The sequence below is a fragment of the Euphorbia lathyris genome, chromosome 9 (assembly GCF_963576675.1).
Source record: "Euphorbia lathyris chromosome 9, ddEupLath1.1, whole genome shotgun sequence".
NCBI lineage: Eukaryota > Viridiplantae > Streptophyta > Magnoliopsida > Malpighiales > Euphorbiaceae > Euphorbia > Euphorbia lathyris.
Genome location: NC_088918.1, coordinates 79,385,801 through 79,457,889, shown reverse-complemented (window position 1 = coordinate 79,457,889; position 72,089 = coordinate 79,385,801). Strand labels below are relative to the sequence as shown.

At 36.2% G+C, this 72,089-nt stretch overlaps 3 protein-coding genes across 6 annotated transcripts in view; 2 read left to right on the top strand and 1 right to left on the bottom strand.

Annotated features, from left to right (window-relative positions):
• The window catches only part of LOC136207365 (ribosome assembly protein 1), a 17,302-nt gene extending 2,528 nt beyond the window's left edge, over positions 1-14,774 (bottom strand). The window contains exons 1-7 of one of the 4 annotated variants that reach the window (XR_010676614.1): positions 11,289-14,774; positions 10,339-10,513; positions 9,334-9,395; positions 6,975-7,056; positions 2,903-2,960; positions 2,632-2,756; positions 2,436-2,523 (exon numbers count right to left, since the gene is read on the bottom strand). Coding sequence is in view for 2 of the 4 variants with exons in the window: in XM_065998631.1 (XP_065854703.1) it covers positions 2,632-2,756; positions 2,903-2,960; positions 6,975-7,056; positions 9,334-9,395; positions 10,339-10,513; positions 11,289-14,362 (3,576 nt within the window). In the remaining 2 variants the exon portion in view is untranslated. Of the gene's footprint in view, positions 1-2,435; positions 2,757-2,902; positions 2,961-6,974; positions 7,057-9,333; positions 9,414-10,338; positions 10,514-11,288 lie in introns of those variants that run through there. The other 3 variants (XR_010676613.1, XM_065998631.1, XM_065998632.1) reach the window with 3 other exon arrangements.
• A 15,671-nt stretch (positions 14,775-30,445) lies between these two features.
• Positions 30,446-50,438, top strand: LOC136205524 (uncharacterized). The gene is made up of 12 exons (XM_065996160.1): positions 30,446-31,255; positions 37,661-37,777; positions 37,881-38,073; positions 38,375-38,541; positions 38,655-38,829; positions 41,276-41,337; positions 44,254-44,335; positions 45,901-45,958; positions 46,091-46,215; positions 47,535-47,618; positions 47,713-47,783; positions 50,083-50,438. The coding sequence occupies exons 1-12, from the start codon at positions 30,786-30,788 to the stop codon at positions 50,213-50,215; spliced, it is 1,737 nt and encodes a 578-aa protein (XP_065852232.1). The 5' UTR covers positions 30,446-30,785; the 3' UTR covers positions 50,216-50,438.
• A 1,791-nt stretch (positions 50,439-52,229) lies between these two features.
• LOC136206972 (uncharacterized) lies at positions 52,230-57,643 on the top strand. The gene is made up of 5 exons (XM_065998201.1): positions 52,230-52,451; positions 52,534-52,650; positions 54,043-54,077; positions 55,329-55,429; positions 57,305-57,643. Exons 1-5 carry the CDS (start codon positions 52,276-52,278, stop codon positions 57,386-57,388), a joined length of 513 nt encoding a protein of 170 aa, XP_065854273.1. The 5' UTR covers positions 52,230-52,275; the 3' UTR covers positions 57,389-57,643.
• Positions 57,644-72,089: the final 14,446 nt, after the last annotated feature.

The following is a 72,089-nucleotide window of genomic DNA, read 5'->3' as shown; positions in this document are numbered from 1 at the left end:
AATGTACCAAAATGGCCTCAAGATTTTTTGAGAAGTGTCAATTTAACATAGCAACACTTTAACCTCAACGTTTGTGAAACGGTACCAATTTAGCCTGGGTAATGGAACTTGGCGCCTCAACGTTCGTGAAGTGGTACCAATTTAGCCCCAAGTTCCGTTACCCAAAGCGGGGCTAAATTGGTAGTTTCACAAATGTTGAGGTTAAATTGACACTTCCCTAAAAACTTTAAGGTCATTTTGGTACCTTATCACTTTTTTGAATTACAGTTTGCAGATATAATAGGAATGTTGTCCAATTTCCTCAGTCCCGACTCTAATAATCTATCATAATTAAATGGAAAAACACATAACTTGGCCCCTGCAATTCTCGAGCTTCTTCTATGATAACGACAATAACAACCACCAAACCTTCATCTTAACTTACTTAGGATAAACTGTTAAAAATACAATATTTAGAGAGGTGTGGCACTTGAAGATCATTTCAGAAGTTTTGAACACTCAAATTTCAGTTGTGCTTAGACCTGTTCATGGGTTGGACCGGGCTGGGCTCGGGCTTAACCGGGCTTACCAATAATATCATTTCTCCAGGTCCAAATTAGCCCATAACTTTCAAAGTACGGGCTCGGGCCGGGCTGGGCTCGAGCCAAAAATACAAATCCCCAGCCCAGCCCGTCCACAATGTTTCAAATTCTATAAGAAAATAAATATGGATAAAGTTTGAATTTTTTTTCCTATTCTACTAATAAACCAACATCAGACTACTTTAAATAACAAACTTCCTGGAAATAGCTAATCCTAAATGTATTTTTTATAAATTTATAAATACAAACTAATCAACAAATAATCCATAAAGTATAACTGATTATGAAATACAATTAATAAATGGTACTGTTTTTTTTATAAACTACAAATAGTATATCATCAATTGAAATAGTACAGCTAAAGTTTTATAATTTTATTTTATATTTGAAAATGTTACATATTTTATATTTAAGAAACTGAAAAAATCTATTTTTGGAATATAAAGTTTTTTTTAATTTGAATATAAAGTTTATTAAACTATAAAATTAATTAAACTAAGATTATTATTAAAAATTCGGACCGGACCGGGCTGGACCTGGGTTTTGAGATAGATCCCAGGCCCAACCTACTTTATATTCGGGCCTAAGCGGGCTTGGACTGGACTGGGCCTATTATGAAATATATATGTCCAAGCCCAGTCTCTGAAGAGCGGGCCTGGACGGGTTGGGCAGGCCAGTGGGCTTTTGAACAGGTCTAACTTGTGCTCTCATATATACCTTCAAATTTGTACTCTTATAAAGATTTTTTTGGGAGCCGTAAAGAACACAAGGTACGCAATGAAAAGTATGGTCCTTCACAAAGGCAGGCTGGGTAAGAAAAGTTCCATTATTTTCTACTCTACTTAAAAAGGAGAGCGAGAGAAATGAAAAAATTAAGAACTTTGAGGGCTCAAACAATTGAAATGCGAGTAAACACTCCCCTCCCCCCCTTTTCTGCAAAAGAAGGGAATAAAAACAGTGTGTTTTGCCTATATAAATTAGAATGCAGAATGACAAATGCTCTTACTTATCAACCCATGTTTGACAATAAACAAGAAGCAATACCAGATCTCATCCAGGCACAATGAGCAATGATAACACCTAGGAAGCCGGTGTGTGGCAAACGGCATTTTTAAGAAATATGAGACACGGGTACGGCAGGGATACGTCAAATTCATATATATATATATATATATATATATAACATTTGTAAGTCATTATAAACTATAAATAACATCCATAGTAAGTCATTAATTCATCAAAAAAAATATTTAATACTTCAAACTATTGATTATTTAACACCAAAAAAGGGGCGGCTGCTAGATATTCTTTTCTTTAGATTTTGCATTCTTTCTTTTTTGTTAGGGTTTTATTTTTAATATCAACTCCTCTTTTTTGTAAAATTATTTTAAAAAAATCTATATATTCTACTTAATTAACTCAGAAGCTGTGTCCCCAAAGTGTCTCACAAGTGTCCCATATTAGAGCATCTCCAATAGGGTGACATGACTCTCTAAATTGTCAAATTTAGCTAGCCATTTAGAGAGTGACCACTCCAACAAGGTGACATGGCTCTCTAAAATAAATAGCTAGCCATTTTCACTAGTTAAATTTGGCTAGTCTCTTTGGCTAGCTATTTCTATTTTTTATTCATTCTTTCTCTTTCCTCTTTGTATCTTTTTTCTACTTTTTCTTTTTTTCTTTAAATTTAATCACTTTTAATGATAAAATAATCAAATAGAGAGTCAAATAGCTAGCATGGTTGGAGCAAGACATAAATTTGGCTAGCTAGATTTAACTAAACTAATATTTTATATTATTTTAGAGAATCAAATAGCTAGTTAGTGTTGGAGATGCTCATAAAAAAACACTTACTTTGGAGTGTCGGATGCGTGTCTCCCAATGCCCCGGAGTGTCTCGTACATTGACCTCCTAGAAGTGTCGGTGCTTCCTAGGATAACACCTACATCCTAGAAGTGTAAGTGCTTCCTAGGATAACACCTATCTACAAGCAGTTGTGGAGCATGCACAAATTACTGAACATTAATCATAAAGTATATTTGGTCCATACCCTACTTGATCTTTTGATGTGATCTGTTTGGTCACCCATTTCTTTGCGACGTTTCCGGAGAGCAGCATTATGAAATAATCGCCGATCATCCTCTTGTTTCACTGCTGCAGCTGCAGCTCTTAAAGCTACATACAAGTCAAAATTTAAGAACAAATATGAATTAGAAGGCATTGAAAGGAAATTAATATGCAACACAACTACATGAGACTGATGCAGTTGATAGAGCGAGTTAAAAATTTCAAGTTACATATAAAACCAATGAAGACCTTACCAAAATTAGGAATGGAAGACCCAGGCTCGATTTGTGCATTGCAGAGAGTACATCTCGACTGTGGTGCAAAAAGAAAGTTCCTTTTATAAGTAAGACTAAGTAAAAACAAACAAGAAATATCTTCATAAAACAAATTAAAGGGTCAACGAAATTATATGATAATTAAAACAGAATCATTGACCATCTAAAACCAAAAAGGACATACTAGAAACAATTAATACATGATTCTTTTCTTCCTCTGATATAGAACTAGTAAGATGTCATGGACCCAATTGAACTAAAAGCTCAAGCTGATAGTTAAGGCTCAATCATAGATCTTATATTAATCACTGACACACCCCCACACTCAAATGCCCTTTGGGCTTGCAGCCCTCGAACCCTCGACCGTTTAGTCCAAGAGGCTCTGATACCATGTCATGGAACCAATTGAACTAAAAGCTGAAGCTGATAGTTAAAGCTCAATCATAGATCTTATATTGATCTCTGACATAAGACAACATAATAGAAGAAAATAGAAGGATGAAATCACATAAAAGGTCGCCTCATTGCCCCAACCATCCTTTTAAATAATGTACAAGAACTTATATCAAAGAAAAATCCAAGCCAGAAAGGGTCCGAAGCCACCATATTCAATTTCCTCTATCGGGGTACTTCTGAACCATCTTTTGGAAATTTCGTTTATTCCTCTTGAGTGGCTACTTTTCCAACATTTTTTGACATCACCTACTAACATTCAATAAGATACTTTGGAAAGGACACTCCTTACTTTCCAAAAGATGGCGCAAAATCAGACATTACAATGCTAGTATCTTCCTCCTAAACTGCTCCATTCATACCTCCTCTTCTATCCCCCATTATCTTAAAGATATGAACTTCTAAGTCCTAACCCATAATAGATTTGGGTCCTCAAGAACTTCTCTGGTAGTCTTGTTTTGACTATAAGATTAATAAATGCATAGGAGAGTACAAAGACTAGAAATTGAAATTATACCGATTAAAAGTATATCATTTGTTAAAGCTAACCAGTAGTGAACTTAAGAACATAGCTATTAAAGGCGCATGGCGAACTAAGGCGCTAGGGGTCCTGGAGCCTTGGCGCATGACGCGCACCATAGCGAGACAAGGCGCACTTATAAAAACAAAAATTATAAAACTATAAAACTAACATAAAATGCAATGAATACTAAATCATGACAATATTAAGCATAAATAAGTTTTAAAATGCAAAATAAACCCCATGTTAGAAAGCTAAAGTTGAATACTAAATCCTAAATTCCACTCCTCATCAAAACTCTCCAAATTAATCACCCATGTTGAATTTGAATTCCCTTTACTGCTTTGTTTCTATTTGAATTCGTTTTCTGTGTTTTGTTCTACTAAACTTCTTCCTCTTATAATAAGATTTTGTGGTTGTCTCTTCTAATTAATTCAAATGTATAATCCCTCTCTTCCTTTTTAATATTTGTTTTTTTTTTCTCATTTTGGACCCTTCAGAACACTTGTTCCATATATGTAACTGTCAAAAACCCCATAAAACTGCCCCTAACTCACCAAGGCGTGCCTTTGGCAACTGCCCCTTGGCGCAAAATGGCGCACCAGGCGCGTGCCATGGCGGTTGCGCCACGCCATGGGGGTGTCACGGCGCTAAGGCCTGCGCCTGGTGCGCCATGCACCATAGGCGCACCTTTAATAACTATGCTTAAGAAAAACTGAGTATAGAAACTATATGAATGTAGAATATACTCTTATGTCTAATGTACGTTATTCACGCCTTTTAGCCTAAGGTCTTATCATTTTAATAAATCAAAGATGCATTTGTAGTTTTCAGCTCAACTGGTATAATTTCAGATATATTTATGGGTTCTTGTTAATATAGGAAGACATCATTAAAGTCTGACTATAACCTGTATTAGGAGCATTTTACAAATCCAAATCCTTTGAGAGATTAGGATTGATATGAGTCTATTGTCTTAGGGCATGCTTGGTTCAACGGTTAACTAATAGTTGTTGTTGCTGCTGTTAGCTGATTAATTAATTAATTAATTATTAGTGTTTGGTAAAATTATGATTTACTGTTAGTATGTAAAATGTTTAATATGGACATGTTTTAAATTAATCAATATAAATAAATTATAAAAATAAAAATTGTCACACAAATTAATAAAAACAATCTAAATAACTAAATAAAAACTGAAAGTGATAATTTATTGAATGGAGCAAAACCTTGTTCTTTCATTCAGTAATAATATTATAGAGCTAAGAAGGATAATTTTGCCAACATCATATAAATACGAACAGTTCATGAAAAGCTTCAAAAATCTCCAAAAAGCTGTTGTTTCTATTAAAAAAAAAAAGCTAAAAGTTGTTGTATAAGCCTAACCAAACACCAATCCGAAAAGCTGAAACAAACACCCCCTTAATGTCTTATACATATACAACAACAACAACAAAGCCTTAGTCCCGAAATGATTCGGGATCGGCTAACATGAACCATCATATAAAATCGTGAAATCAAGTCGTGTCGGCGATATAAATTCTCTCCCTCCACTCCCTCCTATCCACTACCATATTTTCCTCAATCCCCAATAAACTCATATCACTCTCGATCACCCTCTTCCAAGTTTGCTTAGGTCTTCCCCTACCACTTACCGTTACATCCTTTTGCCACTCTTCAATCCTCCTAACCGGCGCATCAAGTGTTCTTCGGCTTACATGGCCAAACCATCTAAGTCGGTTTTCCCTCATTTTATTCTCAATAGATGTAACCCCTACTTTTGTCCTAATTATTTCATTACTCACCCGATCCTTTCTCGTATGATCACACATCCATCTCAACATACGCATCTCCGCCACCGACATCTTATGAATGTGACAGTGTTTCACTGCCCAACACTCCGTACCATATAACAATGCTGGTTTAATTGACGTGCGATAGAATTTTCCTTTCAATCTATTAGGCATGTCGGGGTCACAAAGGAAACCTGTAGCACTCTTCCACTTCGTCCAACCAGATTTAATCCTATGAGCAACATCTTCATCTACTTCTCCATCCGTTTGGATAATAGACCCTAAATACCGAAAGCAATCTGAGGTATGGACAACACTCCAAATATTTTGTCATACTTCGGCTCAACTTAAAGCCTCTAGATTCCAAAGTTTGTCTCCATAGTTCCAACTTCCTCTCCACGCCTTCTTTCGTCTCATCAACCAACACAATATCATCTGCAAACAACATGCACCATGGTATACCATCTTGAAGTGAACTCGTTAGTTCATCCATAACGATGGCAAAAAGAAATGGGATAAATGCGGAACCTTGATGCACTCCAATCGTAATAGGGAACTCTTCAGTCTTCCCAACACTAGTACGTACACTCGTGCACGCTCCCTCATACATGTCCTTTATAATGTCTTACACATATAGGACTAATTAAACTCTATAAATATAGCAACAATGCTAGTAACCTGTTTAGGTCAGTTTCAGTCAATGCAATAATTTGTACAATTATTGTTTTGAATTGTGTCATCCTCCTAAAAATGATTTCAATACCCCACCATCCCGATGCTATTGACAACACAGTATACTTAGCCAAGAATATAAGCCTCTAATACATTCCTAGATCAAAAGTTCTCATGAAAGCTATAAAAAATCTAAATTTCACAAACGCAAAATAAATGAACTCGTACCTTTGACAATACAAAGTCTTCAAAATGCCAAATAATAAATAATTTGAGCAATGTTCAAAGCTACAACTTATTCTCCACTTTGCATACCTCATCTATGACAATATTTTTCGAATTCCAATCTACCTCATAATTTTTTAAAACTCAACGTTTAAGACTGTTATCAATAAGTTATCCAAACCATTGGAAGATTCAAGGCATTAACAAATTCAACAACCATATAGCTAAATGAAGTACATGTTTGGATGAACCAAATGCATTCTATTATTTGTAGTAAAGAGAAGAAGAAACCAACATCTATTCACACATCAAACTTATACAGATTTCTTTAAGATTTAAGACACTAGTACATCTTAGTTATTCAGAAAATAACGCATATCCTACTCACCATTTCAAAAACTCTCTTTAGCATGAGACCTCCGAAGGAATGTCCACATGAGAAAAACACAGCATCATCAAGAAATGCACCTCTACAACACCAAGAACCAAAAAGGTAAAAAATGAGGAGATGCAATTGAGAAATTGAATGGAACTTAATTAAAAAAAAATCCAATTAGTACATATCCAAGAAATATGAAACATAATAGAAAGAACAATATATCAATTTATTATACAAAACAACTACTCATTCTTCTAGCATTTTCTACCATCAGAACAATGATATGATTCTCAACCTATTAGAGCAATAGAATCTGACATAATTGAGTTCAGAACAGAGAATGCCACAATATCTAAGACATGTGAAGGAGACGTTTCAAGAATTACTACTAGGAATAGTCAAATACTGTTTAATTACACATAGGTAAATATCATTGAAACAGACAACTCGCAAAGCAAATATAGTAAAAGAATGTCATAAACAATTTTCAATGGTTATTACCAAAAGCATGTTGCATACTAGTTAGACACAATCATAATGGTGATATATTTAGATGAATGCAAAAGTGCTTGGGAAAATGAAGTTCAAAACATGAATAGGTCAACAAAGGGCAATGAAATGTATGTTTCTTAAAGAAATGGAAGAGCTAAACCAAAGTACATTGGCATGCAAAAAATAATGCGAATGAACTTAGGCAAAAGATACAGGGCTTAAACATTGCAATGAAATGAATTAAATAGTATAAAACAATATGACTGTTTACAGCCTTAAAAGTTGAAATTACTCCAAAAAGGCAGACTGTGAACCCAATTACTTTGAAACTATTCTTTGGCCATTCTAGAATTTCTATGATCAGATCATCCAAAATATCAAATCTATCTTAAAAGCAACTTATACTTGCCTTTAACCATCTTAACAGTTAAAATATCAAATTGTTCATTAAATAGACAGGGCCAAATTGGTTCAAAATTAACTTTTTCAACTCAAATTCGTCCTGACCTTGTCATCTTTTTCTCAAATCAATTCAAAATTATAGTCGTCCAAATCACAAACTGAAACTTTGTTACAAAATCATGAATCACATGCACATGCCATTTTGGGTTGATATTGACCTAGATATCAAGTTTATCAATTGGTATGAAATATTCATTTTGGGCCTACTTTATCCTGCTTGCCAAAATTATAATCCAACGTGAGAATTTTTTTTCCACATCAAGATCCAAATGATCTCTTCATAACAACACCTAGAACAGTAATCTAGTTACAATCAGGATATGCCACTTTAAATATTGAGTAAAGAACACACCAGTAGTCACTAAACTTATCACTTAATAACAGAAGGGATCTATAACTTTCATCAAATTTTAATGTTGTTGCAATAGAAAGTCACCCATCATAAGCTGGCCACTCATTCGCCAGCGTGGCAAATATTAGAAGTATCCAACATTGAACCTAATGCTTCCAAAAAAAAAAAAAAAAAAAATCAACTAGCAATGCATTAGGAACCCAACCTCTTTACTCCCCAATAAGATAAGAAAAGAAAAACAAACGTTAATTTGTTGGAGTGTAAGGTTTCTCACTGAATTATGATTAATAATTTGCTTATATGACAATCCTAGCAATTTTATTTCATATAGTATGCTTATCTTTTTTTCTCTTTTCTGGTTCACTTTTGCCATAAAACGTTCTGGATATGAAATCGAAGAGTGTACTAGATATATGATATGGTTTAGTCATGTCATATTTTGCTTACAACTAGTTCGATTCTGTTATTAATTCTATCAGTCCCAAAGAATAGAAAGTTGATGGTGAAGTGACAGAGGAAAGAGGAGCAACATACTGGATTTCTTAAAAAAAAAAAAAGAAAAAAAAAAAGTGAAAAAGTCAAGTATTACCAATGTTTTCAAATTACCACATCAGAAATAATTTCATTTGTGATAGCAAATATAGATTCATTTATAATCGTAGTGTCAGCAAATCACTACTGAATTCAGGTGGTTGACTTCCAGTTGCAACAAAATTAACTTTCATATAGAATCACAACAAAATAATTTAGACCCTTTTTTAATTAAATGACAAAATAATAATCAACTGTGAATTGGTACATTAGCAAATCAACCACCAAATTTGAATCAGTGACTTCCCCTGCCACAAAATTGAAAAATTTGATGACTAAAAAATCACAAATTGAATTTCAGTACCTTTTTGCAATTAAGATATAAAATCAGTGACCAACAATGCAATTACCCTGCCATTATCACATAGAGATGGCAATATCTCGTTTGAATCCAAATCTTAAGTGAGAGAAACTTGGACATTGTCATGCTTATGCCTAAGCAAAAATAGAAAAGCACAAAGAACAACTTACGATAATGGATCAGAAAGAACACTTCTCAATGATGGTTCTTTAGTCAAATTAGATCGAGCAACCTGCAAATTCAAGATTCACTATCATATTTCATATGATAGATAGTTGAAATGAAAATTCAGTTCATGTATTTGTAAAAGAAAAATAGTTAATTAATAACAAACAAATTTCTGGCAAAGGAGTAAATGGTGAAAAATAGAAATTATTCTTTCAAAAGGCTTGCCAAGCAGCATGCTACATTTTTAACTTTAACCATGTTCTATTCCCAAGAGCTTATAGATGAAAAACTCAGTCAAATATAAAACAAGCAATGCTACTAAAGAAAAACAATTTCATCTACTATTGATGTTATTTATAAATTTCTATTTTCCTGTTGAAAAGAGGTGTATATTTATTTAGGAGTTTTATGTCATGCATTATGGTAAATTTTTAGAGAGTTTTCTTAAAAGTATATTTTTACTACTTTAGAGTTCCATATGGATTCTCTCAATTAGAAGACAGTAAAATATGTAACTGAGTAAGTCACAAGTATTCAAGCATACTGATGTCATCAAGTCAACCCCTTGTCTTTCTCGCTGATAAAAGAAATTTGGATTTTATGCTTGCTACTTTTTCCTTCATCTAGTTTACTTTACTAAAATCACGTTTGTTATTCTTCATTGTGGTGCTCCAGAAAAGCTCCATGTCATTGCAGCAGCAGCATTATAGACACCAACCTTCATTAGGCATTCAAGTTTTGCCAAAACAAAAGCATTACTAGGTATTAAGCAGATCCAAACTATTTCCTACATCAAAGAAGTTTGCAACTGTTTATCTAAGAACGTTTTTGGGAGCTAAATATCTGTAGGGTATTTGTTCTCGATGAAAAGAAAGTTAATAAAACCACTTAAAACTACTAGGAACCGACAATTTGACCACTACCTAGTTCAGCACTACCCAAATCAAGCAACTGAGAGAGGAAAAGAAATTGATTGACAAAAAGATACGAGGCTTATATCTACTTACATAATTGTTATCAGGTTGACTGCACATGACATCCTCCTCAGCAGAGAGATCATCCATAAACTGACTAACAGATATTGGCACATAACTTTGGGGTATGACATGACCAGCTGCTGCAATTGGAGAACAATCTAATATAGCATTGCCCTGTGGTATAAGCCTAAATGCCAATGAAATCCTGCAATGACAAAATGAAGTTAAAGGTCAAAATCAATCTCAATCCCTGATATATATTCATAAAATAAAACAAAATGAACGATTAAAAACCAACTCTAACCAAAAGAGTTGTACCTCCCACCATTATTAGTGCCTGATGAGTGATCAGGAGCAGCTCTATATGAAGCAGCAGGATGACTCTTAAATCAGTCAATCAAATGGTGGCCAAAGGATGGAAAGGTGTCACTTCAGTTACTTGACAATAAGTGCAAGAACAGAATTGACCAATTACTTGATCCGTAAATTAATAGATCATGAGTCCAAAACATCAGTTCACCTATGTTGCACGGAAACAAAAATGGAAATGGAAACTGAAATGGACAACTGGAAACGTTATTTCTGAAAAAATATAGCTAGGAAACAGTAATGGAGACGGAAAAGAAAGGGAAACCGACACGGACACGAAACATGGAAACGCTACGAAAAACATCCAACATTAAATTCATTCATCGTAATGGAGATGAAAATCCAAACATTCCAAGGTATAATGCAACCAAAAAGCAGTATGTATCATTAGCAAAACTGATAGCTTAGCTCTAATATACAGAACATTCTAACTCTCTGCTTACGAGATACAACACACGCTTAATTTAAATCTAGGAATAAACTAAAAACTCACCAATTACAAAAAAGATTTTAAACTATAATCTGTAGTACCGAAAAGGGTCAATTTGTGAGATCATACACTTCCTATAATACCTCATGAAAGTAAAGACTTATAGTTAAGTAATAGTTACACTTTACGAGCCCGTGTCCTCTGTTTAGTGGCATGTTGGACTACTTTTTCCTCCACTGGGAGACCCTTCTGCCTACGAACAGCGTCAATGAGTTTTCTTGCCGTATTTGGCAGAACACTGGCACCATCTCCAAACTCTTCAATTTCCTCTTCTGTTTTGGGTACAAAAAAGGGATCCTCGGAAAGTTCTTCCCAATGGCTAAGAACAAGAAGAGCGCTTGCTGCTCCTGAAGTCCATCTTCTAAGTTCATCAGCAAAACCAAAGCTCTCGGAAACAGGTACATATGCGTGGACTGTGAAAAGTGGAGACCCTTCCTGCATTTCCTCCTTCAAAACCCTTGCCCGTTTCCGATTAAGCACTGCATACATAGCACCCAGATATTCGGTTGGGGTGTTCAACTCACAAAAGTACATTGCTTCAACAAGCCTGGGTTTGTTCTGAAGTAAAGCTGCTCTACAAGCATCCTTCACTGCTGCCATAACCTGTCCCGTGAAGATAACATCACGCTCAAACTGCTGAATAGATTCGGACTCACCAGACTGTTCAGCTGGTGGAGATATGGAAACCTCAACAACAAAAGCTACTCCCCACATTGGTTCTTCACATAAAGGTCCAGCATCTGTTGCAAGTTGGAACCCAGTCACTACACTATTCTGAAGAGTCTCTGCTTTCATGTATAATCCCCGCGTGCCTTCAACGGTAGTATCACCAACCATATCATTGTCACTAGAGTCATCCAGCAAGCCCAATTTTTCAGAAACATGAGGTGAACCCCCAATAAGAACTGAGAAATCGTCACTCTTTTTTTTCAAATCCGGAGTGAAGAGGATGTTAGGACCTACATGTCTAGGACCAAGTGCCCATATATTCTTAACAAATTTTTGCCATTTCTTTTTGTATTTCTCAGCTCGATCCTTGTCATTGTCATTCCATGAAGAAATTTCACTTTCTACAGCATCCATTATCCGTTTTTTTAGCACTTCTACAGGATTGTCCTCTTGTATAATGCTTGTTTTCTGTGCCTTGACATCTCTATTAGATTGCGACAGCTTGCCACCGATAATATCTCCAAGTATATCAGCACTTTCATCAAGCACCTTGGTTAGTGCAGGTGGAAGTTTCATGACTTGAACCCGAACAACACATCTTCCGTTTGGTGTCACCTTCTCAACATAATCTGAGGTTCTACTCAATGAATTCAGATTTTCTAAAGCATTGGATGCATGACCTTCAATGGTCTCCTTATATGACACAAGAGGCGGAGAGACTTCCAGGCTCACCTTTGCAAATCTGTCCTTCAAATCCTTTATGCACCTCTCCAAGTGAACTTCTCCAGCAGCAGAAAGAACATTCTCACCTCTAGAAGAAACCGTGACCTCTACAAACGGATCTGCCCTGTTCAAAAGCCTCAGGCCTCTCAGCAAAGCAGTCATGTCTGCAGGATCAGAAGGTTCAACTGCAACTCTTAGAGTTGGGGAAACCTGAAATGCCATACTGGAGAAAGGCCAAGAGTTTCTTGTTGATGAAAGAGTAGCACTTTTTAAAATATGTTGGCCAAGGCCTCTGATTGCCACGACATTCCCTGCTTTGACAGAGGCTACTGGTTTCAAACCTTGACCCATCATGAGATACAATGACTGCAACTCGGCCTCCTGCACATGCTTCTGCATTGACTCTCCCTTTAATGGATCATATAATGCTGAAAGCACAAACACTCGTTGTCCTGCACATAAAACCCCACTAAAAACTCTTGCAAATGCAAGGAAACATTCTTCAGATTCACTCCCATTTTCATCAATATGACTGTTCAAAATATCCCCACTCGGACCCCTTGAAGGTAGCATCTTTGTCGGTACAGCAAACATCTTGGATACAAAGGCAACCAAAGGTGCTTCAGGGTTGGAATCACAAATCTCAACTGATTTTCTCACAAGGTGGGCATCATCAATAATGCTCGAGTCAACATCATGTAAAGCCTCTCTCTCGGGAAGCAGTCGTGAAACTCGGAAAGACTGGGCAGAAATTGGGTCTGGCATGCACTTTACAACCATCGACAAAATTGCATCTGACAAAGGAAGCCAGCGGCTCAAGACAGCTTGAAGCACAAACTTAGGATCCTTATTCTGAAGTTCACGAGGTGGCACATTCAAATTAAATGACTTAATGACTTTCTCGAGTAACCCTTTATTCCCATCAGGCTCTATGGCTGACTGATAAACCTGCCACAGTGGCTCAAGCACAAACTGAACGAACATCGGTCGAGCCTTACTTACTCCTTCAACTCCTTTCTTCCCTACAATCATTTTAGTCTTGGGAATGAAATACCTAGGACCCCATAGAGCTTTCCGCAATGCAGCTGAGCTTGCTCCAAGTTTTGAAGCATAAAATTCAGCAAACTCGCAAATAGAAAACCCCCACCCATCTAATGCACAAACAAATGCTACATTCCCCTTCTGCGGTTGAAAAGTATCCTCTTCATCATCCTCTATAAACTCGAGATTTTCATCACCCAATTCATCAGATGGCCCAGCAAGTAATGAATCAACATCAGATAAATACTTTTCTGACTTATATGTACTCATTATACTATTTACCTCATGAACAATCCTCAACAACCGGGTATAAGCTTCCATGGGACTTAACTTCAACTCACAAATCAACCTATCAATCTTATTAAGAACCAAACATGGAGTGAGCTTCTCAATCCAAGATTGCCTCAATACAGCATGAGTCTGTATATGAACCCCCTCAACAGCATCAACCAAAACCAATGCCCCATCACTCAATCTTGCAGCAGTAGAAACCTCACTACAAAAATCCATATGGCCAGGAGAATCTATGAGGTTTATCGAATATTCTTTATAATGAAGACCTATTGATGAACTCTTCATTGTTATTGCACGCCTCTGTTCCTCATCAAGATAATCCATAAACCTAAGTTTTCCAGCTAATTTTGGGTGAATCAAACCACCACCAGTGGCAGCAATCAAGTGGTCAGCAAGAGTAGTTTTTCCATGATCAACATGTGCTAATATGCATATGTTTCGAATATTTTCCGTTTCGAAATCACTCATTTTGCTGAAATTATATAGAACAGATAGCTATCAGAAGATCAACAGCAAAAGCAGTGAAACAAAACTTGTTCCAGTAAGCAAATACCCAATTCGGTAACCTAGAGAAAAACGAAAATGTCCTTCTACTGCTCTCCCGGCTGCGAACTCGAACCCAGATAGTTAAGAAAGCAGGGGCTAAGACGAGCTTCGGGCTCCTCGCGTAACCGGCTCACCTCCCGCCCCTCTACCCTGAATCTGAGGGATCGAATTAAACTGCTTACAAACGGAAGGAACACGTTTTGTAAGAGCAAGCACGGAAAAATTAAGGAATCAATTCGATTACCGGTAGTGGTGGCTGGAGGGGAAGGTGTTCGGCGGCGGCGGCACCAGTTGAATCGAAGGGAAGAGGGCTGTGGAAGTCGGTGATAATCAAAATGTGCGAGAAAACAACACTGGCTTTTAAATTGGCAAAATCATATTTAAGCCCCTAAATTTTGTATGCTTTAAGGATTAAATCCTTAATCAATTATTTTTTACATTGAGCCTTGATCATTGATTTTGTTATGGATTTAGCCCTTATTTAATTTTTTTTGTCAAGTTTGGGTGGCATGCATCGTTAGAACGGTTCAGCTTATTGACGTGAACAAACAAAAATATAAGTTTATTGACTAAGATGGGCAGAGAGTAAAAAGTAACAAGAAATTACAAAAATTAATTTCTAGTAGGTTCTTCCAAACTCGATCTTCTCATCTCCCATTTTGTGATTTCCAGCAGTAGAATCGTTAAATCAATCTTCTCCTCTTCTAAAATCGATGAAAAAGTTAAATAAAGATCAAATCCATAACAAAATCAATAATCAATGGCTAAAAATAATTGTTCAAGGACTTAATCATTAGAACATATAAAGTTCATAACTTAAATATACTTTTTGCCTTTTAAATTTGGTAACCTTTTATCTAATGAAGTATCATTTTATTTGCAATAATATGTTATAATGTTTTTTTAACAAAACTTATTTCATAACCAAAATTTAATCACTTAGATTAAAATCTTAAGCATTTATTTAATTTAAATGTGTTTGATAACATTATTTTTTGACCACTTAAATTAGTTAATTAAGTTAAAACTAAAGTTGATGGATTAAAAATAAGTATCTCAAAGACTGCAAGATATCTAACATCAGATTATATTTAACGATGACGTAATCGAAAAACTTCTTATGTGTATAAAAGTTGTGTCGAAGGACGAACTCAACCCTACGGCCCATCAAATCATAGTTCAAGTTCACCGACGAAATTTTATAGCTGATCAAATAAAGAAAAACCAATTAAATAATATATTATATAATTAACCCGCATAATGGGCGAGTCTTCAACTAGTTATCTAAATATATATTTGTGATGATTTGAAAAGTCAAAACCATGAAAATGATTTTAGACAAGCTTACCCCTTACCATATAAGCATTAACAGAGTTGGCTGAAATTCCTCATTCACGTAACCACGATTAATCTGTACCCCTTTCTAAGAACAACATAAACACCATTTTTAGAAAAAAATTAAACCATAAATTTTTTTTGGTAACAAGAGGAGGGTTAATCACCTGGAGCACAAAGAAATGAAGACAAGAATAATTAATAGTAACAACTGACAAAGAAAAGCAAAGGAACTAAACTGAGATAACTCTATTGTGCATTGAATCACTGCGATCCTCAAAAAGAATCTAGAGAATGCGTGCAGAAGGCGTATCACACTCGTGATAATCCAAAGGTAATTTTCCTACGAAGCTTGCCATCCAGTCAGCGGCTCTGTTTCCCTCACGATATATATGCACAAAACAAGTCTCCCAGTTCCTATTCTTCATCGCTAGGCACTGTCGAATGATCCAAATATATGAGTGTCATATCTCCACCGAGATAATCATAAGTTTTTTTTATTTACCTAATTTGTTAGAATAACAATTACTATTTTTAGCTTAAAGCCTAATTGGTTTCCAATCTATACCGTAAAAATTAATTGAAGTTTCTAATTTTCTAAAATAGTCAATTAGATATCTAATTCATATCTTAAAAAGTAATCATTTTCTTAACTTTCTAAAATTACCAATTACATCTTCAATGTATATTGAAGCCGTCATCAAATAAAATTTTGGTTTAGTTATTTTATATTTCTATTTATCATGATTTCGTGTTATTTTTGGTTTAGATTTCAGTTCAGTTTAAATAAAAAAATTCTGGTTAAATCTACTATTTTTTTTTATTTATCCATATATAAACATTGTTGTTTCAGCTTTTGTCATCTCAGCTCAAAGTCTCTAATAATAACTTTTGACTTTAATGTAATATAAAAATTCCACATAAAACTTTTAAAATATTTGCTGTAGTTTTTTAAATTATTTAAAAATCAAAGTTTTTGGTAATAATTTAAAAATCAAAGTTAAATACTATATTCACTCAAAAATTATATAAATATATCCAAAAAATTAAAAAAATATTGCAAAAACAAGAACTGCCTAAAAATTGGACCAAAATAATGTTAGATAACCCCGTGCGTCAACATAAAGACACAGCTAACACGCGCAATATGGTGTATACAAAATGAAGGTTAGTGTCCACATGTCTTCTTACTATTGGTGCGTGTAGCACATGCACAACACATGGCATCAAGTGATTCATCCACTAATGGACCGCATGTCATGCATAGACGAATCTCTACATGACATTTGGCTTGATGCTATCACCGCACATGACATCTGTATGTGCCTCGTGCACGCCACTCAACGCCTTCCCAATCTCCTTTCACTTTAATATTTTTATAGGATTTTGGGGTCTTTAGTCACGTTGGTGAAGTTCTGGTATCCATACGATGAACACAAACTAGGGTTTGAGAATCACACACATTTTATCGTGATTGGGATTTGTTTAATTACGAATTATAATATAAAATCGAAAAACACACTCTATTTAGGCGATCCTAGTGCCATTTTCACCAAAAAAAGCCCGAAAACATGTAATCATGCCCAACAACCACAAATTTAATACATATATTAATTATAGCATGCAAAAACTACATATTTCTTCTTATTCGTATATCAATACGACGGAACACACAACCAAATAACTTTGATACCAATGTTGGTTGATTCATACAAATATAAAAGTGGGTTCTCGTATTACCTCTTATAGCGCATAATCCGTTGAGATTGATTGCAATAGAAGAATAAACCAAGATTACGTATCACCAGTCACGAATCAACTACACCGAGACACACCAGGAGAAGAGTTGATGATCCACACACACTAGGAATAATGGAATAAGGGGAAAGAGGAGCGGTGGACAACGTTGACTTCAGGAGAGATAAAAGAGCCACTTTTCTCTTTTATGCATCTTACAAGATTAGCTTTAAGGTTGAAGCAATAACTATCTATTTATCGTTGGTAATTGAGTCTTAACCCTAATTACACATAACTATGATTCGGCCCCTTTCTTTTATAGACGGATAATATTCGACCCATATCTAATATTCCTAGCATGTGTTTATTAAGCAGATGGAAATACAAATTAAAAAATACATAATAGATAATAGGTAGCGAGTACCTTGAGGGTATACTCATTTCCGTCTGATATCTGTAATGAGTATTTTTAAAATCTAATTTCGGTTCCACACACTTTACACATGGTTTATATATATATTCCATTAGGATCAGATAATACCGATCATCCAAAAAATCCATATCCGTTGTCATCGTTACTTAGTCACACTTAAGACTATTCTTTCATCTTTACTAATATATTTGAACTGTTTGTTTAAACTATCAATTTAATTATTCCGTTTACCAATTGTTTTAAATCAAAAATTCATCTTACTTAATTACACATCTCCTCCGAGATTAACCATTCCCTTATGTTACCCATCTCTCAACCTCCTAAATTTTTATTTTAACCCTTACTTTATTTTTAATTTTTTGTTTTAATCTTGTATTTGTTTATTTCTACTTTTATACCCTAGATTAATTTCATTTCTAGTCCCTCTATTTATTTTATTTATATTTTGACTCTAAAAATTATTTTGGCATAATACCCATTTTGCTCTCCATTCTAAGGCTTTAAAGTCAATTAGAACGGTAGAATATCAAAATCATTAATCAGTTTCCTAACTAAGCAAAAACAATCAATTGATTTTCATCATAAGCAAAAATCATCAATTGAGCCATCATCGAAATTCATTCGATTGAACAGTTTCAAACCCCCTTTTCTAAACTCATTTTGAACCAACAGAAAGATCATTACAATGGATTTTTGTATATAATGATTTTGATAGTTTAAGATCCTAATTTACTTTAAAACTTTAGTTTGGGGAGCCAAAATGGCTGTTATGTCAATTTCTTTTTACCAATTTTCTTTTACCTTATTTCATTGGAAAATGCAATCCCTTGAAAAATTAGCTTGGATTTTGACCTTAATTCAATAGAAAATGCAAAAAAGTTAAAGAAGGTTCATACACATCTATGCCTTTGTATTTTGGTCTAATTTTTTTATTTTGTTTATTTCGGATTAATATATATACATGTCTTTGTATTTGTCCATGTTGTCACATATGCTCCTATATTAAATAAAGGGAAAATTACGAAAAAATGCTCATAGTTTACATTACTTGCAAATAGAGGTCCGTGATTTAAAAGTTTGCAAATAGAAAGATGGGGTATGCTTTTTTTACAAAACAAAGTATTTAAAATTAAACTTTTAAGTAATTGATGACAATAAGAGCATTTTTTTATTTTTTTAATTATATTTATATATTGACAAAACACAGATCTCATAATAAAATGGAAACGGTGTAAAATGAATTTAAATATCAATTTAGTTCATAAACTGTCAGATTAGTAAAAAACGTAAACTTCCACCATATTTTTTATTGTTTCGATTTAGGAAGTTGTTTTTTTTTCAGGGTTATATTTTTGCTGATATGTAAGAATATTTTTTTTAAGATAGAAATGTATTTAGTTGCAATCAGAACTTAACTGTGTAATTGTAATACTTTGTTTTGTAGATAAAATATATCACGGACCTTTATTTGTAAACTTTTAAACCACATACATCTGTTTGCAAAATTGATGATAACAAGTAGAGAAATTCTGATCAACGTCCGTCCCTGTGGGGGCGTCGTTGGGTTCGACGGGGGGAAGCTCCGATGCCAAAGTCAGTAAGGTGAATCAAGGAAACAAACTGAATTGACAAAGATTGTGAGAATGTGTACCTTGATAGCCTAGGGATGCAAGCTATATATAGCTAGGAAGTCGTAACCTTCAGGCAATTAGAAAGCCTCCATTAATGGCGGTTACAAGTTATCTTTAACCTGACGGTTAGCTAATTGATAACTCATTAATGGTCTTTATGGCCGAGTTGGCGGTCAGCCGTTACAGTGGCGAATTAGGTGAATGAGGAGATTCGCCTCATAGGTCCGCCAGCGGATCTCTCTGAGTAGGACCGTGGAGATCCGCCTGTCGGCTCTCCTTTGGGGATTAATACGCGGCGTTCTCAAGGTGAATATCCCTTTTGGTCCTCGGGATAATATCTCTATATTATCAGAAGCCCCCCCCCCCCCCAAAATTCCCTTAAAGTCCTTTAGGGCTTTTGAGCTTCCGCGCCGTCATAAACATCTGCATTAATGAGCACACTGTTCGATGCCAATTGATGAATGACACGTGTAGTGGACGCACTGTCCCAGGAAGGAGAAAACACCCTTCTTCCTCTTCCGCTTTCTTTTTCTTCTCCATTTCTTCTTCATTGTCTCCTTTATTGTTCGAAGCTTTTCCTGGGAATTTTCAGAGTTTCGTTCCAAGCTTCCGATTTCACATGTAAGTTCATCTTCTTCTGTTTAACTTTTCTCTGAATGTTTAGAAGTTCGTCTTCATCTTCTAGATCAACTTCAGAGCTTTTTAATTCGACCCATTCCCCTGAAATAGTAGTTGATTTTAGTTGGACCACTTCGTCATCGGAGAACTCCTTTTCCTCCGAGGACACGATTAGCTCTGATTTAGCTGGGTTTAGTAACTCGGCGTGTAATCGCTACCAAACTCGTTCCACCAGATATCCAGTTCTTTTTACCTCTGTCTCTGGTATCGCTCCGGCCGTTAAGGCTAGGTGTTTTCCGGGGACAATGGCCTCTTCTTCTATCCCACCTAGGAAAAAGAACCCTCGAGCGGAGTCCACTCCGTCTTGTATGAGTGTCGCGGATCTAGTGGATCTGGCGAATCGCTTCCCTTGGATCAATAATTATGAGACTCAGTTAGCCGCAGCCCATCAACGACCCTCCTGTCCGCCTAGCGGTTTTCTAACAGTATATTACAGTCATGTGGAGAGAGGGTTCCGTCTTCCTCTCCCAAAGATGATGGCGGACATCCTCTCATACTTTGATATTACGGCCAGCCAACTGCACCCCAACGGTTGGTTGGATATTGCTTTAGACTGCTATCTCGCCTCAAATTTAGGAGTGGTATATACGGGTCGTGTCTTTAGAGCTTTCCATAAACCCTCGCAATGGAAGTCCGAATCCTATCTCACTTTCGCCAAATTCGGGGCATATTCGCCATTTAGTGACAAAATGTCCAATGTCCATTGCTGGGATGAGAAATTCTTCTACGTGAAGATAAAAGAGGGCGAATCTCTAGGTTTTCCCTCATTTTGGAATCCCAAGCCTTTACACATGGCGGGTGATATGCGAATATTGACCGATAGTGATGAAGTGGTGGCGGAGCTCATGAAGAAGATCAAGGCGGATGCATGGATATACGCAGACACTTTAGCCTTCATGATGAGCGATATTCCGTTGATTCGCCGAGAGGGGGAGCAATTCATTTACTCCAAGATTGCGCAATTTGACCAAGGTAACTTTTATTTCTTCTTGAACTTTGATTACTTCAATGTTTTCCTTGGCAGGGGTTTATCTAAGGCCAATCACGTTATTGCAGAGAAGCGTAGGAAGTTTTTAGAGGCTGAAGCGCGTAGGAAAGATCAAGCGGTGAATCCTTAAACAGATACTGGAAAACGCCCTGTGGGAACAGTGGTCGAGCCGCCACTAAAAAGGAGGAAGCCTATAGCCACTAGAGGCCTTAAGCTTATGGCGGATGCCATGAGGTCCGCCAGGCCTGTTGGGGAGATAGAACAGGTAAGTTGCCTTTTATTTTTATCTGTTCATCAAGTTTTAAGTTTTGACCCTTGAATGTTTGTGCAGATGGCGAAGCCTGATATGGACGGATACTGATCCGCCAAGTATGGCGCTCAAGGATCTTTTGAGAATGAATCCATCATAAACGACTTGGATGAAGCCCTGGGTCAGGTGGGCGAAGTGCAAAGGAATCAGAACCAAATTCCTGGTTCCATCCATGCGCAAAAGGGGAAAATGGAGCTCCTTATGGTGAGTCCCCTATAAAGGATTTCTTTTTATAGAGAAAGTTGTTCCTTTGCTCTTTTCTTTTAACGAAACTGTTTGTTTTTGACAGATGTATACTCGCATACGTGCTATGAAGGCCGAGCTCCTTCAAGGTGTGGCGGATAAGGCAACCATTGAAAAACTGGAAAAAGAGGTAGCGGATGCCAATGCGCACATTGCTTCTGCTAATGCGAACCTTGCCTCTGCCACAGCCGCCTTAGTCCTTAGAGACGCGGAGATTGAGAAGCTGAAGGAAAAGATTGTGAAAGACGCCAAGAACCATGAGGACGCCCTAGGAGAAGCTGAATATATGGCGGGTGAGCAAGCCTTCTATTATGGCGAACTGCTCATGGCGTACTTTTCCTTGGCGCATCCCGAGATTAATTTTATAGATCCGCAGTTCGCTGTCCCTGAGCCGGAAGACGTAGCCAAATATGACAAAATGTCAGACGCTAAGGAATACCTCTGCGAATATATTCGAAGATGGATGAAAAGACCCTTGGAGGAGAGCAAACCTTCCACCAATGTCACGCTAGTGGAGCTTGAGGAAGTGCCCCCCAAGGCGGGTGAAGAACCGATCACTGATAACACCCCTCCTCTTGGTCCCACATCTTCCGTGGAAAAGGAGGTACCTTCGGCTGGCGTATCTGAGGCTGTGGAGAAGGAGGCTTCCCAGGCTGGCGCCGCAAGCAAGGATAGTGTAAAGGAGGATGCTCCTATTATTACTTAGTTGTTTACTTGTGATTTGTAAAAAATCGTTAAGTACAATTTGTTTTAATCCTTTATGGCAGCTATTTATTTTACTGTTACGTTTGCGTAAGTAAATATATAGGCATCTAGGATTTATTTTGGAGCAGGTGGCCAGCCGTACTCCATTGCATGGACCTTTGTGAAGGTTAGAAGCTATTTTATTCCATTGAAGGAAGTAAAGCTGCCTAGGGGATCAATTTGCTACCTGTCTTTGAGGTGAATTGATCCGCCCGTAGGACTTGTGAATCCTTTTTGGGAAGGATATATAAGAGAGTGTAAAGACCTTGCGTCCAAGGATCGTTTTAACTCTACCGGAGATTGAGATCCTCTCAGAGATGGATCCGCCCAGAAGATTGATTCTCTTATGTCTAAGGAGAAAAAGTAGCTATGAGATAGCGATACTTTGTTAATATGGAGAGCGTTGGATGCCCCCCTTCTTTTTAAGACTGGAATATTAATATTGCTGCAATAAACTTTAAAAAGAACACAGATAATAGAACAAATGATGTTTATTAATGGGCGAAATGCTTTATTACAGCAAGCAGGTCTTATAGGTGAGCCTCGTTAAAACCTTTAGTAAGAAAAACCACATGGGAAAAAAACTTACTAAAGGAAAAAGAGTACTCAAGACCGTGTGTACACCTCATTTTCTGACAAAATATTTGCGGAGATTCTGGAGGTTCCATGTGCGCGGCAATGTGTTGCCCTCCATGTCCTGAATTTTAAATGTGGCGGATCCAATCTTGTCCACTATCTGATACGGACCCGTCCAGTTGAGCCCTAACTTGCCATTGTCTTCTCGAGACTGGATTTTGTCGGCCTTTCGGAGCACAAGATCACCCACATTCAGATCCACAAGCTTGGCATTTTTATCATGGTAAGCGGCGATCCGATGTTTATACGCCGCCATGCGTACATAGGCTTGGTCTCTTCGATCGCCTACCTGATCCAGACTTTCCCTTAGCCTTTTGCCGTTGTCCTCTTCGCAATAAAAGGCCACTCTATCACTTGGGACCTGAATTTCAACCGGGATCACCGCCTCTATACCATGAGAGAGGGCGAATGGTGTTTCTCTTATGGCCGTCCTAGGAGTGGTGCGATAAGCCCATAAAACGCTTGTCAGCTGATCCGCCCACTTCTTATCATGCTCTCCCAATCTCTTCTTTATCCCTTTTACGATTGTCCGATTCGTGACTTCGGTCATTCCGTTGGATTGGGGATAATAAACGGAGGCAAATCTGTTCAGAATGCCCAACTCTTCACAAAAAGTTTTGAATTCGCTACAGTTGAACTGTGTTCCATTATCGGTGATGATGGTATGCGGAACACTGTATCTTCCCACGATATTGTCCCTGATGAATTCCACCATTCGTTCTGCAGTGATGGAGGAGACAGCTTCGGCTTCTACCCACTTGGTGAAATGATCCACTGCCACTACCACGTACCTCCTCTGTCGGCGAGTTGGAGGAAATGGGCCGACAATGTCTATTCCCCAGAGGGCGAATGGTCGTCCTTCTATGATGGGCCTCTGGAGATGTTTGGCAGTATGTGACTCATTCGCATGAATCTGGCAACTATGACAAGATTCTACCAATTTTTGTGCATCCAATTCGGCCGTGGGCCAGTAGAAACCCGCTAACCTAGATTTCTTTAAGATGGTGGCGGATGCTTCATGAGCCCCACATGATCCCTCGTGTAGCTCCTTGAGGATTTGTTGTCCCTCTTCTGGCAGAATGCACTTCAACCAATGGTGGCTAAAAGATTTTCTGTAAAGGCCGTCGTTGATTATGGAGAAATAAGCCGCTCTCCTAACTATCCGTCGTGCCTCTTCCTTATCCTCAGGCAAAGTTCCACATAGCAGATATTGGCGAATGACCGATCTCCAATCATCTTCTACCGTTGTGAGTAGGGATACTTCCTCTGAAGCGAAGGCTGGAGCTATTTTAACTTCGAAAGGACATTCAGGATCTGTCCAGTTCCCCTCACTAGAGGCCATTTTGGCCAAATGATCCGCCTCAGTGTTGGACCCCCGGGGTACATGAATCAGTTCCCATTTGGTTTCTTTTGCCTCAAGGTGATCCAGCAATTTTTTGACTTCTGCTACGTATTTGGTCAAAACATCATCTTTCACCTCGTAATTCTTGATTACTTGGTTGACCATTAGCTTAGAGTCACTATAGATCACAATCCGCTCAGGAGTGATTTCTTTGAGTAGGCGTAATCCCAATACCAGAGCTTCATATTCAGCAGCATTATTAGTTGCATGGAAATTCAATTTTGCTGCGTACCGTAACTTTATGTAATGGGGACCTTTGATCACAACGCCTACGCCAGCTCCATCCGCTGAGGAGGCGCCATCGGTGTACATTGTCCACTCTTCTACTGGAGGCTTGGGATGATCTATCCCCTCATCAGTGAATTCATTCACAAAGTCTGCCAGGACCTGACTCTTTAAAGCTGACCTGCTTTCATATCTCACATCGAATTCACCAAGGCAGATTGCCCATTCCATCAACCTTCCAGAAGTGTCCAGCTTTTGCAACACCTTTCTCATCGGTATATTCGTTCGAACCACCACAGTATGCGCCTGAAAATATGGTCTAAGGCGGATTGTTGTGGTGACAACAGCCAGCGCCATTTTATCAAGCTTAGAATATCTGGTTTTGGCGTCTTTCAGAACCTTGCTCACATAATAAATCGGAAACTACTGACCATCCTCCTCTCGTATCATGACCGTGCATACAGCCTTATCCGTAACCGATACATACATATAGAGGTCCTCACCTTTGATTGGCCGACTCATCATGGGCGGCTCCGTGAGGAACCGCTTGATTCCTTCGAAGGCCTTTTCACAATCCTCATTCCACTCGAACGCCTTTTGCTTCTTGATGACCTCGTAAAAGGGCTGACATCTGCGAGCTGAACAGGAGATAAACCTGCCCAAGGCTACGATCCGCCCATTAAGGCGTTGTACTTCTCTGATGTTCCGTGGTGCTTGCATTTCTAGGACAACTTTAACCTTGTCAGGATTTGGGCTAACTCCTTTTTCGCTGATCATGAACCCTAAGAATTTTCCATACGTCGCCCCAAAAGTACACTTCTCTGGGTTCAGCTTAATGTTGTGGCGTCGGAGTACGTCCAGTACCTCCTTTATATCATCGGCATGCCTTTCTATAGTTGTGCTTTTGATGATCATGTCATCCACATAGACAGAATAGTTATCCCCTTTACTATCTGCGAATATCTTGTTCATCATCCTCTGATAAGTTGCACCCGCGTTCTTAAGCCCAAAGGGCATAACTTTGAAGCAGTAAGTGGCTTGATGTGTTACGAACGAGGTATTGATTCTATCTGAGGGCTCCATGGGGATCTGATGATAACTTGACTTCACATCCGTAAAGGAGTACATGGCGTGACCGGCGGTTCCGTCCACGAGCATGTCAATACATGGCAGAGGATAGTTGTCTTTGGGACATGCTTTGTTGAGATCCGTAAAGTCAATACACATGCGATAAGATCCACCCGCCTTCTTTACCAGAACGACGTTCGCCAGCCATTGAGTATAAAGCACTTCCTCAATGGCGTCCTCCCGTTGGAGCTTGGTGATCTCTTCTTCTATCACCTTTTGCCTCTCGGGGCCATGGTTTCTCCGCTTCTGAGCCACAGGAACTGCATCTTTATCAATGTTGAGCTTGTGAGTGATCACGTCTGGACTGATTCCGGGGAGAATTTCACCCTTCCATGCGAAGACATCCTCCGCCTCACGGAGTACCTTGGTGATTGCATTTTTAATTTCGCCCTTGAGCCCTTTAGCCATTCGCACCTGCTTTTCATCCGCCATAAGGTACATTTCTGTCTCGCCCAAGGCCATTGTGACGAGCTCCTCCTCATCCTCTTCTTTAGATTGGGGGCGGATCATTAGTGATGCCGAATATGTTTCCTGGGCCACCTTTTGGCTACCTCTGATCATTACACCTCCCCTGGCCGTGGGGATGTAAAGCGTTAAGTGGCGTATGGAGATAAGGGCTGCAACTTCGGAGATAAAGGGCCGTCCGAGGATGATATTATAAGCTAACTGACCATCCAAGACAGAGAATTCCAGATCACCTTTCCAGACTTGATCATCGTCCGTAAGTTCGCAATCCAGAGTGACTTGGCCTTTTGTTTGGATAGTGTGTCCCGTCACTCCTAGGATATCAACCACAGTTGGCTCTACCTGGACTGGATCGATCATGAGTTTGGCGAAAGCTCCTCTGGTGATAACATTGCACGAACTTCCAGTATCAATCATCACTCTTTTCATCTCCCAGCCTTCCACCATCATAGTGACGACCAATGCATCCGCATGGGGAGAGATTTCAGGACCTGCATCGGCAAAGGGACGATTTAACGATGTTCTGTCAAGAGCGGTGGTCTTTGCCTTTTTCAGCATTGGTTAGTATCCAGGTCCGCCTGCTATGACATTAATGGTACCCTTTCCCTTCTTCTTTGGGTCCTCTTTGGATCTATCGCCATCTCCTTTCTTGCCATCACTTTGGATGAACCGATCCAATTTGCCTCTCTCAATGAGACGCTCGATTTCCCGAGCTAACTCCCAACATGCATCCGTGTCATGGCCATTTTTCCTGTGATATTTACAATAATTTTTAGGATTTTTACCAGTATTGGTGTACTCCCCCCCTTTGGTTCGGGGTATGAAATGCTCCGTTTGTGTTGACTGTTCTCGATCCACATAAGGACTTCACTTTTAGAAGCGTTGAGAGGTGTGAAAGAGGTGACAATCGTTGATTTGTTCTTAGAACCCCTTTGCCTGCTTCTAGAGGAAGAATCCTGATGTTTGTCTTTGTCTCTATCTCGATGGCGAGATTCGCCCTTGTCCATTTTAGGCGATGACAGTGATCCTCGGCGAATGTCATCCACCTCGATAAAGTCCTTACAACGCTCCATCAATTCTGCCATGCTTGTGGGTTTCTTTCGTATTAGATCTTCCTGCAAACTCTTACAAGTGGTGTTTCTCACAAAACATTCCACTGCTACGGAGATATCCACATCAACGATTTGTATGCACAATTGGTTAAAAGTGTCTACGTACTCCCGAAGGGATTCATTCGCCTTATGCTTTAACTAAAAAAGCTTCCCTGATTTAACCACTGGAGGAATACAACCGGCAAATTTAGCACAAAATTCCCTGCTCAATTGATCAAAACTGTTTATTGAGCCCGGAGGTAAAGACTGAAACCACCCGTATGCTGGACCTCCTAGCGTGGTGACAAACATTTTGCAGAGCATAGGCTCGGTGGCACGGTTGAGTTTGAGCAGTATTCGGTATTTTCTGACGTGAGCTTCCGGATTGTCAACACCTGTGTAGATAGCGAGATTAGGTATTTTAAAAGCTCTATCAGTTTTCTCCGCCTCAATCCAAGCCGCGAAAGGCGAATCTCTATTGGCGAACGGATTATGCCTGACATTTTCCTCATTCATACGGAGTACCAGAGCTCTAACTCTATCATCAAAATTCTCCGGATCCGCCCTTGGGCGACCCCTTCGTGGAGATCTGCTTGGAGAGGAAGAAGAGCTTGACCCAGATGATGGATCTGATGGCGAACGCCCTCCTCCACTTCCGCGTACGCCTCCTCCTCCGCTACTACCTCCTCCGCCCCCCTCATGGGGGAGCTTGCCCACTACCTCCTCCATGGCTTCCCGACGGGATGTGTCCAACAGTTCCTGAGGGTGGCGGGGGCAGTGGTCCACTCAAATGGGGCGTCTCCGCTGGCCTTTTACTCCGTCTACGACCAGTAGAAGGGGGTGATCTGCCCCGACATGAGGATCTTGGTCGTCGAGGCGGGGGTGATTTAGACCGCCTACTTTTCTCCCTTCTACGCTTTTTGTGTGTTCGCCCCTCGGATCCGCCAAGGGAGAGATTCGTCCGTGGGCGCCTCGGGATATCGGACCCGCCTAGATTTAATCCAGGACCCGTAGATCCACCCGGAAGGGTTGAATCATTCCTTTGACTTCCCTCTGCGCCACCAGGGAATAACTCCCGATTGATTTGTCGTTCTCCAACTAACGCCGTAGTAGTTACCATGGAATCCGTGTTGTGAGCTTGGAGAAATGAAGAACTCTGGGCGCCCGGTCCAAAGTTTAACAAGGGCCAAGATGATACAGTCGATGTGGATGCCATGCTCCAATGCGGAGGGAGGGTCGTAAACGACCGCAGGCGATTCCCTGTCTCGGGTCCAAACCGTTCTCCAATTGCTTGTGCACACATGTTGATGAAAGCATCAGGGTTCATACTACTTTCAACGTGCGTTGCAGGAGCAGTTGAATCTGTGCGGCCAGCACTGGACGGTGTAACTAATGGTGTTTCAATCCCTGAAAAGGGATTCTGATCTCCAGTTGTCATAGTTCCTTAATGTGAACGAAAAACCCTTTGTTTGATTAAGGATTCCACGTTCACCGCACCAATTGATAACAAGTAGAGAAATTCTGATCAACGTCCGTCCCTGTGGGGGCGTCGTTGGGTTCGACGGGGGGAAGCTCCGATGCCAAAGTCAGTAAGGTGAATCAAGGAAACAAACTGAATTGACAAAGATTGTGAGAATGTGTACCTTGATAGCCTAGGGATGCAGGCTATATATAGCTAGGAAGTCGTAACCTTCAGGCAACTAGAAAGCCTCCATTAATGCTCCATTAATGGCGGTTATAAGTTATATTTAACCTGGCGGTTAGCTAATTGATAACTCATTAATGGTCTTTATGGCCGAGTCGGCGGTCAGCCGTTACAGTGGCGAATCAGGTGAATGAGGAGATTCGCCTCATAGGTCCGCCAGCGGATCTCTCTGAGTAGGACCGTGGAGATCCGCCTGCCGGCTCTCCTTTGGAGATTAATACGCGGCGTTCTCAAGGTGAATATCCCTTTTGGTCCTCGGGATAATATCTCTATGTTATCAATTGACAAACCACAAACAATTTTTTTGTACTTTGTCCTTAAAATAAACAACCAATATATCCTCGTACTTTTTAAATGATACAAAAATGCCCCCCACATCACCTCCACCTCATCTGCCACCCAACCTATATCAAATAAACAACTAAATATGCCTTCATAAAACCTTAGTAGTGTGATAACTAGATTAATTGAAATTTTCTAAATAAGCTTACTCTAACAATTTGCAATGTTATATTTCACTGTTATTTAATATAGGCTTAATACATCATTTGCTCATGAATTTGTCCAAAAAACTTGATTGGTCCTTTGAACTTTCAAAATATCCCGATAGCTCTCTGAACTTGCGTAAAATGTTCAGTTAGCTTCTTGAACTTGCATAAAATGTAATCAATTGATCACCCGGTCACAAAAAAATAAGTTAAATGTAAAAGATGTATTCCACGCATCTTAGAGTTTTATTCCACAATTAAAAAATAAATAAATAATGAAGTTATTACTTGCTCAACTATACAACTTGTCTTCTCTAATATTAGAACTTCATACCCCGATTTTGGTCGTTTTATTTTTATTTTTTAAAATTCGTAGAATACATCTTCCGCATTTAACTTACTTTTTTTGCGACCGAGTGATCAATTGATTACATTTTAAGTTCAGGGGATTAACTGAACATTTTATGCAAATTCAAGGGGCTATCGGGACATTTTAAAAGTTCAGGGGACCAATCAAACTTTTGAGACAAGTTCAGAGGCAAATGATGTATTAAGCCTTTAATATATGGGTATATGTAAAAAACAGATAAATAGGATGCAATTTTGCACAAATTATTAGAAGCATCCGGTTCTCTATGTCACTTGGAGGACCTTTCATACATATTTTGATACGTGTAACATGGACTCACGTATATTATAAAAGACCCCACTATTTCGAATGACATGACGGATGCTTAATAACAAGAACTCGCAATTTTGACCCTTAATCCAATAGAAAATGCAAAAAAAGCTAAATAAGAGTTCATTTCTCCCTTCTTTCCCCCCCTCCTCATAGCGAACTTCAATTCACAGACCTCTATACTTCCCACTTCCACTTCCTCTACCCCGTAAATTTCAAACCTTTTCCCCTCTTTATGCGTATCTGCTCTGCAAATACCTACTCCAACACCTGTTATTCACCAGTTGTTTTCATTTCAACAGTGCTTGGGTTTCCAACCAAAGAAAAATGAAATCAACTCACTGAAAACCCTAATTCTAGACCCCTAAAACCCTAAAAAGGTTCATGTATATTCATAATCCAATAATGATTAGTTGTTTCAGTTGTGATGATGATACAGCCACCGCAGCAGAATTCCTCTGCTCTGCTTCCTCATTCACACTCCAATTCTTCCACCATTAGATCCCCTACTACCACTCCAACTCCAATTCAATCCCCTCTTTCTCTTGGCCCGCTTCCTACTTCTCACCGGCAGCTGCCACATTCACTTGATCATGTAATCGCGTCGCCAATCACGGCTGTGCACCAGTCTGGTGAGCAGCCTCTCATGCTCGCCCGGGTTAGACTGTCTGATATCTCGCCATTTGATGGGGCTCCGGCTGGACCTTACTTGAGAGGTGTGGAGGCGCTTTCTGGGTCCTTGATGAGGCATAACGCGGCGGTTATTGAATTGGGCTGTGAAGATGCCGCGGTTATGAAGTGTGGGTTGGAAGCGGCACGGTTATTTTTCAGGAGTCGGGTTCAGAACGGGAACTGTAAAGGAGGTGGTCGTTCTGTTTATATGTACAGAGCTGGAAGGTAATAGCTTGCTCTTTTTAGCATAATTTAATCAGTTTTTAATCGTTTTGGGCTCCTAGGATATTTCTTCGTTTTAGATAGCTTTTGGTTGTTAAGGAACTGAACTGTATCCTCCTAGCTATGGCAATTTGGATTGTGCTTATAATGGAAATGTACTTTAAGCTTAAACACCTTTCTCTATCCTTAGTTGCTATGTGGTGTGGCATAGCTCTTTTAGGAAATAAGTACAGCTTCCATTATGATTTCCTAGCTAATTTTTCTTAGATATAAAGTTTCCCAGATACGGCTCATTTCCGGTTTCCGTTTGGGTTGTTTCGGCGCAACATAGGTTATGCTACATTTTAATTGGTCGATTAATAACAAGGGGTGTCTACTTTTTGTCCGAGTATAGGCATGACCTGGCAATTTCGTGTTCGACTCGTGTTTGTGTCGTGTCATTTTTGGGTTGGTGTTGAAAAGGGTAAACCCAAACCCAACCCAAAAACTTCTGTGTCACAATCGTGTTAAGCTGTTCGGGTTAATGTCGATTTCGTGTCGTGTTTTTGGTTACATGTAATTTTTTTATGCATATATATTAATGATAAATTTTAGGCATAATACATCAGCAGCTCCCTGAACTTGTCCAAAATAATAGATTGGCTCCCTGAACTTTGCAAGTGTCTCACCAGCTCCCTGAACTTGTTTATTTCGTATCACTAGCTCCCTAAACTTGTCTATAAAAGTAGATTAGCTCCCTGAACTTTGCAAATGTCTCACAAACTCCCCAAACTTGCTTATTTTGTAACAACTAAATACAAAAACCATAATACTAACTCTCGATCTCATCCATTTAATCTCTCAAACATGCAACATTAACTCTTATAATAGGTTGAAAGGTAGGAGAAGCGAAAAAATTACCCCTCGAATAAATGAAGACGTATTTTTAGAATTTAGGTTTACTAAGTTTTTGTATTTAGTTGTTACAGAATAAGCAAGTTTAGGGAGTTGGTGAAACACTTGCAAAGTTCAGGGAGCTAATATATTTTTATGGACAAGTTTAGGGAGCTGATGGTACGAAATAAGCAAGTTCAGGGAGCTGGTGAGACACTTGCAAAGTTCAGGGAGCCAATCTACTATTTTGGACAAGTTCAGGGAGCTGCTGATGTATTAGGCCTAAATTTTAAAAATATAAGAAATATGATACTATTTTTAAATACTTTATGTCATTTTAGGAGATCATGTAATGTGTTTATAACAATTTAGGAGGTTCGTATCATATTTCCAAGTAATAATTATAATTTTATTATCTTTATTAATAAAGTGACATATAAAAATACCAAATAAAATAACAATAATTTTGAATATTCGTGTCATTTCGTTTGGTTTTTGGATTAGCACATCAACCCTAACCCAACCTAAAAATTTACGTGTCAGTTTCGTGTCAACCCAAAAATGACACATTAGCTACTAAGCTAAACCCAAACACTAAAATTGCGTGTCGTGTAATTGGGTCGTGTGTACTTTTGCCACCTCTAAGGCATCTCATTGTTTCTGGATTACAAATCAGTTATTTGCTTAACTGAAAAATATAGAAATCTGTCACTGTTGACTGAAACACATGCACATACATGTATATATAAATTATCCTGATCCATTTTGCTCTTTTCCCATACTTAAACCCCAAACCTATTTAGGAATAAGTGGCTAGAAAACCAACAAATATTGTGTGGATAGATCTTTGTTGTGATTATCTAGAATTATTTGGATCGAGCCTGTTAGAGCATGGAATGATATAGTTGTAGTTGGAGCTTTGGAGTCTCGATAAAGAAAAAGATCCTAATAAATGCGGTTGTAAGAATCCACAAGTGAAGCTTTTAGTAGGTATTTATTTTTTGAACCAAAAAGGAGAAATGCATTAAAGTTTAAACAGAATCAATGTACAAAACATGATGAATAAAAGTAGTAGGACTTGTAGTCCATTCCACGGGTTCTGACATAGAACGACATGCTCTAGCTAAAGGGATTTTATAGGAAGGTCCAGGTATTCCAACTCAAAAAAATACCTTTAATACAAAAATTGACACCTGTATCTCATTAAATCCAAATCATCAACTAAAAAAAACGCTGTATTTAATTACAGAAGAACGTTTTTTTCTTTGAAATAATAGCAGCCCCCTCAGCCCTTTCCACCATCTACAGTCCTTCATCCGATCTCTGACCCTTTCAGTGGTAACCTCCTGCAGCCCTTCTCAATCCGATCTCTCCGATGCTGATGTCGAAATTGTAGCACCAACATTTGTGGTTGACTGTATATGCTTTGATTCTTCCGTCTAAATTAGGAAACCTTTAATTGGCTTTTGGTTAATTCATCCCGCCCCCGATCTCCACCAGAAAAAAAGCAGAAAACTTTACATTGAATTTGATTCCATTATATTAATAAAGTAAGGAATTCGAAAGATCTAAAACAAAAATTACAGTATCCCATAAAATATAACAACAAAAAAAAAAACATATTCAAATCAAAACATTAACGATCGGCTGAGAGGTTTCCAAGTTTTGGGACTTTTAGGATTGAGAACTTGGAGTTATTGTTTGGGAGCAGAGCATTTTGCCCCCTTTCTATTTCTATCAAGAATGGGTATTTAATCACAGAAGCCTTGTTGAAACCATGAAGCCTTCCTTGTTTCACCTTTGTCACTAACGGCTGTCCTTTTTTATTAAGCAGACGCTCCTGAAATCTACAATTACCGACGCCGGGATCTCAGAGGCCGCGGGCGAGTATAGCTTGGCTGAGTCTCTGGAACCTATGTGATACGGAAACTGAAACGGAAACGGATACTGGGAAACGTAATTTCTGAAAAACATAGAAAACGGAAACGTGGGGGAAACGTATAAATATTAAAAATATAGGGGCATATTTATATAAAAAAAAAGGGCGGCCCGGTCGCACTATGCGTCCCCGCTGAGCGAGGGTCCGGGGAGGGGTCCCACCACAAGGATTATAGGAGAAAGAAATATGGGTAAATTCTTTAAATTGAAGGAACTATCTCTCAAATAGGAAGTTTCAATTTTCCTAATCTTAGATTGAATAGGAATTGCAAAATAGAAAGTTTGAATTTCCAGAATTTTAATGGAAATAGGTAGGGAAAACCATTTAAAAACTGAGAAATGCGTTTTATATTTTGGGTAATTACTGAAACGTGCCCGGAAATGTTTCCTATCAGTTTCCGAGAGTTTCTGTTTCCCACATCTGCTGGAAACGGGGAAACGCATATCATGAAGAGTTTCGGTGCATCATAGTCTGGAACTGATCCAGAAGCCTGTTGTGCTCATTCCGAAATACCTGGACCTTCCTATAAAATCCCTTAGCTAAAGCGTGAGCAACCCCTTCGCGGAGCGACCGACATAACTGACTTTCATGTCATTAAAAGAGCTTATAAGTCTTTTACAGTCATTTAAAACCAACACCATAAGCTGACCGAAAGCTAGACTCATGAAGGTGATCCACCACAACTGAGGCATCTGACTCCACCATCACCCCATCAAAACCTTTATTTTTGATCCAGCTCAACCCATCCCTAATCCCAAAAGCTTTCCCTTCCAGTGGGGAAAAAAAGAAAGAACCAGCAATATGACGAGAAAACGCTCCACAGAAACCACCACCACTGGCACGAAGCACAGCCCCCACCCCAATAAAACCAGACCCCAGAATAATTGACGCTTCAACATTCAATTTCAGCAGCCCGGAAGGAAGGTCTGGACCATGATAGCAACCTAGAATCAGCTTCCGCATTCGGAATGCCCCTGCAAACATCCAAATTCTTCTTTTGCACCTCCTGCCATCCTTGAGCAAAGAACAAGCCATTCTACAAACGCCTACTGCTCCACCTGAAGATCTTTCCAGACCCTACAATTTCTCCCATACCAAATACTCCACACTACCGTCGTCCAAAAACAATGCTGATCCAAACATAAGGCAGAAAAAGTCGATTTCATCCAATCAGGGACAAATCTACAGTGGGGACAATGGGGGCACTTGCCCCCACTGTGCTCTAGAAATCTATAAAATCTCAGGTTTAAAATTTGAATTTCTGAGTTTGCCCCCCTAGAAAATCACAAGCAAAACACCATTAATGGCTGCTGAAGTTTAAAACCGCGCAAGGAAGAAGATGAATTCTAGGGATATGCTTTCTTTTTACTTTTTTTAATCTTTCTCATATAAAACGTCGTCGTTCCACTTGCGTCGTTTTGTGTTAGGAAGATTTAAAAAACAGAAAAAGAAAATTATACCTAAAATAAACTTATCTAATGGCACACTCAAGTAGCCCCCTCCCCTGCCTTCTCTTTTCTTTCACGCAATCTCTGCCTTCTCTCACCACAAAACCCTAATCAGTCCCTGCCTCTATTTCAATTTGAAATTCAAAGCCCTGATTATTATTTCCTTTTGCAATTTGTCTTATAATAAAATAAAAATACAACTTATATGCTTAACTAAACTAATTTTAAATTATATGTTACTTTAGCAAATACAATTTATATGCTTAACTACATTATAGCTTAATAAAATTTGGGAATGATACATATTTTTCTAATTCTAATTTATTTTGATATATTGTAATTAAAATTAGGGTAAAATCTAAACAAACTCATGTATTTTCACATATTGCCAAATTGGTACCTGAAAATAAATAAATTCTAGAAGGTAAGTAAGCTTTTTCATTTTACTAAAAGTGAGCTCTTTTAGTTTGACACTAAAAAATGACTTTTAACGACCTCAAAAAATTGCCTTGGCGCAACGGTAAAATTGCCTGGATCACTACCTTTAGAAGAATTTCCTTACCAGCACAAGAGAGAAGCTTAGAGTGCCAAGTTCGACTCCAAGCGCGGTCTTTAATGAATTGGAGGACCTCTCTCTTACTCCTCCCAACCAGTGAGGGAAGCCCCAAATAACGACCTTTTTTGTCGTTTCATCCACACCCAGGATCCTACAGATATCCCGACGAACTGAATTCCCCACATTGCTACTGTACATCGCAGATTTGTGAAAATTGACCACTTGGCCCGATGCCAAATCATATTCGTTTAGCACTTCCTGAACCACTTCACACTCCGATACAAAAGCCCTGAAAAACAAGTAGCAAATTTAAAAAGATGAATAAGAGCATGAGCTACTCTAGCCACCCTACAATCATGCCATAAAGCTTGACGCTCTCTCTTCTTAATGAGAGCACTCAATCCCTCAGCACAAAGAATGAACATGTAAGGAGTCAGTGGGATCTCCTTGCTTGATTCCTCGCGTGGGCATAGTAGGATCCAGATCTCGATTTTCTGTAACAATATGATACTTCACCGAAGAAATGCAGATCAGAATTAAATTCACCCATTTCTCTCAAAAATTGAACCTGGTAAGCATAGATTGAACAAAACTCCATTCCAGGTGGTCATAAGCCTTACTCATATCATATCAACTTTGAGAGAAGGAATACCATTCTTCCCTTGTTTCTGCCGTTTCAGAAAATGATTTGTCTCAAAAGCAATAAGAATATTATCTGTTATAAGCCTGTCGAGAATGAACACACTTTGGGAATCAGAGATGATACCATTAAGCAGCAGCTTCAATCTGTTAGCAATAACTTTGGCAATGATCTTATACAGGACATTGCAAAGGGATATGGGACGAAACTCAGTCATGCTCTCTGGGCGTTTTCTTTTTTCGGGATCAGCACGATATTGGTATTGTTCAAATCTGTAGGTAGATAACCAAAATCAAAGAAATCTCTGCAAAGTTTTACCACATGCACCCCGACCAAATATCATAAGGTATGATAGAAAGCAGATTCATGCCATCCTGACCTGGAGCTTTGTCCGGATGCATACTGAAGGTTGCCATCTTGACTTCCTCATATGTAACAAACTTCAGCAGGTTCACATTCTGATCGTCTATATTACAGGCTGAATGCTATTAAAAAAACATTAGTCTTCACTTTGTTTTTTTTTTTTGGAAATTAAAGAGGTCGGTTGTTGGTTTTTAATATATGAATAGTTTGGTTAGGTCATTTTGATTGATATGAAATATTTGATTTTAGTGAATTGACATTTTGCTTTCTGTTTCTTCCTCCTCCATCCCCTATGCCCTCTCAAGTCTTAGCTAAATCAGCATGTTTGAATATGTTTTTGAGTGAATTCTATCACAATCCAAGGTGTGGATTTGATGAAATATAACTTATAAGCAACAAATATGCAGTATTTGATTTTAGTAGCAACATTACTATCAAAAGTTAGGTTATATTGAGTATTCGTTAATTTTTATCTTCTTCATGTGTATGTTTGCTTGTGTGCTGAGGGTAAGGGGATAATATTATGTTTGTGTATCTGCAGCTGGTTAGTTTATGTATTCTCTGATTTATAGTTCTTCACCGGTGCTAGGGCTTTGGAAGACTGGGATGCGTCTCCTCCATGCATGGCTGAAATGTATAGGTGCATGGGAAAGGCAGCTCGTGCTTCTCTGTGTGCAATTGCAAGGCATCTTCGTTTGCGAAGCGAGTAAGAACAGTGATGTTGGAGATTTGCTTAGAATCTGCTGCTTATATGCTTCTGATTTTCACATCTTTAAATAACATAAGCTCACAAGGACAATTTATTGCAGTGTTTTCAACCATTTACTTGAAGATACCCCCTTGCCTTCTAATGAGGTGTCCTCGTCAGTCCTTCTTGCTTCCTATTCTAATGCATCATTGCAAAATGGAAAGGGAGCTATAGGTGGAGGGAGGGCCACATTAAATGGTGAAGTTGAGAAGGGATTGTTGACATTGATTTCTTCAGATAATCCTGGTCTACAGGTATCATTGAGTGTTTTTAAAGATGTTTAAATATCTAAAATTATGTAAACATCTAAAATTATGTTGTTTAGCATATTGTAACTAGTATAATGCTTGTGTTCCACTTCATATTCTTTCTTTATAGTACTAAACTTCCTTTTGTCTTTTTGATATATTTGAAGTTTCTTTCTGGTCCATGATTGCCGTAATCTGTGTCATGTCATGTTCTTGTATGGAAGACTATTTCACAATTTGCCTCCCCTTTTTCATCTTCCAATCTCTAATTTATTGAAATAATCCAACTTCCTTTTTTCTGCCCTAGGTTTGTGACCCCAATGGTCGATGGTACCTGGCTGATTGCGGTTCAGCTCCAGGGGATCTTTTACTGATTACTGGCAAGGCACTTAGCCACGCTACTGCTGGCCTTCGTCCTGCTGCTTCATATAGAGCTGCTCCGGATCACTCATCAGGCACTAATAATGGTGGGAGGTACAACTCTTTTGGTTAAAATTGGTTTTTAATCGTTCATTTTGTTTTATTTTGTGAATTTATATCAGGGATTGAGATTGATTTTAACCTTTAACTTCATTTTGCCATTGCAGGATTTCATTGGCATTTAGGCTTATACCACAGGGCAATGCTATATTAGATTGTTCTCCAATTGCAGCAGCTGGTCATGTCATACCCCAAAGTTATGTGCCAATATCTGTTAGTCAGTTTATGGATGACCTCTCTGCTGAGGAGGATGTCATGTGCAGTCAACCTGATAACAATTATGTAAGTAGATATAAGCCTCGTTTCTTTTTTGTCAATCAAATTTTTTTCCTCTCTCAGTTGCTTGATTTGGGTAGTGCTGAACTAGGTAGTGGTCAAATTGTCAGTTCCTGGTAGTTTTAAGTGGTTTTATTAACTTTCTTTTCATCGAGAACAAATACCTTACAGATATTCAACTCCCAAAAGTGTTCTGCAAACTTCGTTGATGTAGGAAATAGTTTGGATCTGCTTAATACCTAGTAATGCTTTTGTTTTGGCAAAACTTGAATGCATAGTTTTAAAAGGCGAAAGGCGAGTCAAGGCGACAAGAGCAAAATATCGCCTTGAGGCGAGGCGACGGCCTTTCGCATGTGAGGCGATAAAAAATTAGAAAATCAAATAAAATTAAATTAACTCAATAAAAACTAGTAGTACTTAAGGATAGTTTAATTTCTAAACTTGTAAACCAAAATAACTTAAAGTCTAATAATAAAGTGCTAATTCTTAAAGTCTAATATTAAACTATGCAAGCTTCTATTTGTTTTATAAAAACATGATAGCTTGATAAGGGTTGAACATAACACAATGATAGATTTAAAATTATTATAATTTGACTTAGAAGGTTACTACCAATCAACACCGCCACCATTTCAGGTAAAAGGCACAATTGGGAGTGGAAAAAAATCCAAATCTTTCTTTAGATATTTTAAGCATATACTAGAATATGCAGGGAGAACTTCCTTTCCTATATCAGCAATAAATATGAGAAATTAAAGAGGCAAAAACCCTAGAAGAACCAACTTGAATTTACCAACAAAAATCTCACAAATCAAGGTAAAACAAAAAGAAAAAGACCCTAACAAGAAGTATAAGAAAGGATAATTTGCTACAGATCCTAGTATGAACCAAGGAAATAAAAAGGAGGGTAAAAGGTAACTGGTAAAAGCAAAATCAAACATTGCCAGAAGCAATTAGAAACAAGGAAAAAGAAAACACGAGAAGAAGAAACCAACCAACGCGAATGCCATTGACGTACTTCGCACAGACCACGTCTCCATAAAGAAGTCAATTAACAACAATTTCACCCTTTGCAACTAATTTTCTTGGATGGAAACCAAAATGTATCAATTATTACTACTTAGATCGAGCTACTGAAGAACTACATACTCATAAACTGACAATTTAGGGTTTTTTTCTTTTTTTCTTTTTAAAAAATGCTGACTTATCGCCTCACCTGCAAGAGGCGATCGCCTCTCGCCTCAGACCGCCTCTCGCCTGAGAGGGTGAGGCGATCGCCTCTTGCAGGTCAACCGCCTTCCATTCTGGAAGGCGGTGAGGTGATCGCCTCTGTCGCCTCTCGCCTGAGGCGACCGAGGCGATCGCCTTTTTAAACTATGCTTGAATGCCTAATGTAGTTTGGTGTCTATAATGCTGCTGCTGCAATGACATGGAGCTTTTCTGGAGCACCACAATGAAGAATAACAAGCATGATTTTAGTGAAGTAAAATGTCAGGATTAGGATTTCTGACAGTAAGATTAGGGCAGAAAAGATCTTAGGAGAAGAGAAGAATAGAGAAAGAACAGACAAGGTTAGAGAGAGATTGAGATAAAGAGAGAATAGAGAGAGAATTTAGAAGAAAGAAATAAAGATTTCATCAATCAATTGCATCCTGAATTGGTACAGTACAATTCTCTTAAATAGGAAAAATGGGAAAAGGAAAGTACAGCTAGTCTTCCTAAATTCATGACCCTAATAATTCTAACTTACCTTAAATCACCCTATTAATTCTAACCTACCTTAAATAAGAATAGGAAATATAACCTACCTTAAGTAAGAATAGGAAATATAGCAATTCACTCTAAATAGACATAATTTGAATAATTGTGACAACTAGATGAAGGAAAAAGTAGCAAATATAAAATCCAAATTTCTTTTATCAGCGAGAAAGACAAGGGGATGACTTGTTGACATGAGTATGCTTGAATACTTGTGCTTACTCAGTAACATATTTTACTGTCTTCTAAATTGAGAGAATCCATATGGAACTCTAAAGTAGTAGAAATATACTTTTAAGAAAATTCCCTAAAGAATTACCATAATGCATGTCCTAAATAAATATACATCTCTTTTCAACAGGAAAATAGAAATTTATAAATAAAATCAATAGTAGATGAAAATTAAGTGTTTTAAAAGATTGTTTTTCCTTTTTAGCATTGCTTGTTTTATATTTGATTGAGTTTTCATCTATAAGCTCTTGGGAATGAAACATGGTTAAAGTTAAAAATGCAGCATGCTACTTGGCAAGCCTTTTGAAAGAATAATTTCTATTTTTCATCATTTACTCCTTTGCCAGAAATTTGTTTGTTATTATCAATTTTAATAACTATTTTTCTGTTACAAGTACTTGAACTGAATTTTCATTTCAACTATCTATCATATGAAATATGATAGTGAATCTTGAATTTGCAGGTTGCTCGATATAATTTGACTAAAGAACCGTCATTGAGAAGTGTTCTTTCTGATCCATTATCGTAAGTTTTTTTTTGTGCTTTTCTATTTTTGCTTAGGCATAAGCATGACAATGTCCAAGTTTCTCTCACTTAAGATTTGGATTCAAACGAGATATTGCCATCTCTATGTGATAATGGCAGGGTAATTGCACTGTTGGTCACTGAATTTATATCTTAATTGCAAAAAGGTACTAAAACTTCAATTTGTGATTTTTTAATCATCAAAATTTTCAATTTTGTGGCAGGGGAAGTCACTGATTCAAATTTGGTGGTTGATTTGCTAATGTACCAATTCACAGTTGATTATTATTTTGTCATTTAATTACGAAAGGGTCTAAATTAGTTTGTTGTGATTCTATATGAAATTTAATTTTGTTGCAACCGGAAGTCAACCACCTGAATTCAGTAGTGATTTGCTGACACTACGATTATAAATGAGTCTATATATGCTATCACAAATGAAATTATTTCTGATATGGTAATTTGAAAACATTGGTGGTACTTGACTTTTTCACTTTTTTTTTTTTGAAGAAATCCAGTATGTTGCTTGCTCCTCTTTCCTCTGTCACTTCACACCATCAACTTTCTGTTCTTTGGGACTGATAGAATTAATAATAGAATCAAACTAATTGTAAGCAAAATATGACATGACTAAACCATATCATATATCTAGTAGTCTATTCGATTTCATAATATGGTTAAAGATAACATGAATAATTATATACAAACCCACATGCATATCCAGAACATTTTATGGCAGAAGTGAACCAGAAAAGGGAAAAAAATAAGCGTACTTTATGAAATAAAAATGCTAGATTGTCATATAAGCAAATTATTAATCATAATTCAGTGAGAAACTTTACACTCCAACAAATTAACATTTGTTTTTCTTTTCTTTTCTTATTGGGGAGTAAAGTGGTTGGTTTCCTAATGCATTGCTAGTTGTTTTTTTCTTTTTTTTTGGGAAGCAGTAGGTTCAATGTTGGATACTTTTAATATTTGCCACGCTGGCGAATGAGTTGCCAGATTATGATGGATAACTTTCTATTGCAATAATATTAAAATTTGATGATTAAAAACCATAGATCAAAGTTTAGATCCTTCTGTAATTAAGTGATAAGTAGTGACTACTGGTGTGTTCTTTACTCAATATTTAAAGTTGCATATCCTGAGTGTATCTAGATTACTGTTCTAGGTGTTGTTATGAAGAGATCATTTGGATCTTGATGTGGAAAAAAATTCTCAAAGTAGGCCCAAAATGAATATTACAAAATCAATTAATATCTAGGTCAATATCAGCCCAAAATGACATGTGAATGTGATTCATGATTTTGTAACAAAGTTTCAGTTTGTAATTTGGACAACTATAATTTTGAATTGATTCGAGAAAAAGATGACAAGGTCAGGACGGATTTGAGTTGAAAGTTAATTTTGAACCTATTTGGCCCTGTCTATTTAATGACCAATTTGGTATTTTAACTGTTAAGATGGTTAAAGGCAAGTATAAGTTGTTTTTAAGGTAGATTGATCTTTTTGATGATCTGATCATAGAAATTCTAGAATGGCCAAAGAATAGTTTCAAAGTAATTGGGTTCACAGTGCTGCCTTTTTGGAGTAATTCAACTTAAGGCTCATACACAGTCATATGGTTCAATACTATTTCATTCATTTCATTGCAATGTTTAAGCCCTGTATCTTTTGCCTAAATCCATTCGCATTATCTTTTGCATGCCATAAGAAGTAAATTTGAAATGTACTTAGTTTAGCTCTTTCATTTCCTTAAGAAACATTCATTTCATTGCCCTTGTTGTTGACTTATCATGTCTTGAACTTCATTTTCCCAAGCACTTTTGCATTCATCTAAATATATCAACATTATGATTGTTAACTAGTATGCAACAAGCTTTTGGTCATAGCCATTGAAAATTGTTTATGACATTCTTTTACTATATTTGCTTCGCGAGTTGTCTGTTTCATTGATATTTACCTATGTGTAATTAAATAGTATTTGACTATTCCTAGTAGTAATTTCTTGAAACGTCTCCTTCACATGTCTTAGACATTGTGGCATTCTCTGTTCTGAACTCAATTATCTCAGATTCTATTACTCTAATAGGTTGAGAACATAGTTGTTAAATCGAGATTCGACTCGTGACTCGAAATCTCATTTTACGAATCGGGACTCGTGAATCGAATCGTAAGATTCGGATCAAATTCAAAATGCTATAAAAAATAAAATATTAATCATATTTAACTTTAAATATTAGTCCAAAAATGCAATTTTAATATCTAAATAGAAATTATACCAAGTTATAAAAGAAAGTAGAGACATGCAGAACATGGAAAATAGAAAGAATAAAAAGTAGAAGATAATAATAAATAAATAGAAAAGAAGAGGCAAGGTTTTGGAATTTGTAGAGTGAATAGTCATCTAATTAAAACTATTTGTGTTTCATAACTTGTGTACGTTTTTTTGTTTTGTTTTTGTAAAGTGAATAGTCATCTTCTTCTGCTGTACATTTTTTAGTTGTTAAAAATTGATTTTTTTTTTTAAATGGTGGCCTGAATTGACCAACTTGGGTGACTCAGTGACTCGATGAATCGGCCGAATCGGTAGTGACTCGGCCGATTCATGAAGCTTCCGAGTCGTACCATAGATACGACTCGAATTCTTCATGAATCGAATCGAATTGTACGAATCGACTCATGACTCGTACGATTCTTAACAACTATGGTTGAGAATCGTATCATAGTTCAGATGGTAGAAAATGCTAGAAGAATGAGTAGTTGTTTTGTGTAATAAATTTGATATATTGTTCGTCCTATTATGTTTCATATTTCTTGGATATGTATTAATTGGATTTTTTTTAATTAAATTCCATTCAATTTGTCGATTGCATCTCTCGTTTTTGACCTTTTTGGTTTTTGGTGTTGTAGAGGTGCATTTCTTGATGATGCTGTGTTTTTCTCATGTGGACATTCCTTCGGAGGTCTCATGCTAAAGAGAGTTTTTGAAATGGTGAGTAGGATATGCGTGATTTTCTGTATAACTAAGATGTACTGGTGCCTTAAATCTTAAAGACATCTGTATAAGTTTGATGTATGAAAAGAGGTTGTTTCTTCTTCTCTTTACTGCAAATAATAGAATGCACTTATTTCATCCAAACATGTACTTCGTTTAGCTATATGGTTGTTACATTTGCTAATGCCTTGAATCTTCCAATTGTTTGGATAACTTATTGATAATAGTCTTAAAAGTTGAGTTTTAAAAATTATGAGGTAGATCGGAATTCAAAAAATATTGTCATAGATGAGGTATGCAAAGTGGAGAATAAGTTGTAGCTTTGAACATTGCTCAAATTGTTTATGTTTGGCACTGATAGGAAAGATGATGAGAATAGAAATATTAATAGGCCTGTTTTAGCTCAACTCAACCATGGGCCTAAAATAGGGTATATTTATTCTAGGGGGCAAAGTGGGAAACGTGGGACAGGAGAATGAGCTGGCATTTTCAGTTGTGCCTTGGGATGAGAGTAGCAGTTAGTTATAAGGGGTGTGGTGAAGGTGTGCAGGGGTACGGTTAATTTTGGAATTCTGTTTGGCTCTTAGTCTGTAGCTAGGAGTGGAGGAGAAATCCTTGGGCACTGATTGCTGTGCTTAATTCCTTGTTATGTTTCTTTCTTTCAGATCAATAATATCTACTGTCATCTTCTTTCTTTCTCTTTCTTCTATTTCCTTTGTTTCAAGTGTGATTTCCATCAGGCACTTTGAAGACTTAGTATTGTCAAGGGGACGAGTTCATTTATTTTGCGTTTGTAGATTTTTTATAGCTTTCGTGAGAACTTTTGTCTAGGAATGCATTAGAGGCTTATATACTTGGCCAAGTATACTGTGTTGTCAAACAAGAATTTATTTAGGCTTTCTAAAGTGTGAACAACCCCATTTAACAATTGTGTGAATAGCACCGGGATGGTGGGGTAATAAACTCTTTTTTAGGAGGATGACACAATTCAAAACAATAATTCTACAAATTATTGCATTGACTGAAACTGACCTAAACAGGTTACTAGCATTGTTGCTATATTTATAGATTTTAATTAGTCCTATATGCATAAGACATTAAGGGGGTGTTTGTTTCAGCTCAAATATGGTGTTTGGTTAGGCTTATACAACAACTTTTAGTTTTTTTTTTTTTTTTTTTTTTATAGAAACAATAGCGTTTTGGAGATTTTTGAAGCTTTTCATGAACAACTGTTCGTATTTATATGATGTTGGCAAAATTATCCTTCTTATCTCTATAATATTATCACCGAAAAGGACAAGGTTTTGCTCCGTTCAATAAATTATCACTTTCAATTTTTATTTAGTTATAAGAAATGTAATTAATTTTAGCTAAAAATCAATTAATGTGCATGGATTGAATCAAAACATCATGTATTATGGAACAAAAGAAATTCTCTAGAAAGACATTTATTGTGGAACGGAGGCAGTATATAATTTCATTGACCCTTTAAAAAAAAATTATGAAGATATTTCTTGTTTGTTTTTTTCTTGGTCTTACTTGAACTTCTTTTTGCACCACAGTCGAGATGTACTCTCTGCAATGCACAAATCGAGCCTGGGTCTTCCATTCCTAATTTTGGTAGGTCTTCATTGGTTTTATATGTAACTTGAAATTTCTAACTCGCTCTATCAAATGTAGTTGTGTTGCATATTAATTTCCTTTCCATGCCTTGTAATTCATATTTGTTCTTAAATTTTGACTTGTATGTAGCTTTAAGAGCTGCAGCTGCAGCAGTGAAACAAGAGGATGATCGGCGATTATTTCATAATGCTGCTCTCCGGAAACGTCGCAAAGAAATGGGTGACCAAACAGATCACGTCAAAAGATCAAGTAGGGTATGGACCAAATATACTTTATGATTAATGTTCAGTAATCTGTGTATGCTCCATAATAACTGCTTGTAGAGAGGTATTATCATCGATCATTGTGCCTGGATGAGGTCTGGTATTCCTTCTTGTTTATCATCAACGTGGGTTCATAAGTAAGAGCATTTGTCATGCTGCATTGACACTTCAATTGTTTGATCCTAAGTAAGTTAAGATGAAGGTTTGATGGTTTTTATTGTCGTTGTCATAGAAGAAGCTCGAGAAGTGCAAGGGCCAAATGATGTGTTTTGCCATTTAATCATGATAGATTGTTATTAGAGTCGGAATTGAGGAAATGGACAACATTCCTATTATATTTGCAAACTGTAATTCAAAATGGGGATAAGGTATTTAAACGACCTTAAAGTTTTTAGGGAAGTGTCAATTTAACCCAACGTAAAAATAGCACCATTTTAGCCTCAACAGTGGTGAAACGGTACCAATTTAGCCCCGCCTTGGGTAACGGAACTTGGGGCTAAATTGGTAGCACTTCACAAATGTTGAGGTGTGAAATTCCGTTATCCAGGGCTAAATTGCTATGAAGCACGGAAACTCTTCATGACATGCGTTTCCCCGTTTCCGGCAGATGTGGGAAACGGAAATTCTCAGAAACTGATGTGAAACGTTTCCTGACATATTTCCGTAATTACCCAAAACGCGTCTCTCAATTTTTAAACGGTTTTCCCTACCTATTTTGGTTAAAATTCTGGAAATTCAAACTTTCTATTTTGCAATTCCTATTCAATCTAAGATTAGGAAAATTGAAACTTCCTATTTGAGAGATAATTCCTTCCTTGTATCCTTCAATTTAAAGAACTTACCTATTTTTGTCTCTCCTATATTCTTTATCTCCTGAATCTCGATAGAGCTTGTACTTTCTTCCTCTTGTTCTTCAATCTTGTTTTGTAAGGTATTATTATATTTTTAATAATTATAAATATGCCCCTACATTTTTTTTATATCTACATGTTTCCCCCATGTTTCCGTTTCCTATGTTTCTCGGAAATTACGTTTCCCAGTATCCGTTTCAGTTTCTGTATCCGTTTCTGTGCAACATAGCTAAATTGATACTGTTTCACAAACGTTGAGGTTAGAATGGTGCTATATTATAAGTTGGGGTTAAATTGACACTTCCAAAAAAAAAACTTGAGGCCATTTTGGTACATTATTCCTTCAAAAAATAGTGCATGTGTTGCAAATTTATTTTATTCATGTATTATTAATTTGATTAATGTGAGTAAATTATCCTCAGTTGGAGCTGAATTATTTTTGTTTTTGTTATAATTCAGGAGAATGGAGATGTTACAGCTGATGATAATTTGCTTAGGGGAGTGCAGTATCCATTTTCTGTCAATGAGAAAGTAGTAATTAGGGTTCGTTTTACCTCTCCTGTTATTTACCGTTGATTATGCACTCTCTTGCTACTCAGTTTGATACTGAATTTGAATGGCATGCTGAATCATACAGGGAAATAGGCGAACGCCAGAAAAGTTTGTCGGAAAGGAAGCAATTATCACATCGCAATGTCTGAATGGCTGGTGAGTCAAGGACTCGCCTTTCTTGCTTTTTTGTTAAACAAAACCTTGCCATTACCTAACTGTACAGTGAATGAAAGTTGTGATCAATGATGGTAAGTTGCGACAATAATGTTTCGATAATACCATTGAGGATAAGTAGGGTTGTTGACAACTTCTGACGCGACTGTTCGACACATGATATCATTTTTAGTGCATTTATATCATTTAGAATCGCATGAATATATAGATACCATAACACAATTACAACACGCGTATTGAATTGCAATAGAAAATTGAAGTGATGGGGCAAGATTTGTCTCTTTTGGAACTGTGGTTTGTGGGGTAAATCATGCTCATGGTCACTGAACTTTATCCCAACTAACATTATGACTACTAAACTTCAAAACGTAACGTAAAAGTCACTCAACTTTTCTAGCAAAAAAGGCGCTCAATCTTATTAGTAGGTAGGTAGCCCTTCGCTGTGAAACCAATGGAAATCATATTCTAAGCGAGTTTAATTCTTCAATCTTTTTGTTTTGAGTTCATTTAGGTGGTGATTGGTTAGGAAAGAAAAAGTGAATCTTTAGAGAGAGCTCTGAAAATGGTGATTTTGGAAAATAAAAACGTATTTCCATGGTAAATGTGGTTCACGTTCATCTCGCTTTTCTTTCGTTCAGTTCATTTTCGCCACGCCATCGTAATAAGAAGCAGGCGAAGCAGCTAGAAGCTTCAAAACTGGAGCGAAGCACTGCCTACGATGACTTGCAGGCCAAGGCTCTGTAAGAGTAGATTTTATTCCAATTTCCATTTCACAACCCCTACTCAACCTCCCGAGATATCTGACCTAATTGAACCACAAACCACAGGATACCAAAGGGGGAGAAAAAAGCTTTCTGTACTCATAAGTGCTATTATTCTAATTTTAACGCTTAACGAATCCGTTGTTCTGATGCCAAATAACTTTAATTTTTGGACTTCTCTATTTTGAGGTCGCCAATGGTCATTTTGAGGAGTTAATTGAAGTTTAGCGTCTATAATATTAGAAAGTGTAAAATTGAATAACTTTTATGTTACATTTTGAAGTTTAGTAGCCATAACGTTAGTAGAGGTAAAATTCAGTGGTCATGAGTGTAATTTACCCGTGATTTGTGCAGCGATAGTGATTTTAATTTGATCAAGCTCTTTTTGTGTGATCAAATGTGGAAGTGTCACGTATTAATATGAATTGGGCTTTTAACATGAATTGGGCTTTTAACTAAAAGTTTAGCTATTAGTTCAATTGGTTCGATAACATGATATAGAACCTTTTAGACCAAGTGTTCAAGGGTTGGAATTCTAACAACCTCATTTGTTGTTTAAATTTTAAAGATATATGGTCTTGTGTAGATGGGGAGGCAGGGACAATTACCCTAGATGGGAGAGTTGTTCAGGCCTCGGATTGCTTCCGGTATTTAGGATCTATTATCCAAACGGATGGAGAAGTAGATGGGGATGTTGCTCATAGGATTAAATCTGGTTGGACGAAGTGGAAGAGTGCTACATGTTTCCTTTGTGACCCCGGCATGCCTAATAGATTGAAGGGATAATTCTACCGCACGGCAATCAGACCAACATTGTTATATGGTACGGAGTGTTGGGCAGTGAAACACTGTCACATTCATAAGATGTCGGTGGCGGAGATGCATATGTTGAGATGGATGTGTGGTCATACGAGAAAGGATAGGGTGAGTAATGAAATAATTAGGACAAAAGTAGGGGTTACATCTATTGAGATTAAAATGAGGGAAAACCGACTAAGGTGGTTTGACCATGTAAGACGAAGAACGCTTGATGCGCCGGTTAGGAGGACTGAAGAGTGGCAAAAGGATGTGTGGTGAGAGGTAGGGGTAGACCTAAGCAAACTTGGAGGAGGGTGATCCATGGTGATATGAGTTTATTAGGGATTGAGGAGAATATGGTAGTGGACAGGGCATAGTGGAGGGAGAGAATTTGTGTCGCTGACACGACTTGATTGTACGGTTTCATATGATGGTTCATGTTAGCCGACCCCGAATCATTTCGGGACTAAGGCTTTGTTGTTGTTGTTGTTGTTGGTAATATGGTCTTGTGTATGCTTGAAGTCCAGTTGGCATTCACGTTGTTTAAATTTTAAGACATGTTAATATGGTGTTGTGTTGTGTTGTGCATGCTTCAAGCCTAGTGGGTATCCACGTGCAAGGACGTGTCAGATATTAATATGAATTGAATCATTAACTATCAACTTAACCTTTTAGTTTAGTTGGTTCGATGATAAAGGAAATTGACGATTCTTGTGTTGCAGGTACTTGCTTAAAATCATCGGAAGTGGCGAGAATGTCCGCCTGCAATACCGTTCTCTTCGAAAAATTTCGATTTCTCAGGCGACGAATGACGAGAGGAGTGCTTCAATGCAGATGCAGAATCACAACTCTTAATTATATGCAATAGAGCACAGCCAGTACCATATATACACACACACACAGAAATCCTTGGTTTTGGGGGGAAGAGTTTGATATGGGTGTATACTGTATGTATCTGAGTTTTATTTAAGCTAGAATTAGATTAGGTTAGCAGCTTGTAGAGAAACCAAACAGACACATTGAAAATTATGACTGAAATGATTTTGTTTTCTAATTAATTATTTTTCTTTTTATCAAATTTCATATCCTTATTTTACATTATGGAAGAATGTTCAATGAGTTGAATGTATGGCTGTGAATGAGCCACTGTGTTCGGCTCGATTTATAAAGGAGCTAAGCTTGAGCACGGTGAAACTTGACTTGAAATCTCGTGACTAGGTTTGGTTATATGTTCATGAACAAGCTAGATTGTGTTCATGAATTTATAGAGGAGTCAAGTTTGAGAACGGTGAAACTTGACTTGAAATCTCGTGAGCAGGTTCGGGTATATGTTCATCAAGCTTATTATAATGTTCATGATTAAGTTCATGAGCAAGCTTGCTTCAATTGATTTTTTTAATAATAGTATTCTATTAATGGGGGAAATATAAAATAACATGGTTTTGTGTATACCTTAGTTTTGGAATTTCGGAGGTTTTAAAACTATGTAGTTTTGTGTTTATTTTTTTTTTTTCAAATGAATATAATTAATGAGCTGTTTATGAGTGATATTCATGAATAGAATTAACAACTTGTTTACAAGTAAAACTTGTGAAAAAGTCTCCGAACAAGTCCCCGAATATATGGGCTTTTTAGCGGGCTTGTGTCAGCCTCGATATAAGGTCAATTTAGTACGGAAATAACTTTGAAGTTTTTGGGAAGTGCTATAATGCATGAAATAGTAACCATTTTAGACTTAACGTTTGTGAAATGGTACCAATTTAGCCATGAGTCAAGTTCCATTACTCAAGGCTAAATTGATACTATTTCACAAACGTTGAAGAAGAAATAGTGCTATTTTGTACATTGTCGTTAAATTCACACCTTCAAAAAAAAAAATATTGAAGCCATTTTGATATCTTATTCTAAAAATATTTGAACATTCACAAATAGATAAATTAGAGCTAAATGTTGATAGCTGAACACATTTCCCTAAAGCATAATACATCGCTGCATTTCAAAGTTGTTCAAAAACTGCGACTGATTTCAAAACGTTATAATTAATCTTTTCAATTTTTATTTGAAACAAATAACTCCTCACATTCACATAGTTGCGTGTGATTAGAACTTCAAAAAGTTATAATTAATCTACATTGTCATCATGCGCTGCCACGTGACATTTGAGAGGCCATTTATTCGAAATAAATAAGTTAATAAGAATAGTTATAACGTTTTGAAATTCAAGAGTCAATTGCAGTTTTTGTACAACTTCGATAGATGTGTAAGGCCTTTTCCTAAATTGTAACTATAATATGAAAAATAAGAAATAAAGATACATAAAACTAGGGGTGAGTATGATCCGGTTTGGTTTAAAAACCGAATCGAACTGAATTACATGTAATTTTTAGAACCAAACCAAATCAAATTATAATTCGGTTTGGTCTAGATCGAACCAAATTATTTCACTCCGGTCCAGTTTGGTTCATGTTTGAACCAAAAAAAGCATTAGAGACCTATAGCTAATTGTCTTCGCTAATTAAAGAATTATATAAATACAATAATCATATAATTAGCTTTTTATTTTTATATATAATTAGTTAAAAGAGAAGAAATATGTTTAATTGTTTTTTATTTTCTATTAATTAATTTAAAACCCTAAAACTAAAAATAGCATATATTATATTTCGGGTCGTTTTGGACTGAACCGAATCGAAAATCAAACTAGCTTAAAAATTAAGACCGAACCACACTAAAATATAATTTGATCAAGTTTGGTCCGGTTTTTCTAATCTGGTTTTTTCAGTCTTTGGAATTTCGGTTCGGTTCTGCTCAGCGGTCCAGAAAACTATGGACTATAGTATTCAAGTTGAAGCCCAGCTCATACGTTCTCTTTCCTCCTCAAATGTGATGGAATCAACATTGAGAAAGAAAGCGAAATGGCAATAACAAGACACAGAGCAGTTTCAACATTACCCAAGCTGATACAGAGCCTCCGAAATGCTCCTGTAGAAGGAAGAGTCGCAGCTTTACCATCGCTTAGGCGCGCTTTTTCTCTCTACGATCAGATCAATCTCATCGATAACGTCCCTCAGGACCAGCTTCGCTTTCAAGGGTATATTATACTTCTTCGTCTTCCTCGTCTTTTTCTAGTACTGATTTTGTTTTTATGTGTTGAATTTTCTGTTCGATTTTAGGTATACTGACACAGGATTTAAAGTGAATGGGGTTGATTATGAAGGTAGCTTGCTCTGCGTCGGAAATTTACTTCTATCTTGGTCTCCCAAGAATTTCTCTCAGATTACTCCCGAAAGGTTTGTTTGTTTTTTTAATTTAGGGTTTTTGAATTGTATAGGCTTCATTCACAAATCCACTGCTGAATTGTTTGGAATTAAGGGTCAAAATGGCCTTTAAACTTGACAGTGAAGATGAATTTGACCCATATCAAAGTTTAGGTATCAATTCAGCTTCTAAGTTAGCAAATTTTGACAAATTTGTCCAAATTTATAGATTTTTTGTTATTAAAACTGACTGTATTCGGATCAATTTGTCAAAATTTGCATTCATGGAACCAACTTCATATTAATATCTTGACACAAGCTAATGCCACCACTCATATTACCATGTGCCGCAATTAAATCGACAAATGAGGTTGCTAGGAATCGAACCCAGAGGATCTGATACCATGTTATAGAACCAACTGAACTCAAAGATTAAGCTAGTAGTTAAAGGTCCAACGTTAATCTGACACACCCCCACGCACCAATGCTAACTTGGCTTGAAGCATGCAAGACACGGGCCCATATTACCATGTCCTGCAATTAATCGAGTGATCAATCTGATACCATAGCACGGAACCAACTTAACTAAAAGCTTAAGCTTTTAGTTCAGTCGGTTCCATGACATTTGCCAACTTGAGGGCTAAGTTGGTACCTAAATAAGTATTTGGGCTTAAATTGATCTTGGTTGCCAACTTTAGGGACTATGTTGACCCTTAAATCGAATTGTTTGATACTCAATTTTGTCGTAAAGTAGTTCCTTTCTCTTGTTTATTTCCTGCAATCTTAGTACTAATTCTCTGCCTTTTTGGTTTATGAAACAGAGGTCACTGTTTTCCAATAATATTACTGAACTTCACATTTGATTTGAATAAAGTCATTCTAGCTAATTTGTATGTATAAAAACTCAGCGGAATGATGTGTCATAAAAGACATTTTAACTATATGCCAACTAAGCCACATATCAGACAACAATGTGATTTTTAAATATTTTAGTGGCTTAGGATTTGTCATGTGGCATATACATGGTTGACACGTTATCCATAAAAGTTAAACATGTACACCATTGCGCTTAGTTGACATACAATTAACTGTCCTCTGTGCCACGCCAACATTTCAATAAGTGTTTCTGTTCCACTGAAGTAAGTTTTTTTTAATACAAATTTGCTAGTACTTTTATTGAAATCAAATCTCAAGATCTTTCATTTTTTTTTAAACCAAATGAAGTTCATTTACCTTTGTGAAATAGATTCCGTTCCAAACTTCAATTACCGTCACAGCACTTTACCCTACATAAGACCAATAATAGCATAACAAGTCTCCATTACTCGAACAGTTTCTTGTTGTATAACAATTGTGCTGTTACATATATGTGAATTGTGATTGGGCTTCTCTTCTGACACTTCATCATTTTTCCCTTTGATGCAGTTTATCCATCTTCCAAATTATGCGGCCAATACCAGGTAAGAGTTGATTATGGTTTTCTTTTTTAATGCTTCAAACATTGCATTCATGTCCTCACATGCTTAAAATTGCAGTTTACTAATGTGTAGCGTGAACTTAGTTCATGTTTGTTCTTGCTCATTTGTATTAATGGTACATGGTTATTGTTTTTCTTATTTGTAATTGACTGTTGAAAGGACTTTCTTCTTTCGGTTATCGTGCCCATGTTTTCAAAACGAGGCTTAGTCCTTGGTTTATTGGTGGGTCTTGGGTTGCAAATAATGGCCGAGTCCTTGCAATGCAACCCAGTGTTGTTTATCCGTGGCTGAGTCCTTCGCATATAGTTTTGGCTTGTTATATGTAGGCACAACTCCTAATATTTTTGTGTTCTTCAAAATGCTTTTTTTTTTGTCACATATAGGGTATGTTGCACGAATGGAAAAGGGTACGGAGAAACGTTATTTCTAAGAAACTTTAGCTAGGAAACGGTAATGGAACGGAAAAGAAATGGAAACGGAAAAGGACAGGAAACACGGAAACCCTAGTGAAGAAGAGTTTCCGTGCAACATAGCATATAAGCAAGCTGTCATACTAAATTAGTGTTTCCCGAACATGCAATTCTTATATGGATAAATATGTGGGAAGAGTTAGTGAATGAATCATGGAAGGGTAAACCCATATGATTATCCAAAGTTACTTGAATTTGTTTCTGAACATTGCTCGAGTTTGTTTCACAATTGTTCAATTCGGTTGATAGTTGAACTTCTTATTTAAATTTTCTAACCGACATATTAGATCATTGGGTGAGATATCCGTGTTTATTTCATAAGTTTGGGTTATTCAGATTTATGTTATTGTACCCTTGTGCTGTGACAAATTGTCCAAATAGATAGTCTCCGGTTGGTTCTTTTTATAGCTCGTTTTTGTTGTTTTACTCCAAACAGTAGATATAAAATTGGTTACGATTGAGAAGTAACTGCCTATAGTAATTTTGGAAGAAAAATTAGCTAATATCTACCGGCAACAACAAACGGTAAACATAAACAACAACAGCAGGACCAAGCAGCCCCGTAATTGCTGGCACATGCTCTAGAAATCTATGAATGCACAAAATGATAAAATTGTCCTTATTCTCATATTTGCCGAGATGGTCTTTTCCGCATATTCTCTATATCTCTCCACGTTACACAAATTAATTTGATGAATCACTTCTTATTTTTCCCATGGCTAAATAAATTTCTAATTTTATTTTGTTTGTGCATTTATTTCAGAGATCTTAATTATTGGTTCTGGGAGGTATATTCAACATGTAGATCCTGAAATCAGGCGCTTCGTTCGGTCTACTGGAATGAAATTAGAAACAGTTGACTCGGTAATTTCAATTGCTTTTTATGCTTATGCATTTAGAAATTTGTTTCGTTCCTCATCTTAGGTAGCATAGCAATATCTGGAATAAACTTCACTGATAAACAACTTCTAAAAGAGAAAGTATATCTGTAATCTTATACCTCATGTCTTTCTAGAATGGAAACTGTTACGAATTGGATCGCTGTTGACTATAATTCTTGAGCATTCAAAGGGTTTTCGCGGCTGTCCTCAATCTCGTAATGTTGATGTTCAGAAAAAATACTTCTCCTCTCCTGTAGACGTATGCATAATTATCTGAACTACGTACATAGTTGTTAAAGGCACACTTTAGTAACAAATAATGTTTTCACTCGTTTATTATTTATTTTTAATCTTGGTGCAACGGTAAACGTTGTTTTCGTGTGACCGAGAGATCACGGTTTGAGTCTTAGGAGCGGCCTCTTGCCAAAAAATTGGTAGGGGAAGGCTTGCCCCTAATACAACTTTGTGGTGGAACTCCTCCCGGGACCCTCACTTAGCGGGGACGCGTAGTGCACCGGGCCGCCCTTTTACTGGTTAATTAACCTCAACCGCTAATCTAATTTATGTTAAACTTAATCTTAACCCTGGAGCTAAATAGGAATATCAAGGGACGTAAATATAAAAAGACTAGAAAGGGATTAAGAGTAAAGTCACGTAAAGAATAGTCTCCACTCAAACAAAAACTGCGACATATAGAAACAAAAGTAACTACGACACACAGAAGAACCAACAGAGAACGTGCAGCCTGGAATTGTGTTAAGACGTTAAATATATGTTAATGTTTCTATGAAATATGAACTTAACTTAGTGTTTTTGACATTTGGTATTATGTTTTATGAGGTTTTGTGTTCTTTATGTGGTCGTAAGTGTGTGTGTTTTTGTTTATGCCTTAACTAGGGGTGTACAACGGTCAACAACCGGTTCGGTTAATTCGGTAATTTTGTCATAAAAACCGAACCGACTGATATTACCGATATATTTTATAAACTAAGATCGTAACTGAACCTAATAGACTGAAGAACCGTACCGAAAAAACGAAATGCATCGGTCCGGTTCGATTTTTGAACATCCCTAGCATTAACTAGTAATAGAGTATTAGTGATATTGATATGCTTTAACTAGTAATATAGTATATATATATTTTTAAATTTTTTGCGCCTCATGTTCGTCGGGGGCACGCCTTGCGTTGCCTTGAGCTTAGGCTCCAGGACCCCTTAGTGCCTTTAACAACTACGACCATGTAAATATTGTGTTTTGAGTTACCTTGCAATTTATTTTCCGCATATTAAACTTGTTCAATCAATACCCAATCCAAGTCAATTCCTAACAGAAAATGAGCTTCAACGACATTGCGACTTACTCTGACTAGTAGACAGTAAGAGTCTGTTTGGTTTACATGTTTGCGTAGCTGTTACTGTTTGCTGTCGGAAAAAACTGATTTTCCAAAAAGCAGGGAGTTCAGTAGTTCTCTAACCAAACAAACATGAGGATAAAATGGAGTAAACAAACACCCTTGTAAAATGGAAACGGAACGCTATTGGATCAAATGACAACGGTATTGTTGAGAAAAAGATGGCTTTTCCTGGATGAAATGTAAATTGGATTCATGTAATAGTAGAAAGGTTTCCCTTTGTGCTTTAGATAACATTAGAATGTGTTACACAAGTTCACTAAGGAACAGCTTCCGAAAGAGAGTATATTCGTTATCATGTCTCATTTATCTTTGTATTACAGTGCAAATTGCAGATGCGACAAGAATCAATTGGGAGATAATAAACAAATAATCTGCAAGTTTTTGTCATGTTTCGATATAGTTTCAGCCGTTAATCTTATAATATATGGCTCGGTTTTGTAACAGAGGAATGCAGCATCAACTTACAACATTCTGAACGAAGAAGGGAGAATTGTGGCTGCTGCACTACTTCCGTATGGAGTTTCTTGATGATGCTTGATGTGCAGAATATTCTTCAGCTGCAGTTCTTTCGTGCTAGTCCTTGTTGATCACGTAAAAGGCGACAGATATGTATTTTTCGGTTTTTGGATTGGATTTCAAGATTTGTGCATTTGGAAAAGAAATTGTCAATTTCAAAATGTGCTTGTTCTTGAGTTTCTTGATGAGTTCTATTTGGTAGAAATTCAGAATTTGAGATTTTGTAAACCTAATAAATTATGAAATGCAGAGCATATATTCTGTTCACCTGCAAATAATAGTGTAAGAGTGGAGCCGGGTATCCGACGCTTGCACTCCGATGCTTAAATTCGCTTTATCGGATGAGAGGAAGACGAAATAGAAGACAACAGAGAAAAAAGAGAGAATATCCCGTGTACCTAAAGTATATAATGTATTCTCTTTATATAGTGACGATATCGTTTTCGTTATTACATGACGGGATACACTATGTCTAGCGTACTGCTCTGTAGCGTGTGTTGATCCGTAGCGTTTATCTAGACCCTGAATGACGAAATACAAGACAACAGAGAAAAAAGAGAATTTTTTCGTGTACCTAAAATGTATAATGTATTCTCTTTATATAGTGACAATATCGTTTTCGTTTTTACATGACGGGATACACTGTGTCTAGTGTACTGTTCTGTAGCGTGTGTTGAGCAGTAGCGTTCATCTGGACCACAACACAGAAAAGAGAGAATTTTTTGTGTACCTGAAGCGTACAATGTATTCTCTTTATATAGTGGCGATTTCGTTTTCGTTATTACATGACGGTAGCGTGTGTTGAGCAGATTTCATCTGCACCCTGAATGACGAAATGAATTTAGTTGTTCACCATTGGATTTAGGTTTATTAAATCCTAAGTTTTAGGATGCTTTGAATCTCCACCATAGGATTCTAATAAGTCTAAATCTAATGGTGAATCATGATCCGGGTGAACATTACTGGTGTATTGAGATTGACAGCTTAATATTGATAAGTGCGTTTATTATGAAGGATAATCTAGTTCTAGATTGTAAAATTTTTATATGAAATATTTCGTAAAACCCGAAAGGAGAACCATGATTCCATGAGCGATCGCAACATTAAAATTGTTGGAATTATTTAACATCGCTCCCTTCGAATTGTCAAATATCGTATATATATCAAGTAGCAAATTACATTTCTTGCTCACATCAATCAAATATTCTCCTAACCATTTCCGCTGCAATCGCGATTGTTAACATTTAAAGTTTGATAGAGTATAATCCTACCTATAATCGTCAACTTAGATTTGATGTGGTGTTTGAGATTTTATCGCTTTCCTTTCTGAAAAATCTAGTAAGTTGCGGTCTTATTTCAAAGGAATGCAATTGTCACACATATGTATCAGTTTTTTAAATTTTTTATTGCAAATTTATTTCAAAGGAATGCAATCGTGTTACACATACGTGTCACTCCCATGAATTACGTTTAAGGAACACTTATAATTAAATTGTAAATTTTAATGTAGTGTTAAAGTTAAACTTAGCTTTAATTGATATTTTATATTAAAATTTATGTTCCGGATATAATGTGTTTCTAAACGATACTTTATAATGAATAAATGAAAAAACGAAAAATAATTATATCATGACAAGTAATACGTTAATTGTTTTATTTTATTTTTAATATTAAAATTAAAACAAATCATTTAGTTCCTATTAAAAAATACAATATATGGATTAGTGAGATTTTTATAAAATCTTTTGTACATACGAAAACTTAAATACATTATTAACTAATAACTTTTTTTATGCTAAAACTAAAAGAAAAATTGAACTTGATAATGTTTTGGTAATTCAACAAAAAAGGGTAATAGTAGTAATAATAATACTTGTAATAAATTATTATCACAAATGAATAAGTAATGCTAAATTTGCACCTTAGTCCGTGAACAGGGGGCTGATACAAGAGGGGGGCCGAGAGGGTCCGAACCCTCTAGCCCCCGAAACCACCATGATCAGGGTAGTTTCGGCCCGTCCTGTCTATATAAAATTTGAGGCTGTGGTAGTTCCGATCGTCTTTTCTCCAATAAATTTTGATGGGTGATGAATTAGGTCTTGTTTATCGGAAAAAACGTTAGGGACCTTACCGTGTGTTTTTAAAAATACAAAGACTAAACAATGTGTTTTGTCAAAATATAGGGACTAATGCATTAATTACCCTATTTACTATGAAACCATATTTTTTTATTTTTCAAAATCATCATTTTTGGAGTTTTCTCTCTCATAAAAAAACAACACCTAAATGACCCCAAACCTAAAAGGTTGAATAACTAAAGTTGCTTAAAATATCATTTAACTCTTTAAAATTTTTATTTTGAGGTCTTTATTGACCAAATTCTGACAAAGTGAACTCAAATGCAAAATTTTGCAAACCACAGAATTACATTTGCAAAAAAAAAAAAAAAAAAAATCACAGATACCTGACTATAAATCATCCGAACCACAAGGTAGTAATAATTAACCCTAAATAAAATAATAGTGGTTTTAAAAAAAATATGTTTAAATTTTTAAAAGAAAACTATAAATTTTATTATACAAATAGAATTATATTTTATTAGAAAAAATAAATGTTTGACTCTATTTTTTAAAATAATAAATAGTTGACTTAAGTGGTAGATTATTTAAAAAAAATTGAATTTCCATCTTTTTACTAATTTATTGTTATATGTTTAGTTTGCAACATTAAGTTATGGGAATATGCCTATTTATTTTTTTTTATTTTTTTTTATAAAAAAGAAAGAGGAATATGCCTAATTTACAGTTGGTTTTCGTGTTTTGTTATATTTTTTAATTAAAAATTAAAAATAGGGGTTAAGGTGCAAAAATACCCCTAACATTTTGGGTCAGGAGCAATTTTACCCCTAACGTCTAAAATGGTGCAATTTTACAGCTAATGTTTGTAGCCAAGAGCAATTTTACCCTTAATGTTGATAAATTTGGTCAATTTCAGAAATAATTCATCAAACTGTCTTCTCGGTCATAAATCTTATCATCTACACTTCACATGTGCGTCATTTTATCAGTAATAAATCATAAACATATGTTGGGATTTGAAAAAAAATATAAAAAATAAAAAAAATACATTGTCTTTTGTACGAATTAGACAAAAAATTCAAAAAATTCACCGAATTTATAAATATTAAGCTCTAATTCTATTATTAAATTATAAAAAAACTTGAAATCATTTTTTAGAATGAATTGATATGCAATTGGTGCAAAATAATGAACAAAAATATCTGTATTTTATAATAGTGTCTGAAATTGACCCAAATTACCAACGTTAGGGGTAAAATTGCTCTTGGCTACAAACATTAGGAGCAAAATTGCACTATTTTAGATGTTAGGAGTAAAATTGCTCATAACCCAAAATGTTAGGGGTATTTTTGCACCTTAACCTTTAAAAATAATTTGTATTCTATATGTTTATCGAACAATTAATATCAAAGATAATAAATTCTTTTAGTTATAATATTAAATGAATTTATTACATTTTTTTTTGTTGGAACATCATCTATTATGAAACGGAAAGAATATCAAATTTATGATGTAATTTTATTTTTCGTTAATGTAGCTCATTTTTTCACCTAAAAGGGAAGTCTAAGACGTATATTTTTTTAGGGTAAATTCCAAAAAAAACTCCTGTGGTTTGATGTTGTTCCAAAAAAACTCTTGTGGTTTGTTATTACAAAAAAAAGGACTGTGGTTTGCGCCGTTACCCGAAAAACGAAAATGGGCTTAACACCGTTAATTTGCTGACATGGCACAGGGGTAGGGTTGGAAATTCGAATTTTTTTTTATTTTTTTTATTTTTTTATTTTTTCTCTCTCCTCTTCTTCTCCTTCCTCCTTCTCCTTCTTCTCCTTCTTCCTTCTCCTTCTTCCTTCTTCTTCTTCTTCTTCTTCTTCTCTCCTCCTCCTCCTTCTTCTTCTTCTTCCTTCTTCTTCTACCTTTTTTTTTCTTTTTTTTTTAAGTTTCGAAAATTTCCAAATTTCTGGAAATTTCCAGGAAATCTGGAAATTTTTCAGAAATCTGGATTTCCAGATTTTAGGAGAAATCTTCTCTTTCTTTTTTGTCAAGCTCTTCGGTCCGTAATTCATGCTTCCACTAATTCATTATTTTTTTTGTTTCCTTTCTTTCCTTCTTCCATTTCGTTTCTTCTTTCTCCGTTTTTTATTCTTTCCCAATTCATCATAGCCTCCTTTCTTTCCTTCTTCATTGATTTCATTTCTTCTTTCTCCCTTTTTTATTCTTTCCCAATTCAGCGGCACTCATTCTCAAATCCGTGGCCATGGCGTCGATTCTCCAAAAAAAAGTTTATCTATTCTTCTCCGCAACTAAACCATCATAGGGAATTTGTTTGGTTTCAGAAAATTCCAGAAATATGGAAATTTCCAGAATTTCTGGAAATTTCCAAACGTCCCAGGAAAATCAAAACGTCCGGGGAACCAAAATGCCCAAACCAAAACGTCCAGAATTTCTCCAAATTTCCAAACGTCCAGGGAACCAAAATGCCCAAACCAAAAGCGCAATCTAGAGCAGGAAAAGCATGGTAATCTCGAGAGAATTATCAAATTGATTAGAAATCGTTCTACTACTCTTCAATTATGGCGTCGATTCTCGAGGAATTCAGATCGATTCTCGAAGAAGAAGGCTGCTTCTGGAATGATAATATTTCTGTTGTTTGCGCGAAGAGGAAGAAGAAGATTTCTGCTGTTTGCCGCGCCGGATCGCTGCTGGAGGAGAGGAGAAAAGAAGAATCTCACCAGAAGAAGAGAAGAATGGCGAGGGATGCGTCTGTCGTCGAACGAGGAGAAGAGAAGAAAGAATCGCAGAGAGAGAGAGGAAGAAGAAAAGGAAGGACGCACGCAGGAAAGAAGAAGAGAAGAGAAAAGAAAAAGAAAAAAATAAAAAAAATCATTTTTCCAACCCTACCCCTGTGCCACATCAGCAAATTAACGGTGTTAAGCCCATTTCCGTTTTTCAGGTAACGGCGCAAACCACAGTCCTTTTTTTTTTGTAATAACAAACCACAAGAGTTTTTTTGAAACAACATCAAACCACAAGGGTTTTTTTTGGAATTTACCCATTTTTTTACGACTAATGCTATGAGGCCAGCTTTATTAGTAGAAGTGCGTAAGAATAATAAGGATTAAGGTACAAAATTTTCCCGATTATTTTTGTGGAAGTTTAGATTTATGTACTTTAGATGAACCCTTAATCAAATTTTAGAACATAGAGGTTTTAAGTTGAACAGAAGTAAGACGCAATATTTGGAGTGTAAGTTTAGCGGCGACAGAAACAGGGAGACGGTGACAATCACCCTGAATGGGAAGGTTGTCCAAGGCTCAAATTACTTCCGTTATTTAGGGTTTATTGTTCAAACGGATGGAGAATTGGATGAGGTTTGTACTTTAGACGTAAATCTAAACTTCCACAAAAAATAATAGGACCCAAATGTAATAATCAGCCATGAGGTATTGATAACATCTGAAAATTACCCATAGGGCCCAAACGTAATAAAAGAAAAAGAAGGTACTTATTAACATAATAACAAGCCACATGGAGTGATCCAGGACCCGCCAAATGGCAAGGATTCGCTAGAATGAATACGGGCTCAGATCCTCCCATATGGCATAATGGCACGGATCCGCCCCTAGAAGCGTCTAAGGGTCTGCTTCGATGAAGGTTTGATAAAATTCATTAAAAGGAAGGAGAGTGGAAGTTATTTAATGAACTCGTTCACTGTTAATCGCGCCGGTTTGAACGATTCTAAGTGGGTTTCAAAAATTCAAAACATGAAACACCTCCAGTCCGAAATTATTACCAGTTTCGATTGAACCGGGTTGAACCACTCGGTCTGGATCGATTCTTACAACTATGATTTATACTGAACATGGAACTCTGAATTTTTATTTGCTAATTGTAATTTGAGTTGGTGTTCTAAAAGAATATTTAGGATTAGTTGTATTGTATATAGATTTGTTCAAAAGCGCACTGGCCCGCCCAACTCGTCCAAGCCCGCTCTTCAAAGAATGTCTAGACATATATGTTTCTTAATAGACCCGACTCGGTCCAAGCCCGCTTAGGCCCGCATATAAAGTAGGTTGGGCTTGGGATTTGTCGCAAAACCTAGGCCCAACCCAGCCCAGTCCGAAATTTTAATAATAATTTTAATTTAATAACTTTTATAGTTTAATAAACTTTATATTCCAAAAATAAAAATAAAAATTTCTTCAACATAAAAATTTTCAAACCATATATTTTTTAGAATTGGTGAACATGTATATATTTTTGTTACTATTTTATTTATTACTATAAAAAAAGTAATTTTTTATTTAGGATTGCGTTAATTGATTTTTATTGAAATAATCCTCTAAAATTTAGTTTATTGTATTTTATTATTTATATTGATAGTATGCTTTTTTAGTTTAATTTTAATTTAAAAAAAATACGAATATATTAGTTGGACCGGGTTGGATTGGGCTTGGGAATTAGTTCTTTTAGCTGGCCCAGCCCGGCCCGAGCCCGATGTAAATATAATGCAGGCTTGGTTGGACTTGGACAAAGTAATTATGTGACAAGCCCGGTTAGATCCAAGCTCAACCCGTTCCAACTCATGAACATGTCTAATTGTATATGAAGTTCTGAAATTAATTGTAAAAATCGGTAAAGATATTTAAAAAAAACTAATAGACAAGGATAAACTCCATATAACAATATTCATCATTAATGACTCATCGCTAAGGTTGTAAAAATCGTACGGACAGAACACTCAAGGATAAATCTTTTTTTACAACAAAACAACTGTTGAATTGTGGAACGTCTTGGAGCACAAATACGCGTTGAAGAAACAGTTTTTAAAAGATATTATTGATTACTATATGTGATGAAGCTTTAACCTAGTGGTTGAGAGCATATCTATGACTAGAGAGCTCATGGGTTCGAATCATATTTAGATGAGGTGAAGATTTTTCTTTCTTCTTTAATGTAAGCGCATCGTGCACAAGGAAAAAAAATTTGATTACCATATGATTGATGGAAAAAGGTTTGAATCTTATCTTTTGTGAAAATTTCCATTTTTTTTTAAAGGAAATATGTATGAAATCTAACCGGACCAAATCGTTCAATCGATATTGAGTCAATCAATTTACTGTTAACCGAGCCGGTTTGAACGGTTCTGAACAGTTTTCGAAGATTTAAAACCCGGACAACCTCCAATCCGGAATTATGACCGGTTTCGATCGAATCGGGTTGAACCGAATGGTCTGGATTGGTTCTTACAACTATGATTTATATTGAATATGGAGCTCTGAATTTTTATTCGCCAATAGTCGTTTGAGTTGGTCTTTTACAAAAATATTCAGGATTAGCTATATTGTATATTGAATTCTGAAATTACTAAAGGATTGAAGAGAGACAGTGAGTTTGATTTTTTGTTTTTGTTTTGCGGATTTGTTTGTGATGATTAGATAGTAAGGAGGTTAATATATAAAATAAATGTAAAGACTAAAATAACTCTTTTCCCTTTGACTTTGACTTTTTTTAACACCGTTAGTCAGTTTGAACTGCGTTTGCTAACAGAACGTAACACTGGGTACCTGTTTGCAAATTTTTAAACCACATAGTTTATGATTGAAAACGAGTGGAACCACATGGTTTATTTTTGGGTTAAGGTGCAAAAATACCCCTAACATTTTGGGTCAGGAGCAATTTTACCCTTAACGTCTAAAATGGTGCAATTTTACCCCTAAGGTTGGATGCCAAGAGCAATTTTACCCCTAACGTTGATAAATTGGATCAATTTCAGACACTATTATAAAACACATATATTTTTGTTCATTATTCTGCACCAATTGCATCATTATTCATTCTAAAAAAAGATTTCATGTTTTTTATAATTTAATAATAGAATTTGAGATTAATATTTATAAATTCGGTGGATTTTTTGATTTTTTTGTCTAATCCGTACAAAAAGACAGTATATTTTTTTTATTTTTTTCACATCCCAACGAATGTTTGTGATTTGTTACTGATAAAATAACACACATATGAAGCGTAGATAACAAGATTCATGACCGAGAAGACAGTTTGATGAATTATTTCTCAAATTGACCCACTTTATTAACGTTAGGGGTAAAATTACTCTTGGCTTCCAACGTTAGGGGTAAAATTGCACCATTTTAGACGTTAGGGGTAAAATTGTTCCTTGCTCAAAACGTTAAGGGTATTTTTACACCTTATCCCTTTATTTTTTATACTTTTTCTAACTTTTAAATTAACTTTGTTTTGAATAAAAAGGAAATGAAGATTAATGAGAATTTAACATTTCATTGAATTAATTGTGTATCTTAAACTCCAAGATAAAGATTAACAGGAGCAACCGAATTTTTTTTTTTTTTTTAATGTAAACTAACTTTTTAACTTTCATTTATATTCCATCAACTGTAAAATAAGGTTAAACTTTAACTTTCGTTTCCATCACTTTCTTTCCCCTTCCTATTACCTCATTTAACTCTCACATCCATTAACCTATAGATTGCCAAACAAACGCTTAATGAAACTTTAACTCTGTAACTTAGATTTAGTAAGTAAAACAGTCTTGATCACATGCACCTTAATAAGCACGCAGAATTTGCTCATTCACCGTTAGATCTATGATTATTAGATAAATAGTTATTGATATTTTTGAAAATATAAATTATTTTTATAATATTTAGGGTTAAGGTGCAACAATACCCCTAACGTTTTAGGCCAGGAGCAATTTTACCCTTAACATCTAAAATGATGCAATTTTACCCCTAAGGTTGGAAGCCAAGAGCAATTTTACCCCTAACGTTAATAAATTGGATCAATTTGAAAAATAATTCATCAAACTGTCTTCTCGGTCACGAATCTCGTTATCTACACTTCGTATGTGTATCATTTTATCAGTAACAAATCACAAACATTTGTTGGGATGTGAAAATAATAAAAAAATAAAAAATATACTGTCTTTTTGTACGGATTAGACAAAAGAAAATTCAAAAATCCACTGAATTTATAAATATTAATCTCAAATTCTATTATTAAATATAAAAAACATGAAATCTTTTTCTTACCAAAAAAAAAAAAACATGAAATCATTTTTTAGAACGAATTATTATGCAATTGGCACAAAATAATGAACAAAAATATTCGTGTTTTATAGTAGTATCTAATTGACACAATTTATCAACGTTAGGTGTAAAGTTGCTCTTGGCTTCCAACGTTAGGGTAAAATTGCTCCTGGCCCAAAACGTTAGGTGTATTTTTGCACCTTAACCCTAATATTTAATTAATATTCAATTGGTTAACCTAAATTGCGGTTTTTGAAATACCAAAACTAAAAACCGAAAATTTTAAAATAAAAAAATCATATACTAGTCCATTGATTTTGGTTAATCTCGTTTTCAGTTTGGTTTCGATTTGATTTTACGATTTTTTAGTTTTCTGGTTTTTTTTTATGTCTTTTCATATGTATGATGTAGTTATATGGAGATTATAAAACCTTATTTAAGACCGATGAAAATATAATTTCAAACACATATAAAATAAATAAAGCATTTTAACTGTTACATATTTACACTAACTAATTTAATAATAATAAAAATGAGGCTACAAATGAATTAGATATTTTAATTTTTAATTTTAATTTTTTAACGTTTTTGATCTGTTACTAATGATATTAAAATGGCGTACATGTAAAGTATAGATAATAAAATTTGTGACTGAGATGACAGTTTCATGAATTATTTCTCAAATTGACCAAATTTAATATATTATGGATAAAATTACACCTTTTTAAATGTTAGGGGGTAAAACTGCTCCTAACCGTAAACGTTAGGGGTAAAATTTCTCATAACTGTAAACGTGAGAGATATTTTTGCATGTTATTAATATACAATATAATTGTTATAAGGCTTAATACATCATTTGTCCCCTGAACTTGTCCAAAAAGCTTAATTGGCCCTCTGAACTTTTAAAGAAACCCCCTGAAGTTGCATAAAATGTTCAGTTAGCCCATTGAACTTGCGTAAAATGTAATCAATTCTTCACTCGGTTGTAAAAAAGTAAGTTATATACGGAAGATATATTACACGCTTCTTAAAAAAAAGTAAAACAACCAAGATCGGGGTAATGCAATCGTAATATTAGAGAAGACAAGTTCTATAGTTAAGCAAGTAATAACTTAATTTTTAATATATTTTTGAATTATGTAATAACATTCTAAGACGTGTGGAATACATTTTCCGCATTTAATTTACTTTTTTTTACAATCGAGTGATTACTTAATTAAATTTTATGCAGGTTTAGAGAGCTAACTGAATATTTTATACAAATTAAGAGACTATTAGGATACTTTAAAAATTCAGTGACCAATCAAGTTTTTTTTGCTGCTGTACCTAAAAAAGATAAAGGCTTAATACATCATTTGCTCCCTGAACTTGTCCAAAAAGCTTGATTGGCTCTCTGAACTTTCAAAGTGTCTCGATAGCCCCCTGAACTTGCATAAAATGTTCAGTTAGCCCCTGAACTTGCGTAAAATGTAATCAATTGATCACCCAGTCATAAAAAATAAGTTAAATGCGGAAGATGTATTCCACGCAAATGAAGTTATTGTTGCTCAACTATATAACTTGTCATCTCTAATATTAGAACCACATACCCCAATTTTGGTCGTTTTACTTTTTTTTAAGACTCGTGCAATACATCTTTCATATTTAACTTATTTTTTTGCAATCGAATTATTAATTGATTACATTTTATACAAGTTCAGGGAGCTATCTGAATATTTTATATAAATTGAGACAACTATTAACATGCTTTAAAAATTTAAGAGTTAATCAAATTTTTTGGACAAATTCTGCCAAAATCATATATTAAGACAAAAAGGCTTAATACATCATTTGCCCCCTGAACTTGTCCAAAATGGTTGATTGGCCCCTGAACTTTCAAAGTGTTTCGATAGCCCCCTAAACTTGCATAAAATGTTCAGTTAGCCTCCTGAACTTGCGTAAAATGTAATCAATTAATCATTCGGTTGTAAAAAAAGTAAGTCAAATGCGGAAAATATGTTACACGTGTCTTAGAATGTTATTACATACTTCACAAAATAGATTAAAACATGTTAAAAAGAATTTCTTACTTGTTCAACTATAAAACATTTTCTTCTCTAATATTATAATCGCATATCCCGATCTTGGTTGTTTTACTTTTTTAAGATGCGTGCAACATATCTTCCGCATTTATCTTACTTTTTTACAACCGAGTGATTAATTGATCACATTTTATGCAAGTTCAGGGAGCTAACTGAACATTTTATACAAGTTCAAGGAGCTATCGAGACACTTTAAAAGTTCAGAGGGCCAATCAACCATTTTGAACAAGTTCAAGGACAAATGATTTATTAAGCCAGACAAAAATAAAAGATATCGGCGCATGATGGTTTTTACCATTAAGAATATATAACCGTTATAAGGAGTTGGAGAGTTATGCAAGTCATGCCTTTGTTTGGGAGTTTGGAGGTTAACGGATGTGAGAGTTAAAGGAGGTAATGGAAAGGGAAGGGAAGTGATGGAATGGAAAGTTAAAAGTTAACATTGTTTGGGAGTTTATAGGATGTAAATGAGGTTAAATGTTTAACTTTGTTTGGGAGTTTAAATATGGAGGGAAAGGAAGTTTAAATTTCTACTGCAGAGACAAGAAATTTTAAAAAAGTTTACGTTACTCCCATTAACCTCCAATTTGGAGGTTAGAGTTTGGAGGTTAGAGGAAGTAAAGATTTAACCCCATTAACCTCCATTTACTCTCAAAAAATAACTTCCAAACAAGATTAACTTAATACTTAACCTCCCATTACTCCCATTTACTCCTATTAACCTCCTTCCAAACAAGGGCAAGGGAGAAAAACCCTTGAGCAGTCCAACTTCCTCAAATCTCTGTTATTCCTCCGATCGATCGACCAGCAAAGTAATCTCTCTGTGTTTAAATCTTTGAAGATGATGCAGACCGCTGCTGCTGCCGCCTTGAATTTCTCTTCGTCGCCGTCTTTCCCTCTTCTGAAGCCAAACAGGGTTCTTCTTAACCCTAGATTCGATGCTAGTATTCGCGCCTCTTCCAAACGGCAGGATCTTAATGTCGTTTTTCCTCGACTATCGTGGTCTTCTCCCTCCCTTCGTGCGCAATGGAATCCTCTGCCTCCTCTCTTTCCTGACAAATCTGAGATCCTCACCAAGCTTCGGGTTCGATCTTACTGATAATTTTCTCTTTTTATTATTGAGTATGATATTACCAATATACAAGTTGCGATTTGTTTTTGAATTGACATGTTAGATCTCTCTGGAACTGTGGAATCGTTTATTTATAGTTAGATTTGCACATTTTCTGTGCTTGTTTGGAGCTAAATTTAGGGATAACGAACAAATTTTAGACTAGCGTTTGAAGAATAGATTTAACCTAAGGTATGATGTTTGGACCCTAGCGTTTTTAAGCTATGTTGCGGACAATTTATGAAAAACATAGGAAACGAAAACATGGGAAAACGTCTAAATATTAAAATATAGGAGCATATTTATAAATAATAAAAATATAATAATACATTAAAAAACAAGATTGAACAAAAAGAAGAAAGTCCAAGATTCAAGAGACAAAAATTATCGGAGAAAGAAATATGGGTAAAGTTTTTTAAATTGAAGGATGCACAAAAGGTATTGTCCTCAAATAGTAAGTTTCAATTTTTCCTAATTTAGATTGAATAGGAATTACAAAATAGAAAGTTTGAATTTCCAGAATTTTAATAGAAATAGATAGGGAAACCCGTTTAAAATTGAGACATGTTTCATATTTTGGGTAATTATGGAAACGTGCTCGGAAATGTTTTGTATAAATTTCTAAAAGTTTCTGTTTTCCACTGATAAGTGTCCAATTCAACGTTCAAATGTCCACTTTAATGCTAGGTTATTTAATTAATTTGGTGTTATTTTGGGTATTATTGCTTGTTTTGGTTTGATTTGCCTTCACAGGACTCAAATGATTAAAAGGAGCAGAATTGGACTTAATTGAAGAAACTTTGGACCAGAAAGGAATTTGGAGCTGAATAAAAGGAGCTGAAACGAGAATGGAGTTAGTCTTGCTCAAGACTAAGGACCTCCGAATCTGCTGATGTTCAGATTGACCAGGACTCTCCCTTATTCTATCAAGAATGAACCTGGACAGTTGGGAATGACTAAGCATGCACGAAATTAGGAGATATGATATGACAGATTAGAAAAGATATTGATTGTATTTTTAAAACAAAATTATCTTTTTGTTAGCTAATTTTTAGGAGAGGTTTTTCTCTACAAAAGCCTGATTTTACGTTCTTAGAAAGAGCTTCTTTTTTAGGCTTTATTTTTCAGTATTATTTTGTTCTCTCTTTGAAGCAGAAACATGTGTTCTTCCATGGCTATTCGTAGCTAAACTTCTATATTCGGTTAAGGGTTAATTCAAAGGAGGTTTTTCTTCATTATCGTGAGACTGTTGCGCTTTAATTATTCTTATTAATGTACCGTTTATTTGTTCATTGCATTTAGGGATTTATTCTCAATTGATTATTCAATCTTCGAATGATAACTGCAGGTCGTTCTTTGAATTGGATTGTCATACGGCTGAATTGGTAAAGTTAGAGTTTCACCTAAACGAACCAATCATAGTAGCAATCGATAATCTAAATTAGGTTAGTTTTGTATTTGAAAGAATAGATTCAGATTTGACAACCTGAGATTGTCTTTCAAGTGACATTAATACAAAATTAATTAGGTTTATTTGAGTCGAATGAACAAGTAATTTAGTTTCTGAATCGTCTACGCTGAGTGTCGATTGGCTAAGGTCGGGTTTTTCTAATTCATCAGGCTGTCAACAGATTAAATCTTGACCGCTAAGGCATGATTATTTATTGATTAGGAACTGGTTATATGCGCGTGCTTGACCAGTTTAATATTAAGGAAGAATACTCCAAACCGATCCGGTATGTGTATAAGAGTCTATTTTATCTGTCTGTGATCGATACTGAGTGAATTACCTACCTGCGAACCCCCTTGATCGGATTTCTCCAAAACGTTGTTTAAAAATCATATTTACTCTTGCTAATTTTATTTTATTTGAAATTCTCAATTGGTTAAATCTCACAAATCAAAACCCCCTGTTTATTTACTTTGTTTATTTATCAAGTCATTATTGTTTTGAGTCAGTAATATTCCCTTGGGTTCGACCTTTGCTTACTCTTGTTACAAATCCATATTTCGGTCAAGTAAAGTTATATTTATTTTTGGTGGATTCGACACCCGTCAAATTTTGGCGCCGTTGCCGGGGAATATTCTAACTTGATTTAAAGCAATTTATGACCAGGTCTGAAAATTTGGAACAACTTCTTTTTGAATCAGAAATAGAAAAAACAGCAAGGAAACTCCGAAAAGAAGCAAAGCTGCAGAAACTTCAAGGTGTTGAAACTTCAAGTTCTAGTAAAGAAGAAGAAATTTTCAGTGAAGAAAGTGAACAATCTGAAGAGGAGACGATGGCAGCCAGAACTTTAAGACAACTTCATGCACCTCAGGCTGATCAACAGCCCTTATGCGTCACATACCCAGTCCTAAATGCGGCTGATAACAAGTAGA

Coding starts and splice junctions, on each gene's coding strand:
- LOC136205524 (XM_065996160.1), top strand. CDS start 30,786: ATGATGATACAGCCACCGCAGCAGAATTCCTCTGCTCTGCTTCCTCAT. Junction 41,338..44,253: donor GTTCTTTCTGATCCATTATC/GTAAGTTTTTTT, acceptor TTGGTGTTGTAG/AGGTGCATTTCTTGATGATG. Junction 45,959..46,090: donor GTCTTCCATTCCTAATTTTG/GTAGGTCTTCAT, acceptor ACTTGTATGTAG/CTTTAAGAGCTGCAGCTGCA.
- LOC136206972 (XM_065998201.1), top strand. CDS start 52,276: ATGGCAATAACAAGACACAGAGCAGTTTCAACATTACCCAAGCTGATA. Junction 52,452..52,533: donor GACCAGCTTCGCTTTCAAGG/GTATATTATACT, acceptor GTTCGATTTTAG/GTATACTGACACAGGATTTA. Junction 55,430..57,304: donor AATTAGAAACAGTTGACTCG/GTAATTTCAATT, acceptor GTTTTGTAACAG/AGGAATGCAGCATCAACTTA.